The sequence below is a fragment of the Ascidiella aspersa genome, chromosome 4 (assembly GCF_963924565.1).
Source record: "Ascidiella aspersa chromosome 4, kaAscAspe10.2, whole genome shotgun sequence".
NCBI lineage: Eukaryota > Metazoa > Chordata > Ascidiacea > Phlebobranchia > Ascidiidae > Ascidiella > Ascidiella aspersa.
This window is the reverse complement of record NC_139450.1, coordinates 7,491,679-7,563,767: the sequence shown is the minus strand read 5'-3', so window position 1 is coordinate 7,563,767 and position 72,089 is coordinate 7,491,679. Positions and strand designations below refer to the sequence as shown.

The 72,089-nt window shown below is 39.9% G+C and overlaps 2 protein-coding genes across 2 annotated transcripts in view; one reads left to right on the top strand and one right to left on the bottom strand.

Moving 5' to 3' along the window:
• LOC146146936 (uncharacterized) overlaps window positions 1-25,036 on the top strand; it is a 25,053-nt gene extending 17 nt beyond the window's left edge. Inside the window, exons 1-8 of the mRNA XM_083387879.1 lie at window positions 1-41; window positions 8,863-8,988; window positions 12,418-12,522; window positions 15,575-15,719; window positions 20,927-20,979; window positions 21,208-21,330; window positions 24,051-24,200; window positions 24,920-25,036. The exon at window positions 1-41 is cut by the window's left edge and continues 17 nt beyond it. Coding sequence (XP_083244005.1) covers window positions 30-41; window positions 8,863-8,988; window positions 12,418-12,522; window positions 15,575-15,719; window positions 20,927-20,979; window positions 21,208-21,330; window positions 24,051-24,200; window positions 24,920-25,036 — 831 coding nt within the window. The 5' untranslated portion in view covers window positions 1-29. The remainder of the gene's footprint in view (window positions 42-8,862; window positions 8,989-12,417; window positions 12,523-15,574; window positions 15,720-20,926; window positions 20,980-21,207; window positions 21,331-24,050; window positions 24,201-24,919) is intronic.
• Window positions 25,037-28,005: 2,969 nt separating this feature from the next.
• LOC146146935 (uncharacterized) lies at window positions 28,006-71,759 on the bottom strand. The gene is made up of 11 exons (XM_083387878.1): window positions 71,666-71,759; window positions 70,999-71,183; window positions 63,814-63,974; window positions 54,709-54,948; window positions 40,828-40,928; window positions 36,413-36,563; window positions 35,494-35,771; window positions 34,055-34,304; window positions 33,604-33,718; window positions 31,026-31,147; window positions 28,006-30,190 (listed from the first exon to the last, which is right to left on the bottom strand). Exons 1-11 carry the CDS (start codon window positions 71,742-71,744, stop codon window positions 28,006-28,008), a joined length of 3,867 nt encoding a protein of 1,288 aa, XP_083244004.1. The 5' UTR covers window positions 71,745-71,759.
• Between the last annotated feature and the right edge of the window lie 330 nt (window positions 71,760-72,089).

The following is a 72,089-nucleotide window of genomic DNA, read 5'->3' as shown; positions in this document are numbered from 1 at the left end:
TGTTGCTGACAATTCGAGCTGTTTTACAGATGCACGTTAAGGTAAGCCGCAATCGCTTTCCATTAGGGCCAGCAAATTCTTGGTTACGGCGCTGCCTGATTTTGTAAGGAAAACATAATTTCTACACAATGGTTTTCGAATCGGGGCCGTGGGAAGGATTAAAGAGGTTCACACAACATATATTATGTTTTACCTGATAAATTACATTAGTCTGGGCTCGGTAGAATATTTTGCAATCTTTTGACAGCTTGTATTCAGTAAATATAGTTGGTATGAGTACCGAACTGAATTCAATTGTTGCTGTTTTCAACATTAATTTAAGGTAGCATAAGTGGTCTACAACGTGGGAATTTTTGAGAACGACTATTTTACATCCAATCGATATATAGTTTTAACATGACTGAAATTGCAACTAACTTTGTTCTGCTAAAATTCCATGCCAAATTATAAAATGTTATGCGCCAGAAAGGCCATGTTTCATTTAAAAAACACGATGGCACCAATTCGCACCAGATGATTTGGAAAAAGTTTTGAAAAGCTTTGTCAATTTCAACGAGCAGTGACCGAAATGTAAAGTAATCCAATAGGGCTACCAACGCGTCTCGTGAATCTGAACATTTCAAAAGTGTCAATAAAAACCGAATTGGTTTATACTTCGTTTACACAAGAAGAGCGATTTTTTATTTATTGATATGTTGCCTGGACGCTAACCCTATTTCAAAAGTGTGGTCGATCGAAGCGCACCGTCCGACAACGCGGGGCTGGTTAAAGTTAAAAGGGGCCCAAAAGGCCGGAATAGCTCGGGCGGCGTGCCTCGAAAGGCAATGAAGCGACGTCGAACCCATCAGTGACAAAATGCAACGGAAGAGTGCTGAATTACGGAGAAAAGCAGAGGCCGCATCCCGGGCGCTTTCTTTGTGCCCTTGCGCCAGTGCACGCTACAGGGCGGGCCCGACACCCCCACATCCAGTTATAGGCACACCCTGGCCTATTTGCCACGTAAGAGAATCAGAACTTTATATTTTCTGCTTATCGTATTGCGTTCGGTGATATTAAATGACTAGTGTATGGTCACGTTTTTTGATAAAGTTTGGCCTTTAGGAAAATCGTTGACTGTACGTCGGCTTATCGTTGACAAGAATTGCGCGCGTTTTACGAAAAGGGGTGCGTTTGCCTAAAACACTCTTCAACATTGGGCAGGGCTTTAAAACTAGGTGGAAAACTGGTGGATATTTCTCTGAAAACTCACCATAGTAATATTTAAAATAACCTCCCTTTTGTTAACCATAAAAGGTTCTAACAAAATCGAAATCGTTCGTCATTCACTTGCCCTTTATTTTTTTTTAATTTACTGTAACCCATAAATGCTTAAGGTTCAAACTATCATTAGTTTATGTTATACAAGAATCTAGCTTTATTGTTCAAAAAACGCAATCGAAACGACTTATTTTAACGACCATTTTGAGCCGCGCGGTTTAATCAAGTATATTTTGGGCCAAACGCGAATGCCAATGACAGCATCAGCAGTAGGTATGTCCTAATTATCGGATCAAAGTCGATACCAGATAGCAAGGGGTAATAATGTTAAAGGTAACCAAGTTTCCAAGCGCTTAAGCATTTGTCCCCGACATCCCGGAAAACATTATTTTGCTCGTCTCGATGTTTTGATTATTTACCATACGAGGTTAAAATCGTTATTGGATCGGCAATACGTTTTTCCCTAAATATCGTGAATCGGTATTGGCATAAAACACGAATCCTCCCAAATCAGCAACAAATCAGTCAGTCGTTGCTTTTCCTCGCGGCTAACAACAACGAAAGGCGGCAGTCACAACGTTTTTTTTGCTGGCTTATAGGCATGTTGGCTTGCAGCGAAAACCGCTGTCAGCGCTGCTGTCGTTGGCTCGCGAGCAGGGCTAGGGCTAGGGGCGGGGGAAGTCGTTAGTTCGACAGACGCTCTGCGCGACAGGAAGGCTCTTCGTCAACACGCCACCAGCGACCGTAGATAAGCGACGCGCCGCAGCCGCACGCCACTCTATTCTGGCCTGGCCGACGAAGCACTGAAGCTCGAGGCTTGACGCGACAGGTGCGCGGTTGACGCTAAAGCTGCTGCTAGTTTTACCTAGGAGATCCAGGGCTACGGGTGAGGTTCGGCGTATGACAAAGAGCGTTTCGAAAATTCTTTTTTTAAGTTATAAGGCCGCAGTGTGATTTAGCGTTAGGAGGTTGTTACCTTCAGCTGTTAACATTTTTGATAAACTTTACCTATTTAAGGTAGAATTGCAGCGTCATGGCTGAAATCCTCATGAGAATTTGGTATCGAATCGACAGCCATACCACCTTAGTAGCACCGGGCAAATTTTGTGGCAAAGTTTAAAGGTTTAGCGGGAAGGCGAAACTGTGGATTAGTGCAGTGCTCCCCACCCGAACTTGAGATCCCAAGTAGACTGCTGCATTAGCTTCATAAAGCGTGTAGCGTCTGTGCAACTTGTGCTTTGTGAGACTTTCGATTCGCAATTTACTAACTAACAAGATCACAGTCTGCGTACAATAAGAAACAATATGGTATAACTGACAAACCTAAGGGCCGTGAAAAGTTAAAATGGTTTGGAAATCTTTGGCTTTTATCGCATTTTAGTAAGCAAGTACGCTGTTATGTCTTGCCAAATTTTAAACACATAGTTTGCGCATTTGTAGTGCCTTCGGTTTTAGTTTTGCAGCCGCGCGAATTTAAATATTTCTCATGTTGAACGCTAAATATACCATCAGCAATAAAATGTGCTATACTAGGCTCGCGCGTTTGAGATTTTACTAGTGCTGCTCTCTTAGGATTAGGAAACTTCTATCCTAGTTATATCTGCGTTGCCATGACTCGCGCTGGGCAGCGGGGATTTGCGCGTTTTTTAATGTGCCCTAGAAAAACCGGTACCGACATGCCCACGCGTATACCAGAAATTGGTCTCTATTGTCAGTTCGCTCCAGGCCGTTGAACAGCTGCCCGCATATTGGTCGTTGGGCAAACGCCCCGGCTCCGTCAGCATGGCGTCCCGTGGAGCCTGTGTTATTGCGCCCGGGGCCGGCTGCGCCCACTTAAGATTATTTGATTTGGTTCCAAGGGCCGGGTTTCTTTTTGTGCGATAAAAATGCTTTTCGGTTTGGTCGCCTCATTGTACAAGGCTTGTCGGGACAAGCGCCCACCAAAACTAGGTAATTTAGCAGACGAGAAAAACTTGAGTCCTGTTCCACATAGAGATGCTATTTCTCAATCAAAATACACCCGGGCCTTTTGATCTCGAAATTTCAATGAATCCAGTTTAGTAGAGCGATTTTTCTTGATCCGTGAACAGCACTGCTTGAGCAGTCTTAATGTGCTGCGGAGCATTCGTAAAGAGTCCGTTAAGCCGGTCTTTTGTGAACGTTTTGTTGTTAATCGCCAAGGCATTTCAGAATTTTGATTAGTAGCAAGAAGGTTGGGCTTACTTACGCAAGTTGTAGTCTAAGCAAGTGGCTTTCTGTAACTGCGTATACCGGTAATACTGAATGTTAATCAATCTTGCAGTCATATTTTTTTTACAAAAGTCTGATTACTAGCTATGTTATATTGCTTTAAGTAATGTGTAAAGGTTTCTGATCGATATCTTTATATTACAACGGTGAAACTTTCAGCTGGGTGCTTCCCCTTTGGTTAGGTTTGGTAATTGTGCAAGGATAATCTAAACATCCGCAAGAAAGAAATCTCTATTTCGCGTCGTGTATACGTGCTGCCTGTCAAAGCATTAAGTTTGACACAAACCAAGTTCTGACTTTACAGGGAATTGTTTTAAAATACGTAATTAACTTAAAGCTTTGTGTTGTGCGATTTCCTAGGTAAAGGCGGGTCGTCAATGCACGAACTTTAGGTAACAGGTTTCCCGGCTGGAAAACAAGGCCCTTTTCAGCATCGTTTAGCCGGGCAAGCTTTACTTAACTTTGTGAATTGACAACTCAAAAAGCATAAGTAACCCAGCGTTGCAACGCCAATTAATGACTCGAACGTTCAAACTTTCTTTATCAAACAACTGTACAGCAAGTTGTGTATCGCCTTGTTTTTGTATTAAAGTTAGAAGCAAATGGTGCAACCCTGTAGCTAGCGCAAAATACGTCTTTCGCCACCCGCAAAGCTTCGAAATTCGCTCTACAGTGGCGCAACGAAATGATATCACTACGAAGGCGTTGAAATATGCGCGACTTGTAATCTGATACCTTAGTTGGCATTTAAATGTCTACTCTCCTCTGTGTGGTAAGTTTTCTAGTCATGTGCGTGTCATATTGATAGATGTAACACACGGTAACAAGGTTTTAGTTTTTAGAATGTCGTCACCCGTATTGCGAAACCGATTAAATCGAGAACTTAAACCGATAGACCTCCACTCGTTCTAAGAAAAGGGCTGATAAAAAAAAAGGGATGGATGTAACTGGACAGAAATGTTGCTAGTGCAGCAAGTGTAAAGCTGTGGCTATTTGATTATAGACATTACAAAATGTTTGGCGAAATCACGGGAAATGGGCGAGGTTTCCAAACATTTTGGCTTACAGCCTGATTGCATCGACATGTGGCGTGGAATGCTGACATTACACCCCACCAGTGACGTCATTTGGTTTGAAATACGCACTAGCCATTGCATTAACAAAACACAATTGCCATTTTTGAAACATATATTTCAAAATTTCGGTGTAAGACTTCGGCATGAATATTTTTGGCGTCCACAAATTATGGATGCAATCGGATTTACAGGACTAAACGAGTTAAATAAATTGACGCATTTTAGCTGAGAACTACTTACAAGACACAACAAACCAAGTAAAACAATTAACGTCAAGTGTGCGCGTGTTAAGATAAAATGGGTCTTTTAAGATCGCTGTGCCACAGAGAAAGAACGAGTCACGCTTCCATGTTCGTTCTGTCATTTTCGAACGCGTGCCCGTCGTCAGCGTTTCGCAAACGCGAGAAAACGATTACGTCACTATTTTCGCTTCGAAACCGCGCCCCCTCTGATACGAGGAAACAGCGAAATGGAGCCACGCTTATGCAAGGCTCGATCACGTGCTTGCCCAACCTCTCCTGCATTGCACCACACGAAAAGGCGAACTTTTGTTTTTTTCGCCACTTCTTTCTTTTTCGGTAGCACGCGAGACGTGACGCAATGAGCATACAGCGGCACACTTATCTTTCAAGCGCGCCCTTTTTTCACAGCGGCGTGAGTCAATCGTGATTTGACGGGGTCTATTTTGCTGGCGCACTGCCAGAGAACTGTCAGTCGAGTTTAGAGCCACGGTTTGAGCTTTCCTGGTCGTTTTAGACTTTTAGTTTTTGGCCTGATTTGACACGCGACGTTTTGTTGGTTGTGATACAGCGGGAAGCGTTCGTTGCTGATCGGTTTGGGTTAACCCAACTGCTGTCAAACTGTGTCACGTGTGTCGTCTTTTAAAGTGGTTAGTTTTAATCTGTGCACATCTTTGCCACTAGGTGTTAATGACATAAACCCTTTGACTGCTTGTGTACAGTCGGTAGTTTAAACTGACCTTTTAAACGTTTGAGTAATTATCGTACTGTGTTTTTTCTATTTTAGTGTTTTGCAAATTGCAACTGATCGGGTTAATGGCGACGGGTAATTAAGTTTTTAAAATGTAACGCTTAAGGTCTACCAATGGAACGAAAATCAAATTCTAAAAGATTCCAAAGATATTTTCTCTAAATTCGCCATTAATAAAAATGGCACCACTATAGGTGCCGCGACACCCTATCAACTGGCCTAATCAGCCACGCTTAAAAGTAAAAATCGTTAAATTGGAAAATATTGAATCACCGAACTGCGCTGACCAACCGACCGATTTAAAAGGCCGCAATTCTGTTCACACATCAATCCGTTGCCAAACGTAATCTCGCTCGAGGAGAGTCGAAAAAACACGACAACGGCCATACAGAAAATCAAGAAGTACCGACTATATGCGGGCAACCGATTTTTAACCGCGACAATTTACCGCGTCGGTTTAGTCGTTTATTTTCGCAATAGGCAGTTGGTGTTTGCCCCCCATGTGTGTCCCGACGCCTGTCAAGGGCCCTCGTCTTTGAATATTGCTGATAGACGATTGTTTGTGCCGGCATTTAGCCCTGCACCTGCCGTCAACAGAGTACCGCCCAATGGCGCTCGATTGCTTTTCGAGAAGCTTCGAGTGCTTTCGGGAAAATTCGCATTTTGTCCACGCCAAGCGATTTCGTTTGTAAGGCAAAGGGTGGATTTAGATTTTGCTTTTTTGCTCCGTTGTCGAGCTATGATGTGCGTTTGTCGGTTGATTACCGTTAAGGCTTGGTTTAAACGAGATAATCTTGGATGCATTCGTCTTCCAGCCTACAAAATTCTCACATCACAAATCTTAAGTTTAAGAGATTGGAGTTTAAATCATGAAAACAACACCGACACGATCTTGATTTTACCCCAACCCTGAAGTACATAAAACAATTTGCTTGCTATTCGTTGCGTTTTCATGTAATATTGAAGCTTAACTGGGACTTAAGTCGTTTAAAAATTGACTGGTGTACAACACAGCTATGTGCTTAAACATATGAACCACGTGTGTAGCGAAAGTGTTGGTTGTCGGAGTTTATTACTCAACCAAAATCATGAATTGCGAAACCGCGATATTAAACACGCCATGCAGTGAAAGTTGTACTGAAATGACGTTGACGACGACATAAAACCAACGGAACCGTAAACGGCTTTCATTTTGGATAGTTAACTCTATTATGGCAACGTCCGTCGATAAACGCTTAGCTAACAGAAAGTAGCGGCAAGGAATTCTTTCCTTCATTGACTCGTGAAAGCGCGAGGTGCTTAATTGGCGCTGAAGTGAAACACGCTTCAGCTGGTTGTGGACCTATTTTGGCTCGCCCGCCTGCCTGGCCATCAAAGCCTAACTTAGTTTCGGTACGCAAAGGTTATTTACGGCATATGCTGACTTATGGCGGCGGACGCCCTGCTAATTCAAGCATGAGGCTGCCAGTTTTACTTTTGCGATGATATAACTCACTATAAAAGGGCAGTTCGGGTCTGTGCGCTTTTCATTGAGGCAATGTTTAAGCTGGGATCAGTGCACGAAGACATGTGTTCGGTTGGGCTTATACTTTTATGTGCTTGTTTTAAGCTGGAATGGCGACAGTTAGTTTTAGTATTTTGGATGAGGACCATAAGGTGGGGGCCATGTCTCCAGTTTTGCAGTAAAATAGCTTTTTCCTCAATACTGCATGTGTTCAGCTCACCTTTGTAGCCCAAATTTTGCTGTGATTTTAGAACTTTAGAAAGACCACAGGCATATCTTTTCGAAAAAGTTTTAAGTGAGAAAACGAAATTGTCGGTGTAAGATTTAAAAGAATTACAAAGCAGAATTTCAGAAAGATGAGAAAAAATGGGAGATTAGCAGGAAGCCAAATAGGTTGCAAGGAGGTCGTTTTTTTTTTCAAAAAAACAACAACAATAGCCGAAACTTTCAGTCTGCTCCGAGGCTTTTGGCACCATGACGATCCACTTCTGACCGTGTGCGCGACTGACGTCATCAGTGACGTCACGGATGCACCGCAGCGGATTGACATGGTGTCAGAGATTTCGGCGGGCATCATCGACGTTTCAAGATCGCGAAAGTGAAAGTGCAGAACTCTAGTTTGGAAAGGTGGGTCACTCAAGAAGGATGTTATCAGCCGTTTAAGTCTGGGTCCGTTTAAATCTCAGCTTAGAAGGTAAAAACGCCCAACAAGAAAATAAATCGCAAGAATTCGCGCAGGGGGCCGAAGTATTGCCTACAATCCTAGGTATAGTTAAAACTACAGGTATTACCCCAGTCAGCCTCTGCATTGTTGTTGAGTTTCTCTGGAGATGGTGTTGTTTAAAGAAAGTGGTGTAATAGATTTGTTCGCAAACTACATGAAGGCCAAACTTAATTTTCCATTACTCTTTTACAAACGCATTAGTCTTTAAACAGATAAAGTAAAGTTACCGGTGCTTTTTAACATTAATCATTTTAGCTCGAAACGCCTTTTTTTTAAACTGTTAGTTGTGTTTAATTCATGTAAATAAATCCAAAAGAACCTCCAAGGTTAAAAAAGTTATTAAAACATTAAAAAAGTTATTAAAACATAAAGTTGTTTTAGATATTTTTTTACGTTTTTGAGGTACTTTTCGATTTGGAAAACAATTGCCCAACTAAAAAAAGGCTAACATCTCACTTTTCATTGTTGTTCACAGAATTAGCTACCAGTTTATATTAGGCACACGTAAAATTAATTGGAAATTTGGCGTATAATCTGTATTAAGTATACTTCAAATTGTTCAAACAGGTCAACCAGCCCGAATTTTTGGCATGACCTATAGTGAACGCGGGGAGTGGGGTCGCAGGGCTAATTATTTCTAAGTCACTTTGTTTGTGCGTAAGTTCAATGCTCCGAAAATTGACGACGTAAAGTGTTCGAAAAGCGCCAAGAATTTCTTGTCTGTTTTTCTTTCCCGAGATAACGACTCGCTCTCTGGTGCGTATTTTAGCTCACGCCTTTTTTCCCTTCTTGGCGCCCTTCGCAGGTTTGATGGATTGCTCATATTTTAACGTTTTGCAGATTTAAATAGTGCATTTTGTTACTGGGCTAACGCCCTTAAGCGTGACGGTGTTTCTTTTATAGGTGTACAGGCCAAGCAGATGCGTATACGCACATTTAAGCGTTCGACAAAAAACAGTATTAAAAATGCAAATTAATTTTAACCTTTTTCCTGACGCGTTTTTGCGCGAGAACACATGGTGTTGGGTTAATACCTCACCGGGCAAATCTTGTTTTTTTAGGTCTACGATAGCGATTTAAAGCTAAGTGTGTCGTTACCCCCGACGAGAGGTTCTCCATGGGTCGAGGTCAAGTCGTTCAACGAAAGCGGAGATGAAAAACTTACTTTGTGCAACGGCCATGTTACGGTAAGCGATGGTCAGCGTCGGTCAGTCTGTACTTGGTCACTTTAAAAAAGCCCTTGAAGCAAAACGTTAACCCTTAAAACCGCTACTGGAATGCCAATACCACCAGTTTACCTAAACGGACTTGTGTTGTCGAATATTGCACATTCCATACCGTTGGACGTAGTAAGAATATCAAAGCCCATATGGAACATCGATGTTGAAAATAAATAAAACGTTATTCGAAACGATCAAAATGCTACATATTTCTGTATGAGCTTTGATATTCTTATTAGGCCCAACTAAAACCTCCACCATTATGCTCCATAGGGTAAAAAGAAAACACAAAAAGAAACTGGACCGGACCAAATGGGTTAATGCACGACCAGTCAGAAAACGATCGTCCCCCCACTTAACCCGTATATCTACTATTTTGGTTTGATTTTTGCTTTTCAGTACATAAACCACCACGGTTTCCAATCGTTGAACTGCAAAGAAAACGGCGAGCGGCGGGACCGAAAACAATACGTTTTTTGGCGCAGCCTGAGCGTCTAGCAAAGAGATACGATCTCTTTGGATCTGTGATCCAAATGCGCGATATCAAAGCGATTGCCTCGGGCCCCGCTCGTAAATTGACCGCGTCTTGTTTTACTTCGGGAAGTTCGCTAGGTTGTCTGTTTGTCTGCCGGCCTCGTTGTAATTTGCCTTAGCCATTGATATCACAACCCTCAAAGGGAAGATTCGCCCTATTTTGGTGGTCCAGATATGATGGACGAAAGCAATTCCAAACGTTGTGTAAACTTGCTTGTGGGTGAAAACATGATAGTAATAAGTGTAACATTCTTGTTGGATAGTAAGACATCAGAAGATGTGCATATTATATCCCTCGCGGTTGGGCAATAATAGGGGTAAAGAAGAATTCAGTCGTTCTTTGAATTAGTCATCTAAACTGGGCAATAGCTATTGCGCTTAAATGCCTCTCCTCCTAAACTCGAAAGGCCCTAATTTTTTTGTATCATCCTTACTCGCCTTAGAAACCGCAAAATTTCAGCGCAACCTAATTTAATTGTTGACTACAAGACCGACTTTAACGTTGAAAGGTCGCCATAAGAAAAGTGATCTTCAAATGAATTTACTGGCAGTGCGGTCCCGAAAGATTTTTGGTTGTAAATTGAATACTGGTTTTGTTTAACCTATCTATCCAGGATGCCATCGTCAGGGAATGTAACAACACCACAACAAACAACACGCAAATTAAAACGGCACAAAAAAGGAAATAAAAGTGCGTTAAACAACGATCAAAATCAACGTTATTATCGCTTCTTATTTTAAACAATGTTTAGCGAACTTTGAACTTTGTTTAGCGAACTTATTTTCAGTAGTTGACTTTACCAAAACACATATATTTTTAGCCAAAATCGCTTATCCAAGTTGGGTCAGCTATTTGGACCCAATGACCCAAGTAATTAAATTCAGAGGTGACTGCACTTACTTAAATCTCTTCCTGGACGGAAGTTGCCTTTTCAGAAAGCGATTTTCGCTCGGACGATGGTCGCGCTTGTGTTTATGTATGTAGCCTACGACGTACGTGTAGATGTACAATTGTACGTGTCTTCTTGTGTGCGAGAGAATGTGGGCAAATAGCCCGGCGTCGCATCTCGCCCTGTCGGAACAAGTCCGACGGCGCGCCCGCCGACCAAAGCGTTGCCCGTGCAAATATTTACTTACACCGATGCCTTATCTGTCAATCTCTCTTCGTGTAGGATGTACGGAACGACGGGTGAAGTTTACTGGTAAGAATATCAATGCGCATACAGAAGTACATCAAATGTTGAAAATTTAAATAACATCATAGATTATTATGGCTTTGATATTTTTATTGAAATTACTAAAAAAAACGTGTATTGTGCAAAATAAAATCAAATGTTGAAAATGAATAAGGAGATATTTGAAACGTTCAAAATGCTACCTGCTCAAGAATGGGCTTTTATATTCTTATTATGTCTTACTACAACCTCCAACCATTATGCTCCGATGTCCGAAGTTTACCCTGGTTCTGCAGTTCTCTCTTCCCCCTCTCTCTCTCTCTCTCTCTCTCTCTCTCTCTCTCTCTCTCTCTCTCTTTAACCTCTCCCGTTTCACTTTCTGTTGTGCGACAGATTTGTGATCCGAATGCGGAAACTTTCATATTAAACCGAGTTTGAAAGCCACCACGCTCATATTTCAACTTTTGGATGCTTTTGTCGACTTGATTGTTTGGTTGTTAAGCGCTGTCGGACTGAACTAGTTTGCGGCGAGATAAAGCATGCTTCAGTCGCAACGATGTTTCGACGATTTAACAACCCAACTCCCATCCCGCAATGTGCAAACAGCCGAATAATTTTCAGATTTTTTCATTTCTGCGTGACAACTAGCTAAAGAAATCAAGTAGCAATGTATAATGAAAAATTGCATTAAAATCTTGACAAGCTTTCGCGCCAGTGTGCTTCATCTGGTCAAAGTAAAAAAAATGTCGTTTCACATTGCCAGCAGTACCAACTGAAATGTCGATCTTACCTTATATTATCACTTTATTCTTTTTATTGAAATTTCTAGGAAAATCCGTGTGTTCCAAACTACAACGGGATTTTCCGATTTATAATAAAAAAAAAAATCCGACTATCAACAAAAAATATTTTGTGACACAACCTGGAGTAGAAAAAATGACTTCAACTCTCTTTCTTAAGCAAGACGTTTATTGGACATTAGGATAATCAGAATACGACACCCACAGATTACGCCAAGTGCAGCAAGCATTGAGCTACAGCTTGTCTCTAAGCACGAGATTGTTGAAAATAACTTGTGCTGAAAAAGGAGTTAGATCCGCTCGACAAATTAAACTAGAAGTACGAGGCTTGGGCAGCGTAAAGTTTAAGCAACCAAACGTAAACACAGACTGGCATAAACGATTAAATGGCGCAATGTATGCATTATTCCACTCCCTTTAATATTGAGTCGCGCTTCTCAGCAAAGCAGGTGGTCTGATCCCAAAATAGATTTCGAACAGCAAAACATGGATACCAGTATTATCGTTCAGACTCTAGAAGCGCGCCTATAGTCAATGCGTGACAGGCAGCATGCCTATGCCCAAAAAAAGGTTTGCTTTGCCACAACATACTGGCGGCTCTAATAGCGTGTTTTATTTATACCTTATACACGTTTGAACGCATTGATCCTGAAATATAACTGTTATAAATAGAGGAATGACTTAAACGATTGAACTAAATCACCAACGTTTAATACGGAATCCTGGTTAACCACGATCATAGCTGACATAGCTCGCAACAATGTGTTTAAATCGCACAAAACGGTTGTAGTCAGCAAACGTGTTTTAAGCTTGATTCATCACGATTTTACATGTAAGAGCCTACAGTTCATAACAATAAGCTGTAAATTTTATTTGTTGAAATACAGGTGACTGCCTTTTCCACGAATTCCAGCCACGCAAAGTGGGATCAAAACTGTTCGAGCGTCAATGGAGGGACGAGATTTTGCGAGAGCCAGGCGTTTCTTGCCACTGTAAGTGTAAATTAATAGTTGTAACTCAAGACAGCTTCCAGAAATTAAACTGATTAGTGGGACTTTAGTCAGTGTTTCAAACAAGGTTATTTAAAAGTGATCGAAATACGAGTCAAGACATTTGCAAAAATGAAAGTCCAACTTAAGTTATTTTCAATAAATCGCAGTCAAGTGCCAGTCCAAGTCTTTGCCAGTTTACATAAACAGCATTGACATCCAAAAATATTCCTTAAATTGAAAAAATTGGAGAATGCGTTCCTTGAAACTTGAACAAAGTAAACAGCATAGTGTACATTTATTACATTAATTGCGGTAAGAAAATATTTTCAGTACTCAATTAAGCAACTTGATTTAATTTACGCAAATATTCAAGTGAAGTAATTTGACAAACAGTGAATTAGGTACACGTACGTCTTTACCTAACGCCTAAAAAGTAAAATGTTGTCGTCCCTCGTGAATTGAGTCACCCAAGTTAAATGAACCCGAACACAGAAACACTATAAATCATCACATGGTCAGGCTTGTTTGATAGACGAACTAAGGCGCCAAATTCCCCTTTACAATCTCGCAAGAAAACAAGGCTATGACGTAACCACTGGAACAGCTTGACCCTACCACTTCGTGATTTGTCTGTTTGAATTCCCAACCACTTAAGCGCACATCGCACACGGCGCTGCTTTAGATCCTCGCTCAGCGAAATCCACTCAGCTTTAGCGTCGGGGAATTTCCCGAATCCTGACGTCACGCATGACCTTTTGTGACGTCAGTGCGCAGATGCCCGATGACGGCGACTGCCATTTACGTTGTGCTTACATTTGAAGGCACATTTTAGCAACAAGGGCGCCATTGTTTCGCTCTCAAAAACATACCGAGCATTCTGTGGCTTGGAGCGAAGGATTTTGCTTCGTCTAAACCTCATCACTCAAAGTTGCTATTTTAGAGATTTAAATCGTATCGTATAGCAAATAGTGGTCTACAGACTATGGGGATATCCGCTACCTGGTAGCTTTAGTTCCGATACCCAATATTCTTCGGGGAAAAGCACGTACGCTCAAAGTGATTTCGAATAACGTCATTACTGTGGTCAAATCTATTGGTGGTATCGAATCGGACGGCCATACTCGTTGCTTTATACATCGCGTATTTGTATCGTAATAACATCCAACTAATGACGTCATTACTATTGTCAAACAGTACATTTACAATTGCTAGCAAATATTAAATGCAAAATCATGGTCGAATTAAAATTTAAAGATTTGCTTTTAAACAAAAAAATATTTAAACCCCAAAAAAATTTTACTTAAATACATCTGTTAATTTTCAAAGCCATCGCGGACCCCTTTAACCTTTTAACTGACATTTGGGAAAAAGTCCCAAGAATGGGGTAAGGGGAAGAACCGGGCGGCCGTGACGCTCTTGGTACGCCCTGTCCAAACAGTCGAGCCTGGCCTTATCTCTTCGACGGGCGGAAACGGCCACGGCCTTTTGTCCTTAAGACACGCACGGCAAACACGAAACAGGCAAATAAACGGAGTCTCCACATTATTTTTGACGCTAATGGCCGCCCCATCGCCGTTTGTCGTTTATTTGCTCTGCAGGTGTCCCTTCAAACAGCTGTTTGAGGTTTTTTCTTTGTGGTTCGCCGGACCTTTCTAGCTGAATCGGAAATGTTTGTGTTTTTAGGTGTGTTTAGAGATTTTGACCCGTGTCTCACTCAAATTTACCTTTTGGTCATACAGTTCTTCCATTTAGGTCAAACCCGCTATAGTTTTCCCCATCTAGTTGCAAACCTATTTACTCCACTTACTATGCACGACAAAACTGTACTTATTTTACTGATGTCGTGGACCAATATTAGTTCTTTTTGCTATTTTATTTTTTGGTATACCTAAGGTTTTGTTACCTGGAAACTCTTTAACCCACATTTGTTTCAAGCAAACATGTTATAGAAACCGAAAAATGTAAAAAAAAATTCTGCAGGCAACCAAAAGCATAAGGGGAATTACAGTATATAAATTTAAGCATTAGAACACTTTTGAATAAAGTCATATAAACAAAAAGGTGTTATAAAATACCTCATCCTAAAGTTCCATTAGATTACACGACATGGTAAGTCCGGCCGAAACTCCCCAATGTGGTGTTTTGTGTCATTACAGTGAACCCTAACAGCGCGCGGAATGACTGGAATGAATCCCAACGAGAAAAGCCTGTTTAGATCCGGGTTGAACCGCACGACCATTAGGCGGCCCCTTGGTTACGCTTCACTGGGCACTAGCTCGTTTCGCTTCGTCGCCTTCCACTGTAGAGTGAAAAGCTGGAATGCGTCACGCACGAGTTACCCTGTCGGAAACATCAAAGACCCGCCTCCCCCCTTTTTTGCCCCTAGAAAGCGAAAGTATGCCGGTCGCTGCTGCGCCTGTGAATACAAGCCGTTTACCTTAGGCCCGTTTCGTCATTCTGACTGAACTTTTAAGCGTTTAAATACACCTCTGCTCTGTGTAAGTTGTCTTTTTGGCCCGCCTGACTCTGACCGTTGTGCGAATGAAAATAAGCTAGTCTAAAGAGTTGAAACTGCCACCTGCGCTAAGTTTCAGACATACTTTTTAACAATCATGCATTAGTATAGTCAGTGTTTTTTAAACTTTTCGACTTCAGGGCGCACCAGAGGCATTTTAAAACGTGGCGGCGCACCTGGCGAGCGAAAGTACTGTGGAATTAATAAGCTAAAACGAAACGAATAGTAAAAATATCTATGTTTTATATATTATAATATATTTTTAGCTTGTGGCGCACCAGTTAAGAAGCTCTGTTACAATCACTAGTGATTTCAAAAAGTACACAGTAAACACTGGGCTGCAAAAGTGCATTTTTTGTCTTCAACTACCATTGATTAAACAACGCGTAGGTAAAATGTCTACTCTAACGCATAAAATTTGCAACTGAATGTTGTTTGCCATACCGATCTCATATACTAGCCTAGTCGTTTTAACAACTTTGAAACGAACTAGTCGTCGCTGTGCTTTTATCGTATATATTAATTTATATCTTCCAGGTTAAGGCATGCTCGAAAAAAGATTGGAGGAACGTGAACTGTACGGAATGCGTCGCAGCGGTCTCCATACGGATTTCACAAATAAATTCTAGTGTCGAATGCGGACCTGGCCGGTCAACTTACAAAGCTGACATTTGTGCCACAGGTAATCATTGAGTTTTTGGGTCCTCATTAAAATTATGAAGTTTTTTGTCAAGAAGGGGTTTCTAAACATTAGGTATAAACACTTTTCACGTTCAAGGGAACTTTACTGATAATTTAAATTACATGAAATACTTGGTTAACAAAATTTGTATGCAATTTTCCAATGATTAAACAAAAGAAAATGTGTCCAAAAATGATAAAACCAACAATATTTTAAAACCTTAACGAGACCGGCTGCATTTTCACATTATAAAACACTACCTAATAGACATTTTATATCTTCAGTTCATAAGCAAAACCATGTCCCTGAACTGAATATTGTGCTTTATCAGTTGACTGTTATGGGATCAAAATCGGATAGGGTGGGGCAAACTGCATGACGTCATGTTGTTGTCGTCGTTTTTCGCAGGTCTTGCGCAAGCCCCGGACAAAAAAATCAGTTCCCTTGCTGTGTCAAACAATGTTCCGGGCCTCTGTTTACGTAATGTTTGTTTACACAAAGCGTGCGCAATTTGAGCAACTGCTTCCCCATGTTCTATTCGCAGCCTCGAATTGGCCTCCGACGTATATAAACAACAGTAGATGCTGCATCATCAGCGGTCACCCTGTCATGCAACGCCCCCCCTGGTTTCACCCCACCCCTTTACCGCTGCCTTTCTGCATGCGTCTAATTCAGGTCGCTTTTGTTGACAAATGAGGAAGTGTCTTGTTTTTGCGAACGCGCTCTGAGGGGCTTGCGTTGCGAACAGAGTTTCGATGTACGCCTGCATGGGTGTAGCTGCTAGTTTCGGGAAATACCCCCAACGCCCCAAGAGGAATTTCGACAATCAACTGCCCAACCCTTAGGGTAGTGTGGAAATTTAGTGGCCGATAAAGTTGTTCGTTCGACAAAGATTTCTATTGAATGTTAGACTACATCTATATAACTCGAGCAGAGTTGCAAGGTCATTGCCGTGTTGAAGATTACCAGAGTGGGGTGGTCGAAACATTGGCATATATATTATACCTCTTTTCAGGTGAACAATTTTATTTAAAATCCAGAGATGTTCCAAAAGCATTTTAAGAAACGCGCGTTGGAAAGTATAGCAGCGACAGTGGCGTCGCCCCTATAACCTTATCAGCATTACGTCAGCGAAAAGACAAAGTGCATCAGCATCAGGCAGCCCGCAGGATTTGATCGATTCGACGCCCGCCGCCGACACCGAAGCGCGATCGACGTTTTGAAAAGTTGCGCAATCTTGATGGATGGCTAAACGCAGTCGTAATGCGCGCAGAGCAGCTTGAAACCCTTCGTGCGACCTCTGATTGCAACCAAGCGCTTTCTCTTTGTGATCTCTGGGCGACTTTGCCTTTTCGAAGGTCACGCGACTGTAATTGCCTTTCGCGTGCTGACTTAAAGTCCCCCCTCGAAAGGCACCCATGACAGCATTTAAAAGCTCCTTGCATTTTAAAGGTCTTTGTATTAAAGCACTGCTTCAGGGATTTGCTTACATTTCGAGGATTTTACTGGGTATCCGATTGTGTGCTGCTTATCCTATAAGGTGTGGCGGACATGAGTTTCATGACAAAAATTAGAAATCAGGCCCCTGTTTGAGCTTGCATTGGTGGACGAATGGTTTTGCAAGGTGTTGATTTTCACTTGTCTTCGAAAAAAAATATTTTAAACCTTAAAATCAGGTGACACTGTTGTGCGACAAAATTCAGTAATATAATATAATATAATTTGTCGTTTTACAGTGTCATCCGATTCTCCGATTTTGAACAAAAACATATTTCAACAAAGATGGTTCTAAACCTTCCACGCTCTTTTGACATTTTAAAGCCGTGTGTTGCTGTTTAAAGACCACGCGATGAATAATTTACTCTTAACATGACGTAAATGTCTGTTTCTATAAGTAAATGTCTTGTATGCATATGACATTCTGTTAACCTTCGCATAATAAGACGCGATGGCTGTCTAACAAGGAAAATATCTCTCAGCGGTGGAAAAAATCTCATTTAGGCTTTTCTGTATGTGCAACATGATTTACACATGTTCATAATCTTGAAATGAATTAACGCACCGAAGGAACTTAGTATGACAGGCACTCTAAAATCGTGAGAAATATGTACGAATTATATGCGACCTGTTGTCATGTGAATTAAATTTCCTCCGTTTTCTTCATATTTAGCTGCATTACCTTTTGCGATCTTCATGCGTTTACTAAAAACAAAACTTATCAGTTACCCTATAATATACCATGTCTGTACTTGGGTAAATGGAGCAACAATAAAGCTATTTTAGCGGTGCCCAAATTGGTCTAAAGGAAGAGGAATGCACATTTAAAGTTATCTTTTCCACCTGCATTAAAGTCAAATAAACTCACAATTCTAGCGGGTACTCCAAGACGTTATAAATGATATTTCGCTCAGTTTTAACCCAGTGAATTCAAGGACTTCAAGTTTAATATAGGTTACTCTTCAAAGACGCCCTATTTTAAAAGAATAACACAGCGCCTTAAAAATGCCTGTTGTGTTGTCAGAAGTCAAAGGTTGCATACTTAATAGCTCGGTTTTGCAAAAGCTCGTCAATTGTTTTATTATATTTCGTATTTTTAACAGTGCCTGGAAGCAACGACGTTCATGGGTTACAGTAGATGGAGGTAGTAGTTGAAGACGTATAGGTGGCGCCTAATAATGTTAAAAATAGATAAAGAATTATTCGAAACGTTCAAAATATGCTACCTACTTTTGTTTGACCCTAGGCATTTCTTTTACCTTGAAACGAGTCCTAAATTAGCCAAAAAAGGCCTACATACGAAGATTGATGTTCACGTTCGCATCGTTGAATAAAATAACAAATTTTATGGTCGGGACGGCCGTCCTCCGGTCCAATCAGGTTCCACCCGAATCCGGACGCCAATTTTTTTTTTTTGGTTTATTTGCGCAAGCGGCTGCGGGGAGCAATTACGCGACGCGCGAAAATTGCTCCCTGCACACATGGCCCCCGGGGCATCGCAGAAAAGCCGCAATTTCGCGCGCTACCCTCAACAGCTTGACCTGAGACCCGGTAAGTGGTAGTGAGTAAATTGCCCCGGCTCGACGCGTTTTTTTGCTTGGTTGTGTTTTGTTTTGTTTACTTCGCGATTTGCGTACGTGTTTAAAGGCGTTTTTTCCTATTTTTCTTCGGATATGGCCCGGTGACTTTTGAGCAAGCTAACAGCTGCTTGTTTTCCAATGCGTCTGTGATGTAATTGCATGAATTCTGAATGAGTAGAAGTAGTTTTGGAATCTTAAAGCGAAACGCTAGACTTGGTATCAGCTTGGTCTCGGTCAGTGGTTTTTAAACTTTTCCCCCTTGCGGACCCCATATGTTTCCTTAAAATGCTTGAGCACCCCTTTAATGCAGCGAAAATGCAAAAAAATACTATAACAAATAATGTGATATTTCGTACTTAACTACTCATACTAACTATACTTACCGTACATAAGCTTTCTAAAGATTTGTTAACATTAACACTAAATATACCAGGCTACGATAATGGTTATTGAGTGCATTTCCTTAACAGGACAAAAACACACTCTAAATTATTTGCTAAAAAATCCTGTTTACACAATCAGTGGGTTTTGGCGAATCCTCCCTTTTACTCTTTCCGTTTATTGGCGGCGCCGTCACAGAAAACGTCTTAAACCTCTTTTTATTCTGTATAAACTGAAGTGCGTTCTGTACAACTGTGCCTTTCAGAGAAGGGCAAACTGTCTTACATGTGTGTTTGAGTTCACGCGACCTTTACATCATAAAAATTCCAAACTAAGCCTTAACAAATTTTAGACATTCTATGTTTTTCAAATGTGCGTGTTTTTCAAGTCGCTACACTTGAAATTGACTTGTTTTCTGTTTGGCGCGCCAAATTGATTTAAAAAAGGCACTTTTAAAATGCGACAGGCGTCTCAATTTTATTGACACGCAGTCCTTAAAGTATTTTTTTCAATTGCGCCCATTAACTGTTGAACCCGAAACTACACTTTTGCTTAAATCTGAACACAGCTTAAAAATGCGCCATCAACGTACAATGAATGCCTGTTCTGTGCAAAGTGATGTCACTTGATTTAATTGGGCTTGGTGTCGTCCTCCTGTATCTCGAGTTGCGAAGGTAGTTTTCGAAGATCAACGCAAGCTTTCGTTGTTTCTCCAGGGGTTTGGGATTTTACCGTCTACTCTATACAATAGCTTCTGCGCAAGGCTCAAGTGAAACACGTACAGATATGTGGCATTTTATTCGCGATGTTTTTCATTTATTTCTTTAGGGCGGTCTTTTAAGTATTTCTGATTTGGGGTCATAATATTGTTGTAATGGTTTTAAAATCATTCTGCTCTTTACGGCATATCAAACGAAAATCAATTTCCTGATCTTTGTAGTTCTTTCCCATCAAATTTGCTTCCAGTACAACAGGAACGATCGCGTAAAAACACTCTGACAAGAAAATTACACCGTTTAGCTTATTTGCCTTACAGACTCGCATACGCTCAGCAGCCGTGTACCATTAGGTTTGGTTTCCCCTTTATGTTGCCTTAAAGAGCCCCCGCGCGTTTTAGCTGCGTGGCGGCGACGGTAGCCTTATCTAGCCAGCAGACCTCGCCGGAGCGACTCGATATTAACTTGATTATGACGTCACAAGCTTGTGCATCATTCAAAAGCAGTATAATATCGATCGATGCCGGGATAAAGGCTGAACAGCAGGAAAGCGCGGCTCCGACGGGCGGGGAAAAATCGATATCGGCTGTATTCGGTCCCCGGCCCTGTTTGCTTTTCTGGTTAATGGCACTAACATCGTTAAATGGACATTTGGGCGGTTTCAATTTCGCTCTGTTAGCCTTTGTATACGGCCCTAATGGCTTGAAGCTTTGTTATACCCACATCGCGGCGTGCATTTCGAATCGATGATAAGTAGCAAAGTAAGCAAATTGAGAGGCCCACATTTGAAAAATTGCGTGCTCATATACGTGTATCATTTCTAGCATTTTATACTTTCCGACATTATTATCATGGCTTTAATGCCATAATGCCTAGTATGGTTAAGTTTTGTGTTCTCTCCTATTTTGCCTAGAAAACCAACCTCTCAAAGTTGTCGGTTGTAGGTTTGCTTGTCTTACCTATTATCTGAATTTCCAAAAGAACGATATCGATCGTTTCTTTTGCGTTAATTAAAGACATGTTTTTCTATCAGGAAATTGCGATAAAGTCGACGGGTTGATGCGGCGCTGCGTTGAAGAATTCCGGGTAAGAATTGTAGACAGCTTATGCAATATTTATGTTGTTTGCACGTTTCATATCAGATATAAGGAGCACGACCCTTTTTAAACATCTTTCCATTCGTATTACGTTTGACACAGCATTAAAATTTTTACTAAATCACAAACGAATTATAATTAGTAAAGGCTGTACGACAGGTTTTTAAATTTTTTGCAATTACAATGAAATAAAAAAGAAACCCTTTCGGTCTTCCAGGTTTCAAACGAGAGAACCAGCACCTTCACCAAGCTTCTGCCGCTTTGGATTGTTCTGTTGCTGTTGGGCGTGGTGCTGCTGACCGGTTTGATTGTGCTCACGTGCCTCGGCAAAAAAAGAAAGGTGCGAAACATGAATTATACATAAGGGTTGGCGATTACCTCTCGCCTGTTGTCTAGTTTTTTTGAGCATTCTTTCTTCTCCTTCTGAGCATTCTTTCTTCTCCTTTCAATTCCGTTACAAATTAGGGGTCCTTATAAAGTTTCTTGCACCTTAAGGCTTTTAGATCTTTCTTGATGTGAGTAAAAACCTAGGTTGAGCCTAATAGAAAATCGGATAAGCAAAACACCGTTCAGCAAAAGTATAAAAGCCGAAATTTGGGTGTTGCGTAGGCACATGCTGAAAAGAATATGCATTAAACAGTCAGCAAAATCAGGGTAAATTTGACACGGTTTTGTTTAACTTTTAACCCAGGTGGTAAACAGCTACAGTAGAAAAAACGCGTAAAATGTTTTAAAAATTTTCCCACATCCCAAAATCGCCACGTCATTTCGAACTGGGGGTCGCCATATCACGAGGGCAATTGAGCGACTGTATCATAGGAAAGCCGTTCGATCGGGATTAGTTCCCCTTCCGGGGCCTTACCAGTTGCGCGCCGGGCATCGGCAATGCCTTTGCTGGAAATTGAGCATCGCCGAATTTCCGCCGTTTGCGTTTCAACTTTCGAACAAACCCAATCGCTTCTAACGTTTCGGCTTAGCGACGGCTTTCCTGTACAATTTAGCCTTAATTTGACGGACTCTTTTCGGGCCTGTTTTTGTGTGGGCGGGTCTACAGCGACTGCGAATTGAGTTTTCATGCTCAACATACGAATTTCCCGATTGCTTAATGGGGATCCGTGCATTAGAGGCTGATACTCGTTTCCGTTGAGTTACGTCTGGCAAGCTTACATTAAACAGTCGCCGCCCTGTCAATATTCGTTTTGTTTAACTGCCTTTTCGCGTGTCAGAGCCAACCGCCTGTCAACTGGTCTACTAGTTTAGGCCAGGATAAAACAAATACAAAGGTGTGTGTAAAAGAGGAGCTTTGCGTTCGCAAAACTTGCATTGTACACTTGTTTTTGACTTTTAGATTATATGCGAAAATACTATTTTCATCTAAGGTTTCCTTATAGGGGTGCTGACTGCTGCCAAAGAATCGGAAATGAATTGTTTAGATAAAACTATATAACCTTCGCGCAGTTTAAAAAGGTCTTATTTTATTTGAAACCTGTCTTGAATTACTCGATTATACCGGAGGCTATAAGGATATGGAAAATCGACAGTAAATTCGTACGTGAAAAACGTTTTATGTAGCTTTGGTAGCGAAAATTGTAAGCCCTTTTGAAGGTGCTATACGCTTATTTAAAAATTGTAATATGTTGACTAGTCTGTTTTTAATATCAAAACAACTTGGAACATCAAAATATGTTTTTTTTTATTTTATTATTCGAATATTTTACTCTTTGCCCCTAACGTATACACAAATCGATTTTTGTTAAAAAAAATATATTTGCAATACGCATACTAAAAAGACTCAATTCCATTTAAATAAATAGCAATAGAATAACTTTGTTCAAACATGAAAACTAATAACCTCAAATATCCCAATTTCTCCAGCGGTTTCCCAAATTTTGGACTTGCAACTTTTTGGTATTTAAATGAAACTTAGCGGTCACCCAAACCAAACCTTTAAAAAAAGCTGACACTGCCTCCAGCCAAGTTAAAGCAGGTTTGGTTACTGGTTTGCAATTTCAAAAGTCTTTTCCTTATTTCTGGAACTACACAATCAACATTATTCGGTCACCCCCTCTAATGTGACCTTACAATGGTTTTGTTATGAACTCACAAAGGGTTGAGCCGGTTGGCTTGCGGTTGCCCCTACTGCATTAAAACGTTTTTGTCGTTGGCGGCCGCCATAATCAAGTGACCTTTTCCTAATCAACCGGCGGCCCGTTCCATTACGATACCGGCGCCGTAAAAGCTTCTATGAGGTCACCGCTCTTGTATTTTTTTCTAAATTTCACGAACAATTTTAAGTATGCGTAACAAAGGTCCAATGTATATTCCACTAAATTTTGAAACGGTGGCTATACGTAAACGCTAAACCATTCGGTTTTTACAAGCTAAGAAACTTTCTCTTGAATCTCAAAGCCAAAAAGGTCGAGTGAAAATGTGATAAAGGCGTTTCCTAGAAGGAACAAGTGCAGTTTCCAGGTAGCCGCAAACTTATCTTATTTTACTTATTAGCCAGTTAAACTTGTATGATTTGTTTTTATATTATGACTTTATTGACCTCTTTTCTGACTGTTGTAAATCGTGTTTTTAATAGTTAGCGAGGGGGAGGGGGCTTAGAGCCCCACGACATTTGAAAGGTTGGGAACCACTGAAATGTGTTCCGTTATTCGGCCCGCAAGCTTATTAAAGAAACAAATATACAGTATACACTTATTTTGATTTACACACATGAACATTTGGGGGTAAACCACAGGTTACACACTTTTTTCTAATATTATCAACACCATAGGGTTTAAATTACTATTTTCATGTTCGGTTTAGTATTTTAATATTATACTGCAACTACTTTTAACCAGGTTTCCATAACTATGCTCACAAAGAGAAAACAAAAAATGCTACAACATGCCAATTAGCCTTTCAATAGAGTTCGGGATGCTTTATGGTGTGAATTTGTTCTAGAATGTTCAATCTTGAAAACTGGTTTCCTCCAACGTATATATTTATTTTAAGCAAAATTAAAACGTCTATTTGGTTTGTTGCCCAAACCCATGTATATTAATTTCACAGAATTGTTGTTTAACCGGCAATGACCACCTGGAGAAGAAAGCTGGACTGAGTCCTGTGTTGGGACTGGACAACCCCACTCTGCATTACAGCTCCTCAAGCTTACCACTGCCACCGTGCGGCACTGTAATCTATGAAGAGCCTGACCGCAAGGTGGGGCTAAATCGTATGTTTGCTCTCGCAGGCAAACTGGCAATCGCTACGCGGTGGAGAAACTGTATTAAGTACGATAAATAGTATAAGTGCATAAAGTGAAATATATCTTATTTGAAAACTTAAAATGTTGCTGGATTTAGCTCAATTATTGACCGTACAAGGCAATTTAGCCGTATTAGCATACTTTTGTTGTTCAGCGGTAAGGTATAATTTAAAAAAAAATTCTGAAATTTTCTCTTCAAGGTAGAAAGTGCTGGGTTTCAGATTCAAACCGTGGCTGCAATGCACAACTAATTGGGTAACAGATCGGTTCCGATACCGCCCTAGAATCTAACAATTACCGTTTGATACAGAGTTTCGGCTGTGGTCCATATATGCTGAACATTCCCAGCCACCAGGGTCGGATTAAGGGTACTGTAGTCCTAAGGCTGATTACTAGAGGAGGGCCTAATTTGACAGCATGAATGAAACGATTTATTTTTCTACTCACACACCAGGCACACATTGACTCGACTTAGTCATTCGTTTTTAAGCAAAAACTGCACTGTACTGATACCGGATCTATATCACCATCAGCCTTAAAAAAAATTTACCCTTAAAAAAACTAAGGGCCGATTTTGTCAAGGTCTCAAGCCTAAGGCTATAGCCTTAGTAGCCTAATGGTTAATCCGGCACTACCAGCCACCACTACAGACTGAATTGCACCCTTTTTTCAGCAGTCGGCCGAACTTAGCCCTGAAGACGAGGAGCGGATTAACAACGGCATTACACCGTACGAGGACGACCAAACACAGTCGAACCAATATCGATTTGAAGACGAAACCAAGTTTTAACCCAATTGGCTGACTTGAAGCGTGTTTAACTTGCTTTAAAGATGGTTTACCAACATTTTGAATCAAGCGCTTGCTTCGTCAATCGTTCTTTAAATCGTTTTGCCTTATGAACCGCATTTTTCTACTATCTAAAGCTGAAATACTTACTTTTCTTCTAACTAGTTTGAAAGTATGTGCATGTAAATTTTTGTATTTTTTATACAAAAGGTAGCTCAAAAATTTAGCGTTCGCTGATTTAGAACGTTAGGAAACGATTAATTTTGTTTGGTTAAGCACTACCTGTAAAAGTTATTGACTGGTTTACATCCCTAGTCGGTTGCTCGGAGGAAAAGTTTGTTGTTCGTTGTTTTTTTTAGATTTTTGGACTGACAATGGCTCATTTTGACTTGACGTTTAGTCAAATTACCTGACAATGGAACTTAGCAACACCTTATTTATAACAAAAATTAGAAGAGCTACTTCAGTCATTTTTCACAACCAATGTTAAATAATTTAATCGGAAGTTTTACAAGCTTAGTTCCCAGTAAAATGGGTACATTATCTAACATTTGACACAAATCTGTTTTAAAGAAATCTACAAATCAACAAATTTGTCATTATATCTTTATACGAAGCTACCTTTATTAGGTCTACCTTAACTTTTGTTTGAATGTTTTATGTCGATCGGTTAATACAAATTATTTTTATTTTTACTTTTGCAAACCCATATTTAACATTGAGAACTTTTGATATTGTTGCCTGGTATACCAAGTTCTTTTTAACACTATAATATACCTTATACCTGTCATAACCTCACATATGTTTTCTCTGCCCTTAGCATGAATAAAGATGTCCACCTAACGTGCGGACCGAATAATGGTGCAATTTTAAAGATAGTTTTACTTAATCTGCATAATTTTTCTCTAAATTGATATTTTTACATTGTACATAGAATTTCTGCTCCGATGCATTTTCCTAACTTGTATCACCTTAGAGACTCCCAGTTAAGGCGTTTTCCCAAACCTTTGATTTAGGGGGAAGGGAGGGGTTTGGGTCACGGCGCTATAACAAGATTTATAGCGTGAACCATTGTTTTTGAATTTGTTAACTTAAAGTTTTGATAGCCGGTTTCCGACAACTGAGTGCGTGAAAAAACTCATGCAAATGCCTGGCGGAAAAATAATAAAATCGAATGCATATCTCGTACAACGATGACAGCTTGTTGGTAAGTCGACGAATCACAGTAGCGGGGGGCATATGACAAAACAACACTGCGAGCAGTCAAAATGAAGAAAAATGTTTGAAGAAGATAAACACAACTGAAGAACTGAACCATGCCGAGCTGCCTTATAATGTCAAGAACGCTTGGAACGGTTTAGGGCAGTGTTTCTCAACCTATGGACCAAATTGAGACGCCGTTCAATTTGGCTGGGCCTCCCGAGTGGCGGTAGTTTACAGTATGGTTAGATTTTGGTGGGATTGGTTTAAATATCTCTAAAACGTAGAAAAGCGGCGTAAAAATGCAAAGACATGGCGTATAATAATTAAGTTCGAAATCTACTATTTGTCTTATATTGAGTTCGCATACAAAAAAATCAGTTTAGAAAAACCGTCGCCAAAGCTTCGCTCGTTTGCTTACGCCTAACATTTGTGTCGCAGCGAAAAAAAGGTTGAGAAACAGGACAACCCATTTGCGGTGCTGCGAATTGCAATGATGTGCAAAAATCGTTGGAAAAAATATTTTGCAACATACTTAAATACAGTGCAGTTTGACAGGATCACGCATGACAGCATTCACAAAAATCAGTCGAAATTTCAAGCGTGTATAACTACAATTTTTGTGTGCAATCGCAAGGTAAATAAGAACTGCTTTGAAATCTTTTAACTCCCCTGTAATGTTTACTAGAATACTTTTCAGGATTAAATGTCTAACCTATATTTACAAACAATGCCTATCCAAAATTCCAAACTGACAAGAAAAAAAACTTTAATGGGTTATCTATTAAATACCTAAGTCAAAAGGGGACAGTAAGGTAACTTGTTTAACAGTCACTGGACTAGAACGAAAGAAAACCTGGGTTAATCGATTGATCAGGTTTCAAAGGGAACTTATGTTAAGAGTGGAATTTTTAGTAAACTTAAAAAATCACCTCGCTCTAACTTCGAGGCGAACAAGCGATCACGACAGCGACAGGCACATAACAACATCACCAAAGTCGTACATCAAAGAACACGCTACAGTCACGGATGCTCCCAAAAACCGACGCAGAAAAAGGCAGCCGGTGGGATGATAGTTTTGAACTGCGGATGTACTTTAAAACAGCGCAGTCTAACTTTTTGTCAAATCATTCCTTAGTGACCAGTCTTTGTAACGAACTTTAAACCGATTTTCTTTGAATGTTTTGTCATGGTTTATCCTAGAAACAACCACTAATCGCTTTGAAACATTAAGCAGCCATCCCTTAAAAATATTGAAACAGTTCAAAAGGGGTGCGATTTTGGTTCTAATAACAAAGGACCTATACAGCCAACTTTGCACCAGTATAATAGTGCGGTTAAAAAAGAAACAGCTTTTCACCATGAGTATGCTGTAATAACCGCTGGATATAAGGGATGTCCGGTAATATCGAATCGGAACCGATAGCGAATGATATCGATATTCTTCCGATATTCGAATTTTATCAGCGTCAATCCTTCATTGTTATGTAAACTAGCGTACATCGTTTTCTGTTGAAAAATAATTTGAAATTCGAAGATAAAAGGACTTTTTAACAAAAAATCAAAAGTCTTCATAAAAACATAAAAAAAAATTAGACAGTTGGACCTTTAATTTGAACGCTTTTGTTTGTTTTTACCGATAGTTGCAGAGTCATTTTGTATCGGTCGGACGGCGGTACTTTTTTTTTCCAAATAACGGGATTCGGTTTTGGAGTAATACACCAGGTATCGGGCGACCCTATAATTCACTTTACACGGACTTTGGTGCAACGTTAAATGATCGACTCGTTCAGCGGCCCTTCGACGAACGTGTGCTCGGTCACAAGTCGGGACTCCGACCTTGATACCGCATGCAATTCGAAATCGGTGGCCTCGAGCAGGTTCCCGCCCGGGTCCACGCCCCGACCGGCGCCGCCCGACCCGCGCCCCTCCCCCCCGGCCCCGCTGCCGCCACCCCCGGCAAAGAAACAGAGTCCGCTGAGATTTATTTTGCGCGCGAAACCGAGCAGCTCTAGGCCTAGATTGTGCAACGCGTTCGAGTAGAAGAGCGGGTTGAGCGCGCTGTTGATGGGAAGCAGCACCACGGCTGTGATGGCGTACACAATGCTGGACACTTGTACCTCAGCGAACCACAGGAACGCTATGGTGCATATTGGCAGCCAGCAGGCGCAGTCCGACGCCACCAACACTGCGATCTTCTTCTGCATGTTGCGCGTGCTCTGGCTCGAGAAGGCAGTCTTGTTGATTTGGCGCGGGCGGCAGATGACGCAGTAGGCCAGCACGATGTAGAGGCACAGCAGGAAGTTGAGCAGCGTCACGGCGATCGAGAACTGCCAGGCAACGTCGCCGCGTGATACGAACAGCTTGGGCAGGCAAGTGGCGTGCTTGCTGTAGTAGCCGAAGTAGCCGACCACGCCAAATTCCGGATCGAACTGGGCCAACGTCGGCCCGGCGCAGTGCCACGAGGCGCCGCCTTGCGCGCGCTCGCACGCGTGTGACGTAACCTCGAGCGGTGACGTCACGTTGACGTAGTTGCGTAGCGTGACGTGGAAATCGGCAAAGTCGGGCTTGTCGATCACGTCTGTCTTGAAGTAGGGGTTATGCGTGACCCAAGCGTGAGAAATGAAGTAGTCACGCAAAGCGCCTGACAACGGTAAAAATGCGATAACCCCGGCTGCTAGCCAAGTGCAAGCCGCGAACAGCATAGTGGTGGTAACGTTAAGCACGCGGCTCTGTACCGGTCGCATTACGCAGTACGCTCGGTAAGTTGACAAGATGGCTAGCGTCATCAGCGAAACCTCGCTTGAAAGAACGGCCAAGACCCCCAGCGTTGAACAGAGAGCCCCTGAACGCCAGAAATGGTCCTCGTGGCAGTAGTTGCCGCTTGACAGGGCGTCCTTGAGTCCAAGCACGATTAGGAAGGCGCCCATTAGGAAATCGGCGCAGCACAGATTCAGCACCAAGCAGTTGTAGATTACCGCCACCTTGGTTAACTTGCGGCGTTCCGAGTTAAGAAGATTTCGAACGGTGTTGACCATAACCGCTACGTTGCCACCGACCGCCAGTAGGCCCATGACCCAGACCATGCCCTTGAGAAAGTGGTTCTTAATGAGGTATTCTTTTGATGAGAACACCGAGCTGTTAAAGACCCCAGTCGGGCACTCGTCGCTGCCGTCGTCACAGTCCTGCTTGCCGTCGAACATTCGCCGCACGTTGACAAATGGAGGTTCGCCGCCTTCGCAGTAGAAATGGGTGTTAACGCAACCTCGCTCGTCTGTCCCGTTGGCGCAGTCCTCCTTGAAATCGCAGCGTCGCGCCGTCTCGACGCTGTAGCGCTCGCCGCCGCCGCACACGAAGCGATCGCGGCAGTTCAGCTCGTCGCTGTTGTCCGGACAGTTGCTGAAGCCGTCGCAGACCAGGATTCCGGGTAAGGTTCCCGCGCTACAGGTGAAGATGTTGTCCACCGATCGGCTGGCGCAGTGCTCCAAGGGCCGCTCGCACACCTCGCACTCGTCCTCCATTGTAAAGCACTCCGGCTTTCCGTCGCAGGCGCGCGCGTACTTGGGCAGGTAAGGCGTGTCGCGGTTGCGCGAGCACGTCATCATTGACGTGGCAGTGACGTCATCGTGACAGTTGCCGCCGGCGCCGCACGAGGCCGCTTTGCCGCCGCTGCAAAATCTTTCGTCGGCGCCGTTCAAGCAGTCGCTCGTCCCGTCGCAGAAGCGCCCGACCTCTACGCACTGTATTTGCTCAGCGGCGTTTCGGGCACGATTTCCCGCCGATGAATCAGTCGCGTTGGCGGTCTCGAGTATGCACGGGACCTGGCCGACCGCGCACGGACAGCGCTCGGTACGTTGCGAGAAACAGGTGCGCCGGCAGATGGCCGATGGCGCCACGTCGTAGCAGAAGCACTCGTCGGAAAGGTCCGGGCAGTCGAACACGCCGTCGCAGATTTGACTGAAAATAAACGAAAAGGTAACTAAGGCGGGACTGTCAGTCATTTCAAAAGCGCTTTTTAACACCGCAAAATTTTGCTCTTCAAAACCAACTAACGTGACACCAATTTATTCAGTACAAATTTGCGCTAGTTAAATTAATGATAAATATAGTATCTTTGATTAGATTTACTTACCTAAATACCAAACCAAAAGTTATACCAATTTAATCAATTGGCTGTTACACAACTTAACCTTTCAAAGTTTAAACCGACCCAAAAGAGAAACCAAATAAATCATTTTAACGTTGCAAAGTAGCATGTTTACCTTCAAAACCAACCCATATACTATACCACGTGCTTTCAGTTATTCGTGCTGTGTTTTAAATATATCTAAATTCTAAAGGACTTTATACCAAACTGTTTACATCATTTTTGGGTATTAGGTGATTTCATCATTTCAGATAGTCAATGTAACGAGCAACAAGCAACCCTTCTATATGTTTTATCTTGTTTAGGCAACATATGTAAAATAGAATGAAAATAACATGAATTTGATCAAAAACACCTTCCCGCTGTAACCTTGATGGTTTTAAATCAGATCCATAACATGCCAGCCTGCCAGGTTGCCAGCATATCGGTTATAAAATCGAATTGACCGACGTATTTCTTACTACGTTTTATTTACCTTAACTGAAAATGCAAACAAGATGCGTTTTTTTGCTTAAGGCTAATTTTGGGATAAATGTTTTTTTAAATGCACATTTTTTCCAATTTTTTATTCATAAAAAGAGGTTAAATACCATTAAAACGATTAAAACACTTTGAACCGCTGTAAAACCAGCTGATATTAGTTACCTCTTGGTGATGGTCGTGTTGCTGGTTAAGCATTGCTCACAGTTGGACTCTTTCCCGTTTAAAGCCATGCAGGTGTCATTCACATCGTCACAGTCCACCCTAGGGTCGCCCATCAGCAGCTCCTATTGTACAGTTAACAAGTTTAAAAACAATACACTGTGTTTGTCAGGGAAACGATTTGAGCTTTTCATTTTTAACGAATTTTTGTTGGTGATATTTTATTTTGTCCTGTACTGGTTTAACATCCATTTGTAAAGTTTTTTTACAGATTAGCGATTGAAAAGGAAATTATTTTTACCTTTAAAACACCCTGGAGACGTGAGACCAGTTCAACTGCCCAATTACTGAAGTTTAATTAAAAAGGATTTACCAACTTTTGGATGCAATAACATAAGTTAGTCTGCATTGCTGAGCAGATAAACAATAATAAACCAACAAAACTATTGATTAACCTTGATGAGTACAGCTGTATCTGCTGCCGAAACGGCATTTTTTACCTTCATTTACACCAGAAGGGTGATTTCTATCTACTCACATAGCGTACAACAAAGTTACAGATTTATAAATTTGTCTATTTATAGATGCAGTCCTAAGCTTTGTTTGTTATCTGACCCTTATTGAGTTATCCTGAACATCCATAACGATTTAAGTGGTCTTAACGTAGTGCTTACACTTTTAATGCAATGTATATTGCAAACGATCAATATCAAATGAACTTGCAGACCCAACGGTCTGAATTATACTGGTCGGTCTACTTGTAGCAATACATATAGTCGAAGTGGTATAAAAACTTTGTGATAGAACTGCTCAAGAATTTTTCATTAACCTATAATACAGTCAAACCTAATTTCAGTTTAGTTTTACCGCCTTTAGCCGCAAGCAAATGCTTTTTGATAAATCTAATCAGCGTACAAAACTCGAACGCAGTCCACCGACGAATTCGTTTAGCTGCGCTTTACAGTTCAGCAATGCGCCATGTGAAAGTGTAAAACCCAAAGCTGCTCTACTGGAACTAAAGAAATTCTGTTTCTTGGAATTTTCTACTAGGAGCGAACAAAGGTAACTGTTGTTGCATTTTTTTTATGTATTAATGGTAATGGTAGCTAGTGATACCGATAAGCATATAGTTTGGTGTTCTTTACTACTATTACTAAAAGTAACCAGAACATGGGTGGTTAAATCACAAAGACGCCTTGTCTTTATTTTGCAGTGTTGTTAACAAGTCATTTTGGAAAGACTTAATACCCAGTGAAGAGTAAAGTCAGTCGTAAAAATAACTTTTTCTCACGAATTCGAACAATGCTTTAAATAACATCATAGAGAGGTCTCTAAAGACATAACAAAACCAAAAAAAAGTTTACAGGCTAATAGTAAACCAAGACATGTTTATGGCACCTTGAAGACTGCTACGTACCCCCCTGATGGGCCTGAGGGTTTGTAAAACGCCGCACTACTCTATAGTCGCTGGACAACGGTCATATTTTGTACCGTTGCTCAAATAATTCCAATACTGGTAAAACTACCGCTCAATAAGATTATCATTAGCGCCAATCTAAAACAGTGCCTGCTGGTATATTTTCCATTATTGTTTTTCGTCTTTTCAGTAAGGCGCGTTAAACGACAATACAATTTGAGCAAATCAATTTTAAGTCAATCAATAGCTCATTTGCGTCAATCAATAGCTCACTCGTAAAAACACAGCGCAAATAGTTGCCTAGCAGCCCTTGAAACATGGCGGCCAACAGCGTACAGTTTTTTGCAGTAAACACTTTCCCTTCGCGGTTTAAAAATCAGATCAGATGACAAGGGCGGATTAAGAGGGGGCACGTGGCCATGCCTACCAAACTGAATGTTTTGACTATTTTAAATAAGTAAATTAAATTCTCCTTATGTTGCTTAAATGGAATTTCTCATCATGTTGCCGTCTTAGCCGAATTTAATAAATTGTTTTAGCCTGTGTCGTACGTCCTATCGCAACATCAAAATTAAACTTGGGCAACTTAAACGATATAAAGGTGTTTTGCGTTTCGCGCGAATCGATTACATCGTTGTAGCTTTTGTATTGGAAGTAACCTCTCCATTTAAAAACTATAACCAAATAAACGAACTGTGTGATGTTTCTAAGGTTACTTTTTATTACGTCACGTTTAGATGTAACTTTCTAACGTCACATTTGGACGTATAATCTTGTGACGCCACGGTATGACGTAACTATGTGACGTTACTTTGTGACGCCATCTCTGAAAAAATTGTTATGCCGCCCCTGGAATTATAGATATAGGGTAGATGGCCTGTTAACGTCCGCGTCCCTTCTGTCTAATCATGCTCTTTGAGATAGGCTAACTCTAGCTGGAACGTGTAAAAAGGCCCATTCCAGCATAGGGTTACGCAAAATGCTAAAAGCGGACATTTTTATAACAGCTAAACTTGGCCCTATTGAACAAATTCGTTTCAAGTTCAAACACTATCTCTGCTCATTGGCGTGTTTCGAAAATCCTATGAACCTTTTCGATAGGTCAGCATGAACCCAGGTCGTTTCGCTATTCAGTTGGCTTTTCTCTAAACGAATAACACCAACCTGGGGTATCAGGCACTCTTTGGTGTGGTTTGGTATGGCAAGCGACACTGCACACTTGAAACCCTTGGCGTGGTTGAGAGAGGCCACCGCCAGCTGTGGCTCGTCCGTCAGATCCCTGCAATTAGAGTGTCGTTTTTATTGCATTATCTTCTTTGCTAGGTAACAGTTGAGTAAACTATAGTATAGATAGGGTTGTAAACTAGTCATCCAAGCCTAAGTCAAGTATTTTGCAAATATAAGTCAAGTCATAGCAACATTGCACTTCTGATGTCCGATATTTTTATTCCGATATCGATATCTAAAAACACACTAAATTCCATTATTAAAAATTAAAGCGTACAAAGAAAATGTTTTTTAAGTCATCAAATGTTTCAGATTTAGAAACCTTAGTTACCTTAGTTATCTGCCTTAGTTTATTTTTCACAATATTTTATTTTCTACAACGACTTACGCGCACGTGGGCTGTCCGTCGCAGAGGCCTGACCTTGCCACGCATGTTTGACCTTGGTCACAGAAGAAGGAGTGCACGCAGCCGGGCTGGCACTCGTCGGTCCGGTTGTCACAATGCTCGACGCCGTCGCACATCAGGGAAGCCGGGAGCCGACAGGAGCGAGAGTGAGAGGAGGAGGAGGAAGAGTCTCCTCCCTGCATCTTCTTGTTCTTGATCCAGTTGTAGCGGTTCGGACAATAATGGTGGCCGGCTGTGGGAGATAAACACAAATTGCTTGGGCGTTTTCGTTGTATGGGTCGGTAAGTATGTGAGCGGTTGGATTTAAAGCAGTGAATTCCAATGCAGTGTTTCTCAAACTGTCTGTCTCTATAGAGATTCTCGGACCGCGCAACTTTATGTAGTTTTATTTAATAATAACCTGTTCGCATTGCAAATATGCTGGTTGACAATCATGTGAGACTTGAACACACTATAAATGATAATCTTATGGAACTTACCTGACAACTACGACAAGTGATGTGGCGTCACTTCGGTTCATGACGTGTATAATGTTTCGCTATTGTGAGATCTTACAGTAGGCAAAATATGATATCGTATTCGCTTGTTTAAGATCATACTATAAAAAATCACGACGCTATAGCTTATAGTTATGACTAAACATAATCATGACGTTTTGCACATGTAGGATCATACGGCGGGTAAATTTCATGACGTGAGCTTGGTTCATTGTGTAACGCAATGATGACAGCTCATGTTGAATATTACGGTGGGTGTTTATCTATACGTGAATAACTATGATACTTCACCACTTATGTGGGTATAGGATTGTCACATAAGCAAGACAAAGCTAGAAAAATGAATCCAGTCGTGGGTAAAAGTTCATGGAGGAGGCCTTAAGCTCGAATAAAATGTCGACAAACCTTTTTATACAATTTCAACATGATGAACAGAGCGATTAGCACCAATAATATTGAAATTAAACAAAGCATTAATCGAGGCGTTCAAAACATGCCAACTCTTGTATGAATACACCGAAAGCCATTGCAGATTCACCGAATCCGTTGATCTATGATACAAGCAGGGAAGGCTTGAAAAAGCACTAGCATGCAGTGAGGTTCGAACTCACGACCTCCGGTCATATCGGGAACGTCGCGCTAACAACTGAGCTACACAGGCTCAGATAGGAGCGAGTCGAGAAACAACCACACGCCAATGCTTGCTCAATCTGTTGGTACAAGCAACTTCATATTGAAGGGGATCCACAGTACCATATCATGTGTGTTAACAACTGAGATCTAGCCCTTCTGAAGCTGCATTTTGACCAACGATTGCGGCTTACGCATCATAAGTACACCTTTAGCGATTATCTTGCAACGTATTTCGTAAATAATCCGGGACTTTAGTCATTTCAAGACACCTTGCGTAAAACACGCACATACCTTCAAACTCGACAATTTCGTCCTCGCCGTTCGGGCAGTGTTCGACGCCGTCGCAAAAGCGGTCGATCGAGAGACAGGAACCGTCGTTACATCGGAAGACCTGCTGGCAGCCGCCGCCGCCGCCGCATTCATCGCTCATGTCTGCGCAGTCGGCTCGCCCGTCGCACTTCTTAGTGTCGATCAGGCAGCTGCCGTCCGCGCAGAAGAACGAGTACTTGCAGCCAGCTACGCACTCGTCCTGCCGGTTCAGGCACTGCTCCGAACCGTCGCAGTGGTACCTGGAAAAACGAGTGTTATATTTCGTTTTTTTTTCTGAGGCGCACAAGCCGTTTTCGGATTTTCGCAAAGTTGAAAATGCTGAGAAGTGTATTTTTAAGGTATTTTGTTGTCAAGAAGCAGTCTCATCAAATTTAGGGGATGTCCGATGATATTGAATCGGAGTCGTTACTTAATGAGAAGTGGTATAAAAAACAAACAAAACAAACGTTGGGTTAAAGGTAACTAAACTTCTTAACACATAGGAAATTTTCCCGATAACTTGGAAAATAATATCTGTTTTAAAGTTCATCAATTTCATTGCTTGGCATAGTAATAACGTCAAATGACATCCGATAAGATCGCAATACACAATCGGGTCTCATTCAAAATTTAATTTGGAATATAAAATAGGATTTAACACCTTTACCAGAACTTTCGACAGACTAACCAAAGCAATCAATCAATCAGTAATAAAATTATTTGTTCAATTCAAGCAAGGCAGGCTAGAAAAACAACTACAGCCTGCAGTGAGGTTCGAAATACCGGGACCAACTAAGAATCATCTAGTTGTCCCAAAGTCTGGTCGAGCCCTAGTCCGGCTCCTACTCGACAGCCCTAGTTTTAAATTAATCAAAACATCAACTGTACGTTTGTTCCCCACCTTGCCGGCAAGACGCACTGGTTGTCGTGGAAGTTGTGTTTGTTTGAGCAAGAAACCGTGGCGCTGTCGTTGTTGGTCTTCTGCAGTTCGTCGCTACCGTCCGGACAGTCGACCACCCCGTCGCAAAACTTGTTAAAAGGGATGCAGCTGCCTGTAACGAAGACGAAGAAGTGTGTGATACGATATTTAGGGTGTCTATATTACGGATGTCCTATACTTGATATTTTATCCCAAAACCGATGCCCAATATTTTGGACAAAAAGTATCGCGATCTGATTTGACGCCAAATACCGCCATTGCTATATTCTCCAAAACGAAAAATAGGCTAAACTGAATTCGAAAGCTTTTGTTCCGGGTTTTTAGGCCAAAATTTACTTCAGGGTTAAGACTTTTTTTTACTTCCGGTTGTTAACCTATACTGTAACTTACGATGTTGAAAGAGGTACAGCTGCCTGTAACAAAGACGAAGAACGGTGTGATACGATTTAGGGGTGTTTTTTTATGTTTACGTTCATTGCTGAGGATGTCGAATACTTTGTGGCCCGGTACCGATACACGGTATTTTGGGCTGATACCAGGCTTTTATTAATAAAATTAAAACGTAGAAATGTTTTGTTGCGCAGGCCTAGTTTTACTTTTGACAGTTTGTCTATACTGTTTTGAAAACGCAGGTTGGTTTTTGACCACTTTTGTTTAACAAATCTATGTCAGGCCTCGTTGTTCAATTTAAAGAAGAGTATTTCTAATAAATAACTTCAGTCCATGTCATTCCATCTTTTCAAACGACTTTACTTATGTCAAGCTATATGGATCTTATACTCAAGTCATTGAATACAGTCATTACGCATCTGTAGCAATAAGTCGACATTTTGTGCACATGTGATTGTTGAAAAGCCTCCAGTTTCAAGCGTATAGCATTTTTGAGTGGGAAGTATTTGGAATGTCGTAACTGTATAGACGTAAATATTCTTTAGACTTTCCTGCCTTGGTCAAAGTCAATCATTAATGAGTTTCAGTCATTTAAAAGAAGTATATTTCGCTACAAACTAAGCCATCACCACTCTCTTAATTCGTAAGAGACTCAATCATTTTCACTTGTTTCTAGAACAATGCGTTAATCTGATGGGATTGGTTTCGAAACCTTACCCAGTTTGTCAATAATTGATCACCCAAAACCGATGTCCATCTGATTTGCATTACTTTTAAAACAGCGTAATATTAGCCATGACCGCAAGCAAAACGCTGCCAGGAATCGAAATGCCGTTTTACGCTTAAGCGGCGAACGTTGCATAAAATTTTCATCGCACACACACAATGGCAGTTTCGAATTTCTCGATAGCCTGCATATTTCATTGCCTCCCAGCTTGCGACCAATTGCTTTGCGGTGCACAAAGGGTTTATTTAAAAAAAAATCATTAGAAAAAATACGTCCGAAAATGGAACCCGACACTTTTCAAGTGGCCATGTAACATCGGGTTTAAAAATCACAACAGAATAACACGAAAAACCTAGGTGTTATGAAGGGGCTATTTTAGGGGGAGGGGGTAATTTATACGCGTCAGCAGCGGGTGTTTGCTTTCTGCGGTCGGGCGCTCCCGTCACCCCAAAGTGTGATGCATGTGACGCGTGGTCTTGTAGTGGACGACTGCTACCCCCTACCCCCTACACCCTACCATCCGGTACCCAAACATTTCGAGCAAAATTCGTGTTTCGAACGTGACACGGGTAACTATCAGGGTGGATTACTTTTTTGCTTTGCTTGTTTTTTTCAATTAACCAAATATATTGACTCACTTTACATTCGGAGTTAACAAATTAAAGTAAAAATCTATGATTTTTCTGTCTGAGCAGGTTAAACCGATTCTAAACACCGCATTTGAATAACATTCTGAGTCCTTATCGCAGCGAAAGTTGGACTCCATTAATCAGGAGGCTTGCTAAGTAAAACCGCCATATCGATTTAAGGTTCGCTGGGTTGTAGGCTACTGAACTAACATACAATTCTGACTAATGCGTTAAATGTTTCGCCATTCTAGGAAATAGCGCTGGATAGCTAATGCGGAACATAAGTGATATTTTTTGCAGAAAACTCAAAATTTACGGATTAAAATGCTATATCACAGTTTGAAATCCGAAATAGATTTTGTCTATAAGCAAGCCAATGTTTTTTCTTAAATCTTGTATTTTGATTAAGGGGCGTGTAAGTCAACTGTTTAACCGGCATTATTGCTCAAGCATATCAAACAAGGTTTATGGTCATTCACCGGACAACATGTACCAGCAATGAGCTATTTAACGTAAAATTGTCTTACAAATGCTTGGACCAGCGATTTTTAAACTTTCCCCTCAATTTTACTACGACTGTCTTTGAAAGCAAATAATCAAAATATTGTATAGTGCCAAGACACTGCATGGAATCGCTATTTTCATTTAAGTGCATTAAGCTAAATTTTTAGAAGAACTATAGATTATGGGTGGTTGAAAGTTAGAATCGGTTCCGATCCCCAATATCAAGTGGTTGTATTGTTTTTTGTTTGATATAAGCGGGACTAATTTTCTACCTTATAGAACAAAATCAAATGCGTCGTTCTCTAACTTGAAAATTGAATTTTTTGAAACAAAAATATACAATAATAACCGAATGTATAACTGTACGTGTTCAAATGAGAAAACATATTTTGGTTTAAAATCATGCCAATGGCGTTATGTGGTATTTACCCAAATTAAGAAATTAACAGCCATTAGGCCATAAAATAAAGCAAAACAACACAGTGTTTGAAAAAACTACGTCAAATTCATAACGAACAGATAACTTAATACCGCAGCGGCAAAAATAAGGACAAAGCACAAGCCTAATCACCTTAAGTTTATTCGAATTTCGAGACAGAAATACGTCACGCAGCAATGACGTATGGCTAAGCGCAAATAGTTTTCGATTGTTTGCTCAAGATTGTGCGCGATGGAAGGCGCAGCTAATGTGTGGGTGACAAATAAGCGCGGTAATCGATGGCGAATGTTGCAGAGCCTGTGTAAACCGACTTGCGCGGGCGGGCGCCCAAATTGCCTGACATCTAATCATTTATTTTGACAAAGCAATTATTTAGATAAATAGAGATAATTGTTCGTGTTTTTTTCTTTTTTGTGTTTCGCTTTTTTTTAAACAAACAGATAATGTTCGTGAATAACAGTAATTTCGTCCCGTGGTGTGAACACGCGAATAGCCAACTAAAGGTTGAATGAACGGCACCGTACAGAAGGATGACTAACTGTGCAAAACTACATAAAGTAATCTTGAAACAAGTTCAAAATTGTCATTTTTTTCGATTTGAGGTTTGCAACTTAAACCTTTTACATCCAATTTAGTACAAAAAATCCTTTTAAGCGCGGCTTTTTCACTATTTACTTCATTAGTTTCTTTCCAAATTTACGTATTAAAACACAATGGTAACAACATGCCTCGAAAACAGTAAACAGCCTAACTATACGGTTGCCATTAAAAAAAACTATTTCGTTCGCGTCACCTAATTAAAAAGACCATTAGGGTGGAACCATTTGCAAGTCTGTATACTTGTCTCCGACCGAATTTACTCCTAATGTAAATACATTTATCCGCAAGGTTAGGGGTTCTAATATCGACCGATGGTTCTTAAACCTTTCTCTAACCTACCCCTTCAGCTAATTTAGTTTTCAGATTTTTTCTTTTTAGACTTTTTGACAACCTCACAAATATATAATCAGCTTTGTTTACAATAAATTAAAATGGTTTATAGTCATTAAAAAAACTTTAAAGGAAAATCAGCACATTAGGTAAATCTAGCCCATTACTGGCTTATACCAAGCAAAACCACGCATATACCACCCATTTAATTGTCAACATGCTAAAAATGCAGCACATAAAACAAACATTTAAAACAACAACAAAAGTATTTTAATAATTAAAAACAGTTCCTCTGGTAAAAACAATTAAAATTAACAGAGGATCTGTTTTTTAAAATATTATTAAAATTATGTCTGGTGGCAACAGTTTATATTTATGACATTACTAGACTCAAAGAAGTAAAATATGATAAAATTGGAACGTTCAAATATATTTTTCAGGTTATTGGACTAAAATTTGTTTTGATCTTAGAAAGATAGTTGCCTTCAGTTATTAACCTCCCACTTTTTGATAATTTCATTTTTAAAGTAGAAAATCACTGCGTTGGATCGTAAATCATTATCCAAATTCCCATGTCAATTTAATATCGGATTGTCATCCTTATAATCCGATGGATATCATTTTCAGAATAGTCCTTCATAACCGTTTCAAAACACTGAATCGACTTTTGAAACTGGCCAAACGTTTTAGGCGTTCATTTTAGCTTTGAATAACATTGGCTTTTTTAGTCAAGTGGCTGGCATGGTCAAGCACCCACCTTCACCACAGACAAAGGACTTGGTGCATTCGTCAAGACACTCGTCGCTACCGTCTCCGCAGTCATCGTGAAAATCGCACTTGTTCGAAGAGGAGATGCAACTGAAAATAACCACACGTTAAAGGTTTAACTTGGCAGGTTTACGCACTATTTAAAGGGCAAAATCACACTCTGCGTTCTAAGTCTCGCCCACTGGAGAGATTTAGTTGCCCAGCAAAAGCGGCGGATTTATGGGCGCTATGACATTGACACGAAGGCGAAATGAAAAAGGGAGTTGGCTTTATTTTGAAGCCTTTCTGTGTCTGTCAGAGCCGGCTGTGATTGCTAGACAATTTACTGCATATACGGCTCGAAATGTGTGTGGGGCCTTAAGGGGTCCCGGGTAAGTTCTATGGCCGGGGGGAAATATCGCATTTGCGGAGGGCTACAAATGCATCAGGCCTTCGTAAAGACCAATGTTAACCATTTGTTAATTATTTGAGTGTAAGAGGTTTTTCTGGTATTTAAGCTTGCAGATTATTTCTCCATGTCTTATAGTATAAATATATACAGGGATGTAAGCATTGTTATTAATTAATCCCCCTTAAAGGCATTTAACCAAATACTAGAAAAGCAAATATGCATGACGACATAAAACTCATCAAATTTAACGTGAAATGTTGTAAGAAGGCTTAAAGTTTGCTATAAATGTGTTTAAAACTAGTGTTATAAAAACAAATGGCGACGGCCCAAAAACCCAAGAAGGCAATAACATCACGACACAAACCTAATTCGATTAAGTTGTAAATTTCAGCAAAAATCCACCGCAGAAAACAAAACCACATTGTATTGTATCGTGACCGATTTTGAAGCCACAATTAAACGGTGGGAATAGACATATAAAGAAAGACAAAAAATAAAAATTATCGAAACAGACCCTCATTTTATCTGTTCAATTCGGCTAACGCGGCATCTGCAAGGTATACATCTGTATATATAATTATACCTATATATATATCCTTTCAAAAGTTGATAGTATATGTTTAATACGTGCTCCTGTCGCGTATACGGTAGCGGTGGCACGTCGCACCCAGCACGCCGCCCAAAACGCCAATTGGCACGGGAAGGCAAACACAACGATCGATTTTCGTGCGCTATCCAGATCCAGGGGGTGGGGGGAGGTGGGGGGTCGGCAAATATTGACCACCCCGGAGGCAATCCGCTTTATCGTTTTCGCGATAGCGCTAATCTAACTGCTGATAAAGTGTCGCGAGCGATTAAAGATACTTTTGCGCCCAAGTGTGAGTGGTGGTATGTTACTGTAAGGTGAAAAGCCCAGTGTTGTAATCACAGTGCACCTACTGTTTTTTAATTCTTGAGTAAAGTCTTTTGGAGAAAATGACTTGACTTGACTTCAGCTATTCGGACAAATGACTTGACTTAAGTCGTTCGGACAAGTAACTTGTATTGAATTAAAGTGTTTTTATTGAGCATTTTTCAATAAGAAATTGGGTTATTTATCTTAAGTTTTCTAAATAAAATCATTTGCTTTCTATATATTGCGTTTTGTGTTATTTTTTAGCTGTGTAAAGATCATAATCGTAATAGTTTATCAATTTAATTTAATACCTCAACGTTTAATTTTTATGACAATGGTTTGACTTGAAATTGACTTGCTCTAATTATGACTTGAATGGGACGTAAGTCATCAAAATGACTTGTTTACAACACTGAAAAGCCCACCAAAAACGCCAGGGTTGCACGGTTGAAAAAATAGTTAATTGTTAGACGGAAAATTGTCGGGGGCAAAATCTTTTCGTGCGAATGGTATGCTGACCGCAGGAGTGAAACGATAATAATTTACTTACCGGAGCGATGAATTTTTTAACGGAACACAGGGAGGAGTCTTTGGGGACAGCGAGCATATATATTTTTCGTTAATAGAGCTAAACTAAATTTTTTGTTTGCATTATGACGTACGAGGCATCCCTGATGACGTTCCGTGACGCAGTTTTAGGCCACATCATAGTCAAGGTCGAGCCACTGACCGGTAGGCTGTTGACAAATTGTCAATAGGCTACAACAAGTGAATGAAAAAATAATGCACTTGACAGTTAAAGGATAATTTGTTTTGCAGGTCGTCGCACTTTACTACGATATCTAAGTTTAGGGCGAAAATTCAGTTAACATTTATTTGATTTTCCACTCACGTTTTCAAATATTTTTAGTACAGCCTTATGCTAGTAAAAACAGATTTGTAAAATCTGAGCGTGCTTGCAAACAAATTAGTTCTTAACTGGCTTAAGTGCATTGGTCTTGTTTCTAATTTTATTGTATCGACCTCGTCAAAATGGCCCACTATGCTTTAAACGTTTGAACCGTTCTTGATAATCAGGTCGGTCACATTATTTGGCCGCATTCAATGTTTTCTTTTTGTTAATGTCAAAAATAAGTGTATATAGTATAAACACAATAAGGACTGAGGTTATTATGAAACACCTCTCTTTATTCTTATTATCATACTGCAGACTTTTGCTTTACTACTTTCAGTTAAAGCAATTTTTCGGCCGGTTTTCATGTGGACCCTATTTTCAACTGACATAATGAAAAAAACTATTTTAAACCGCCAGCAATTTCTCCGTCGAAATTCGCCGTCCGTCCCATTACGTTTTTTTACTCCGCTCGATCGAGCGAGCAATCAAAATGCGCCAATTGTTTCGCCGGTAGTTTAAATCTCGCCCCTCCCCCTCCTAATTCTCCCCTTCGATTCGACAAAAGGCTTCGTTAAGCGACCCTGGGAGCCGCATAAACTCGCTCTAGGAGACCGAATCGATTGCGGAGCCAAGACGCGCTAACGCTAAACAGCTTTAAAGTGCCGCTAACAACGGCGAGAAGAAACAATAAAAAATCAACAAGTGACCGAGGGCGAGGCCCAGGGGTGTGTCGTGGGCGGGGATGAATTATTTAAGGCTTCTTGTCGCGTCGCCTGGGAGGTCAGAACCAATCGAATCACGCCCCCACCCCCACCCCCTTCACCCAAAGGTCCGACTTGGTCCTAAAAAATAAGCCCCCTCCACCGCGCAATTAACGACTCCAATTTGCGTCACCTCGGTCGAAGAAGCGCTGGAATTCACAGTCGAGGCCAAGTTACGCACGTAATTCAATAGACTTGGCCACGTACAGGCATTTTACTGTACAACACAAGCCCTTTATGTACAACATAAGCTCTGCACTGTACAACCCAGGCCCTTTGCTGTACAACACAATCCTTTACTGTACAACACAGGCCCTTTACGTACAACACAGGCCCTTTACGTACAACATAAGCTCTGCACTGTACAGCCCAGGCCCTTTGCTGTACAACACAATCCTTTACTGTACAACACAGGCCCTTTACGTACAACATAAGCTCTGCACTGTACAGCCCAGGCCCTTTGCTGTACAACACAATCCTTTACTGTACAACACAGGCCATTTACTATACAACACAAGCCCTTTACGTACAACACAAGCTCTGCACTGTACAACCCAGGCCCGTTGCTGTACAACACAATCCTTTACTGTACAATACAGGCCCTTAACGTACAACATAAGCTCTGCACTGTACAGCCCAGGCCCTTTGCTGTACAACACAATCCTTTACTGTACAACACAGGCCCTTTACGTACAACATAAGCTCTGCACTGTACAGCCCAGGCCCTTTGCTGTACAACACAATCCTTTACTGTACAACACAGGCCATTTACTATACAACACAAGCCCTTTACTGACAACACAAGCTCTGCACTGTACAACCCAGGCCCGTTGCTGTACAACACAATCCTTTACTGTACAATACAGGCCCTTAACGTACAACATAAGCTCTGCACTGTACAGCCCAGGCCCTTTGCTGTACAACACAATCCTTTACTGTACAACACAGGCCCTTTACATACAACACAGGCCCTTTACCTACAACGCAAGCTCTGCACTGTACAACCCAGGCCCGTTGCTGTACAACACAAGCCCTTTACTGTACAACACAGGCCATTTACTATACAACACAGGCACCCGATCCGTTAGAAATCAGTGCATTTCTAAGCAAAAAGGTCTACGACAATCAGGGCATCCAATGGCAGAAAAGTCTAGACTTTTAGACCTTGAGGTCCTGGCAATGCACTGATTTGGACCTTTAGGTAAATTTCCGACGAAGATAAATTAAATATATTCATTAAAAGTTCAGAAAAGATAACAAAAAACATGAGATAGGATTAATAACACTTGACCCACCTAAACCCTAACGCTAACCCGAATCCTAACCCAAATAATGTGCGTTATTTTAATAATTCTTTAAATGCTGGGGAAAAAAGCCCAAACTCGGATGGTTTCTCGTCCATTGTATTTAAGATTATTACGTCACAAATTGAGGTATTGGGGCCTGAAGCGTTATAATTATTAAATTATCGCACATTATTTGGGTTAGGGCGCTGGTTAGCGTTTGGGTTTGGTTGGGTCAAGTATTGTTAAACTTAATCTTCTTATGCACATTTGTTAATGCAAATTAGTGCATTGTCCAAGACCTCAAAGTCTAAAAGTCGGACTTTTTGATCCTTTGAATGCACTGATTGTCGTAGACCTTTTTGGTTAGAACTGCACTGATTTCTGACGGATGGGGTGACACAGGCCATTTACTATACAACACAAGGAGGTTTTATTCTAGATGGGAGTAATTGGTAAGCCGTTTACTGGGTCCCATTCGCCTTCTGTAGAAGTTAACACTTGCAAAAGCACACTTTCAGAGCGCACCCATGTGATTTTTTCTTTTAAGAATTTGGGTAAAAATCCGATAACAGTGATTATGAGTGTAACTTTGTTTGCTTGTTTAGCATACAATGAACAGGCAAACAAGTGTCGTCAAGGTAACCAATGTAAAATTCCTAAACGTCATTTAAAACAACTGTGGCCGGAAATTTGAAAACAAATTATCGACTGATAATTTTTACGAAATACTTTACCAGGGTCGTAGTCCATATATCTTAACGTTTGAGTGTTAGAAAAAAAAAACATATCCTTTTGGTGCACTGCTTTGTAGTTAAGTTGCGTTAAATACAGGCAACGCGGTTACTTTGCTAAACGAATTGCACAATTCAACTCTCGGTGTTTTCAGCAGGCCCGCATTTCGTTATAGGCCATAAGTGTGGGCATTTCGCCGCGTTTAGCCGCATTTCGCCACGTTTCGCCGCATTTCGCCGCATTTCGCCGCATTTCGCCACATTTCGCCGCATTTCGCCGCATTTCGCCGCATTTCGCCACATTTCGCCGCATTTCGCCGCATTTCGCGTTTATTGCTTTGCGATGTCGCACACCGAAGGTCCAAACGTATTTCAGGAAACTGCGGAATCGTTTCGACGCAACAAGCGTCGTTTGCGGTTTAGCTACGAATGAGAACCGCCGCTTCGTAAAGGCCTCGCGTGCAAATTCGCGTGCAGACTTGCAAGAGAGATACGACCGGTCTTCTACTTTCGCACGCCAATTTGGCAAGGGTATTGCCGCCTTTTCAGGCCACAATCATGTCCTTAAGGTGGCTGCTGCCTTTCTCCGCCGTGGCCTGCAATATTCGTGCTCGCGGTGAAACGATTTCTTCTTGGGCTTGCGTTATCGTTTTTACGCGCGAAGACCGAAAAAAATGTTGTGTTTTTAGGACTGGGGAACGGAGCAATGCTGAAGAAATTCTGTTTATAACCCTCATACTTAACATAAATTTTCAGAAACAACGCTTATGTGAAGGATTAAGTATAACAACAAAATGTTTAAAACTAAAAGTATTCGTATTTTTGATTTGTATTCTTTCGCAATCCAAGTGTAAAAATAACAAGGTCCATTCAGATATCGGTTATGCTGTGCTTCACAATTTTAAAATTTAAACAAATTCGTTTGACTAAGCAATAAAACGAAGAACAACTCCTATTTAAGCGGTTATTGCAAGGCATAACACTAACAAGATGCTCTTATACGAGTTTTTAATTGTTTTATCCGTTGTTTCGTTTCGTATTGTTGGAAGTTTGCGTGCGGTACAACGTTTCATTCCCTAATGAAAAGACTTCCTGTATAGGAAGTCGAAACGTCGAAAAAAAGAAATTGCCTGAAGACCACCTCGTTAGAATAACTCATAGTGTTTAATACACAGAACATTTTTTGTCTAAATCGTTATGCTATATATCTTGAAGCAAACATTGCAGGTCCTTTAGTGCGACTCTTCTATAGGCACCACGGCAATTTTTTGAAGGGCAGTGTATACAACTCACATTAGAAAAAATCGCCGGCAAATTAAAGACCCCGCAGTGCCAGGGACGCGGGCGTCTAAGAATTTCGCGTATCGTCACTTTTACGCTAAAAATAACCCGTATCTTTCGTCCACAAAGAAATAACGCCATACGGAGCGGTGGCGCCCGCAGGAGCCCGTCATCGTAAAAGAAAACAGCACAATAGCTCGTTAAACATGAAACCGTTTCCTGTTGATCGCTCGGTGTCCTTTGTCATGCTGAAAACACATTTTTCGAAAATACCCGTAACAGTGTCATGTCAGGTACACCTTAAGCTTAAACGATCCAATACGAGTTAGGCAATTTGAACCCTCTAAGTCTAAAGCAGTGGTTCTCAATATTTGGCCTCGCGGCACACTGAGAAAATCACAACAGTATTCGCGGCGTAACTTGTTAATCGCCAATAATACGCGGCCAGGCAACAGGTATACCTTGATATCACCAGTAATACTGTGAAACCACTCACGCATGATTGCATGTATGCCCCACTGTTACACCAAAAATATAGTGTCCAAAATTACCATAAGTTTCGCAGAACTCTTAAGATTCCTTTTGAGTGTCATAACCCGTGAGAAGCACTCACTGCATATTAATTACCCGTTTTCCGAAAATGACAACTTGATTACCTGCAAATAATTAATCAATCAGCAACACTCGAATGACAATCAAAATTTCCAATCAAAATAAAACTAAACAGTTAACAAATGAGGCGGTCACCACTCTTTATTTTTCATCGATTAAAAAGGTTATCTTGGACTTTTGCTAAACTTTTCTTATCCAGATTGTCAAATCACACCTTGGGGAATGATAAATGAGTTAAAAAACAATGCCTCAACGACTTTTAAAGCACAAAACAGCACAAGCTCTTATGTCATTTTAAGGCGTATTTTTTGTTGAGTGCGTTAGGTCAGTGTTTCTTAACCAGGTTAATGGTTCACCCCAGGGTGAATAAAACTTTTGCAGGGGTGAACCAACTACAATGGGTGAATAAGGGTGAACGAAAGTTCAGCAGCATCATAAACAATTTTCTACAGTAAATCGACTACTGAACTGCTCTTTTTTAGTGTTCTTTGCTTATTGTAATGGTGAAGTTGGTTTGCACTGAGTGTATACGTACAAAAATTTGGTGACTGTGTTTTGTGATTTTGTAGCTTTATGTTTCTGGACTCGAGAAATTGTACATTTGCAATGGTAAAACTTAGCTTGAGTTGATCTAACAAAAATCGAAACAACCTAAGTCATTTTGTGCTATTATATATAGACGAAATAGTTTTATCATATTATGAAACAAGGGTGAATGAAATCTGAGATAGATGCTAGGGGTGAACAAAACTAAAAAAATTTAAGAAGCACTGCTTTAGGTAGCCAGTCGTCACGCATTCAAAACGCGGTTTCTTATAGATTTTTAAGCTGGGACATATTGCCGTACGTATAGCGGTTGTTTTGTGAGCGTCGTTGATTTGGCCGTCTTAATTTGCCTTGCTTTAAGCCCCCGCCCTTTATTACTTATTCATTCGTTCGATTGAAATCTGCGGATACCAACTCGATTGAGCGAAGCGCTGAACCCGTCGGCCGACCTTTTATTTGCACTGCATCGTCGTTTCTCGTTTTAAAGCGGCTGTTTCTAACCTGTTCGAAATTTGAGTTATTTAGTACTAGGAGTTCAAACGAAAATTTCCGTTTTGAACTAGGCATATTCGACACAACGATTTGTTTAAAAGTCACCTATAGTTTTTGCAGTTATTTAAAACCTTTATTAGCCTAATGCTTTCTAGACTCCCAAAGAAACTATTAAGGTATTTAAAACTTAAACACCCTGAGCTGGTAAAAACAAGCGCACCCATTTTTACAAAATTTCCAATATCGTTTTTTATCATTCTACAAATGTCTATTTGAAAAATAACCTAATAACTTTTCATATCATTCTTGCAAAAGGGTCAATAAAATATTGCAAAGGCGACCTCCATGCAAATAACTCGAAAAGTTTTTGAAAAACGTACCACTGGTTTAATCCACTTGGTGTATTATTTTATTCCTGTGAATATATTTGTTTCCATATATTTTAGGTGAATTTTTATATGCAACACTATAGCTTGTTACAGACGAATAACAACACAGCATTTGGGCGTTCGAACAATATCTGATATTTTGCTAATTTAACCGTCGTAAATATAAATTGAGAGTTCCAAAATATCAGGTGCTGATGTATACTGAGTTACAACATGTCAGTATAAGACGAATTCGCATTCACTGTTTTTAAATGACTTGACTTGACTTAAATCTTTTGGACAAGTGACTTGACTTGACTCAAGTCTTTTGGACAAATGACTTGACTTGGACTTAAGTCATTTTGTTAAACATCTCGGGATTAAATTAAGTGTTTTTTAATAAAATATATCCCAGGTTTTGCACATTAAACAATAAAATTGCTGTATATAGCCTGTGTGATATTTTTTAGTTAAAATATTGCTCCTTATCGGATGAGTTTATCGATTATAATAGTTTAACAGTTTACTTTTATGACAATAACATAACTTGAAATTGACTTGCTCTCATAATGACTTGACTGGGACTTGACTTGGGCAACCGATGACTTGGACTGGGACTTGACTTGGGCAACCGATGACTTGGACTGGGACTTGACTTGTTATTTTTGCAGAATACTTGACTTAGACTTAAGTTATTTTTCAAATGACTTGACTGGGACTTAAGTCATTTCAAATGACTTGTTTACAACACTGGTAATGAAAAATCGTATACTTCAAGATTAACGGAATTGCCGAGATTTAAATTCCATTGATCGGCCGTTACGATGAATCAATTCAAAATACTGCCAACACAAAAAAACAAACAAAAATTGTGTTTCTCATTCCAAAAAATCGGTTGTTTTTGAAACGACTTATTGAAGCAGTAGAGTAGTTAAATATTTGTTTTATTAAGAGTATATTTATTCTAAACAAGGAAAAGTTGTTACAGTAACATACCAGTTAAGTTCGTATCCAAATGAATTTTTCTCCATTACAACCAACCAGGTAGCGAAACAGGAAAAAACAGAAATGCCGTACATTTTAAATTGCTATCGATTTTTTCGTAAAAACATATTCTCGAAAACACTCCATATTGGATGTGCAATGTCGGCCAGTCGATATTCAATAACGGCATTCAAAATTTTATAATTCTAGCGAACAAAAAATACACAAATTTTAGGCTCATGGGTCTTCAACCAAGGTTTTACCCTGCTCAAATATATTTTTTTGTAGGCAAATTGGTTGTATATTATATAAATTTATAAATCTTGATTATTTAACAAATTTAATTATTATTAATTAGGTGACAATATACATGCAGCCTGAAAAGCTTGTCGAAAAATAAAGTAAGGCACAGTGCGCTTTAAACATAAAATTTCTCAGCGATGTATTTAGTGATGAATAGCACTTAAAAGCAGTATTTCTCAACGAGGGCTTGTCACTCATATTGTGACGCCGTTTGAATTAGATGGATCGCCGACCTCAGTATTTCAGATGGTTAGTATTGCAATTGGTTCTGCGGCACATTCGAGAAAATTGCGAAAATCCAAGGTTGAGAAACTGAGTTAAAAAGTTCTCCGCGTTTCACAACCTTTTTTCGTGACAACTTTTAACCCGCCGAGATAGCTTTTTAAGCATCCCGACAAGCAGCCTTTTAAAACACAGTCGGGAAAATTTTTAATGACCCCCTCCCCCTTGAGATTCGAAACAAACACGCAAAAGGCACTTATCGGCACGCTCGGGAATTTTCTGATCTCTTGCGGAGCCCACGAATTAGTAGCGGGCGACGCGGTTCGGCGAATCGGCCGTATCCGGACAGCATTTCTACTACGGTTATTTCAGACTTTTAAAACTACAACGGACAGACTTTGCTGGCTGGAGTAACGATTTTACTTTGCTGGCTGGAGTAAAAAGGTTCTACTGCGATGTCTAAGTCAGTTTACTTTAAATTAGGCAAAGGAGGTTCTAACCAATAATGCACCTTCACAAAAAAATTAAACTCCCAGAATAGTGATATCCAATATTTTACTCTGAAACCTATAACTGTTATTTTGGACAAAAAGCACCACCACCCGATCCGATATCAATGACGTTGTAGCATGCTCAAACTGGCTTTTAGGTGAAATTGAAACAGTCAAATGCAATTGTTTTTGCAGTTTATCAGGCCCAAGTTTACTTTAGAGTTTAGTTGCTTTTAGTTGTTAACATACTATTTTTGGATAAAATTATCTTGAATGCGAATTTTTTTATATATTAATGTCGCTTTGGATCGACACCGATATCACCCTGGTATCGGACGAGTACCGATACTACCACCTCGCATCGGGTATCCAATATTTTCGGACATCCAAACTCTAATGTATGGTTTATAGGGAGAGCCCCTTTGTGTTAGCTGCAGTACATTCATTTTATTTAATGTAATGTAGCGAAACAACTAAAGCCAGTTCAAAATAAAGGTAACATGTGAAAGTTTCAAACAAAACCTAAGAGTTTTGTTGAAGAACGAGTCATATGGCTACCACATTCATTTTATCGTCAGGTTAATAATCGTGATGCACAACTACCAAACATCTTGCAATCGAAAAGGCCAAACTAAAGCGTTCTCCAAGTGACTATAGTTTTGTAAAAAAATAGCTGAATATGTCCATTGACCATTGGGACATGTGAGGTTAAGAGAGAACCCCAATAACATAAAGACTCCAAATTGCTTATAGTCTTTCTTAGGGTGGTTTTGAACAATCCAACCTTGCATTGCACTGCGCACCGAACTCTGGGGCGATACATCTAATGTCACGTTCACAAGAATGCCAGAACCAACAACCGGAGAACAACAACCGATGGCTACCTATCGTTTTAAGATGAGAGCTGGACGTTTTTTGGTCTCTGACGTGTTTAATCCCGATCGATTTTTCCCGAAGCCTCTCCGGCCGCGAATTAAAGGGCCCAGAATTTTAATGTGACGCGAAAAATCGTCCGACCCGCCACTACCGAGGTTGTGCGTTTGATTTGAGGTGCTGCATGCTGTGCCTCTCCACCGAAAGCTACTGGAATGCGTAGAGTTTTCAAGTCCTTAATGGCATTGTCCGAAATTTATAGACACGTGGCGATGGACAACCGTGTTGGAACATTTTTTTTCATAAAAATGTATTTTGCAATAGTCAGGCCCATAAGCCAAAGTATAAACCCGGTTCAAACGTTTTGATTTAATAGTAAAAATATTTGAAACACTACAGGATAAAGCCAGACATTTTGTCCAAGCGAGTTTAGTCAAATCCACGCCATTCGTTATTATGACCTCGACGTCGAGCTGTTTTGCTTTGACTATATTAGGCTAAGGTTGTTTTCTACAATTCTTACCAAGCGCACTAATGGATTATTTTAAACGTAGGGCGGAACTTACATTCAGGTTTAAACTGTAGAATCGTTTTTCGAACTTCGGCGACCGTTTCGTATTAGTCAGTAAATAAATTAAATTTACTGCATGTTTGCCCTGTGCGAAGAGATTTCTCCTTTCCATTCGACGTTAATTTCATTTTAAAAGCCACTTTAGCAAAATTACATCGGCGGGCATTTTCTAATAGTTCTCGAAATTGAATAAAAAATACTGAAATATCAGTTTTTCTTTGATGTTGACAAATTTATTTTGCCTGATTAGAAACTAATTTTAACAGTTAAATAAAAAATAGGTAGATCACTCTCGAAATACATTTTTGTGTTCTTATATCGCTACGATCGCTTGGAGTAAAACTACTGAAAACACATTTTTGAAACGGCATAAATATATAAATATATATATTTTTTTAGCGTATATTGTAATTGTCTGACACATTTTTTTAAGAGGTATATGTATTGTGTATATATTAAGACCCCTTTGTTCTCCATACACTCCGTGATAAGCAGAAAACCAAAACAAAGCCTTTTTGTTGATGGTTGCGCACTAAATTTGGTACTTTTACCAGAAATAATGGGGCCATTAGAAACCATTTTACTCAAATTTGTTTAAAAAATCAAATCAAAAATAAAGTAAAACACCTCGTTCTAGCGCTAGCCATATATTTTAGATTGTAGAATGAAATATTGTGGCAAAGAGATAATAAAACTTACTGAAAACTAATGGATCCGATAAAGTACTTACATAAACATGCGGTTTAGCAAGCTCACTGTTAATCTTAACACTTACGACAGTTACAATGGTATTCCCCTTAATTACATACAACAAAAAGTATTAAATAATACATACAACAAAAACTATTAAATAATATTTCGAAAATATGATGCTGTCTTTCTTCCCGGTTTTTACACATGCGATTTAACTTGCTATAAAGATGGAGTTGTGTTGAGACAGTGTTACAGTAAATCAATCAAGGCCAGGACGCCCATTTCTCGCAATAAGACGAAGAAAAGCCGTGGCGTGAATATATAAATACTCGCGCTTCTACATTTATTATTTAACCGGCAGAGCATGGGCTTGGTGGGCCCTCGACCCAAACCGCCCGCTACCGCACACGGGCTGACGACGAGGCCATTATTGTGACGGTTCGTCGATACGATCCGTCCAATATCGACAGATCAAGAAACACTGGCGCCCTTCCTCATTTTTTCTTCTATTCTTCCCGCCTAGGCAGCCAGCTTTAAGATTTAGCTTTTTCGCTTTTTTTCTTATGTGCCCTTTGCGCTACCATCAAAGTTTCAGGTATTAGAAGAAGGAAAAATAGTGCATTTCACTATTTACAAATTATGCCTGAAAAAGCGCTGTTTTGCCTTGAATGTAGTAATTGTAGGGCTAAGTGCTATAGGTATTTGACTTGACCTCAATTTAAGCGTTTTATATATAGTCAGCACATTTTGGTTAAAAATGAGATTTTTCGCCTCATATTTTGTGAATTGAAAAATGCGGTTGCTAATGGTTTCTCGTTGTTGATGGGTTTACAAGAAATACTACGAATAAAATAAATCTTATCAGTTTTGAAGCATTTATATTAATGCCTTTACATGACTTGCTATTGTTATACGTTGGACTAGGACAGTAGCTCATAACCTTTCAATAGTCTAATTGGCGTTCCACAATTTGTGGCCCAAGGTCTGTTAGCGTAAAATCCACTGAAACCGTGCCAAAAAATAGCTCATTCATTGCGTTTGAACAAAACGTATAGACAACTTACTTCAGGGATCTCATACTCAAATTGATCCCAGGGCTAAATGAAAACATTTATCCCGAGGGCCGCGACTATATTGTGTAACTCTTCGATGAATAAGGCATTCAATCTCTAACATTTTTTTACATTTTTAGTCTTAAGGTTTAGTGCTCTTTTGCATGGGTGCTGTTCTGCCTTCATATTATATTACAGCAATGAACCTAGCCTAGCGTAGGCTATACGACCAACATCTCGAACGCAACCTGGTTGGCCGCCTTAATAATCCGGTTTTAATAATACAGAAATAATTAAAACAACGCTAAATATTTGCCATTGTCTTAAGATCGAAGTTGATAAAACACATAGGAACAGAAATTTGATTTTTACTAAATTCAAGCGGCGTGTCTCAGACCATTAATCTATAAAGCGGTAACCTACTTTCCGTTGGCGCAGATGAACTTCTTGGCGTCACCGCAGTTCGCATTGCACTCGTCCGAATGGTCGCCGCAGTGATTGAAGCCGTCGCAAACGTAGGCGTCGGGCAGGCCGCAGCGCCCGGGAAAGTCCCGGCTCTGGAACTGGTGCCTGGCCTGGGCGCTGTAGGGCACGCGTCGTTCCTTCCAGTGGCTCTGATTGGTCGAGCCCAACACGTATCGCCACGCATTGGCGCACACAAATCTGCAAGGTGAATACAGTTACTTATATTGCTGTTTGAGGTTTTTTGCCAATGCGTTTCAGGCAGGGCAGACTAAGGGCACTGTCGACGTAGAGGAGTGCCTGATTTTGCAAACGAAGTTGGGCGTTTCAGTATAGGGGTGTGGAGTGTCAAAACTATTCGCGATCTTGGTGAAAAATGCTGACAGTAGGCTTGAAACGCGTAAAACGACACTGTTTCCAAATTCGGCAGAAGCTTTGTAGAGTAACCCTGGTAAACGTCACTATTTATTGTTCTGTCAAAGATGACTTACTACTTTTGAGTGGACAAAGTATATTGACTCATGTTTTTGAAGTAATTTTAAACAAAACAAAATAGAGCCAACATATTGCTGTTAGAAAACGTTCCCCTGAAACTGTATCGCAATATTTTATAATTGTCATCATATTAAAAAATATTGGGAAGAAGTTACACCTTGGATTTCCTCAAAACTTTTATTCCCTTACAAAACGACTCTGTAACTCTCCTGTTTGGAACTGGTGTCACCAATGATTTGATTGCTTACTGGTATGTGTGCGCTTCGTTATATAGTCTACCGTTGTAAGTATGCAAAGACATTATCGGCGCTTTCTATTCTTGGTTTTTTGATAAAGTATAAAACAAACACTCTAAGTATATCTGTGCTTTAAATTCTGAAAATCTTGCAATTCATAAAAAGTATTTTTGTTGTTTGCATTTTCATCTTTTGGGAGGTTTCAGGCTTATAATAAATAGATTAGTGAGACTAAGTGCTGTAATGATTTAGGTCAATGACTTGACTTAAGTCACTTTTTTATCTGACTTGACTAGTACTTAGGACAATTAAAAATGGATTGTTTGCAACACTGATGACTCGCTCGTTCACCGAATAGAATTCCCAGCTTGTCAAAAAAAATCAATATTACTAATTAGCATTTATTGCATTTTAAACATCTAAGACCAACCGCGCGCTTTAAGCTGGGTGTTTTTAATTGGTATTTTCAAACAAATATTTCAAAATTGCAATATCTATGTCGAGTGCCAAGTGCAATGAAAAAACATCCCAAAAATGAACACGTCGTAAATAAGACGTTGCATACTCTCACCTAGCAGAATCCCATTCGTTCGTTAGGTTTGCGAGTAATAACGGTTTTGACATACTTGATTTATTACAGGGATTCTTCAACTTTTTTTACCGCGGAACCCTCAAAAATGTCAAAAATGACATCATAAAATGACGTCACAGTCAAATAGATTTCATAAAACTGCTGATTTCGGTCCAAAAACGTGAAATTGAAATGGAGTCAAAATACATTCAGTGCAAAACCGTTTTATTTTTAATCAAACAGTTTTCTTTAAAAAATAATTACTTCCTAAATATACTCGAATATTTCAAGTAGGTCTTTATGTACCCCCTTAAACTAGTTCAAAGGCCCCCAAAGGGTCCATGGACCCAAGTTTAAGAACCCCTGATGTATTAGTTTTATTAAGGGACTGGTGTGTGCTAAATAACCAACTAGCAATAAGCAGCCCAAACGGTTAGGTAAGCATAATCTTGCTGGTCGTCATCTCTTAAACCATTTATTTTAAACCTAAGGACAACTTTTTCTTTTTCTTTTGACTGCTTAAGTGGAACAACCCATATACATCATTGTTTATTTTGTTTAGGGCACAGGCAAATGCAGCTTATAACGAAAGATCAATTCGCCAACATTTTTGAGAGTAAAACTATAACAAGAGCTTTTTAAGAACATTCACACTTAAAGGCTTTTGCTGTTGCCAAAGCCCAATCAAACTGAAATCGCACCCAGGCCAAAAGCCATTTTGACAGTTCCGAAATAGTCCAGCTTAACTGAGCAACCCTGTTACCCACTTTTCCGACCAACGACCAAATAGCGAAGATTTAGCTCGGTTTTCGGCACGTCGCCGCAGATTTGTATGGTTCTGAGCAACAACAAAAAGGGCCATTTATTTTCATTTACGTTTATTTCACGCAAATTCCACGGAAGCGCACGCATAAATCATTTTACGTTTGCCAAACGAACGGTGGTTTTTCGTACCGCTTTAACCCTTCGGTCGTGTATAAGCTGCCAGGAGACCGTTGTTCCGATATAGGAGCGCCTAATCGTTATTGAACCGACATTTTTGAAGCGCTTACAATTCAGCCTATACGTCAAATGCAATCGAGCTGTGAAAAACAGCAGGTGCAGCACCTGGCTGTTATTTCAGAGTCAGGTCGTCACCGCTGCCGAAAAACAGATTCACTCACGCTAGCAAGGCTCGGTTAAAAGTGACAGCATTTTGTCAGCGGCGTAGGATTACACAACGGCTGGTAAGCGCTCGGCGCAGCGGAACCCTTTGATCGACGACTTTACGGGCAAAAGGACATCGATTCGATTTTTAGGCGCCAGAAGGCATGTTTTACGGACCCCCGGTGCGAACCCTGTATATCTGGCCGGTTTTTACGACTGCTTTACCGAAAGAAAACGGTGTTATACACTAATAATTTGAAACAAAAATCCAAGCAAAAATGAGCACACGAAGGTAAAGTGTTTTGCAATACATAGCCAGTCATTTTATCAGTTTCTCAAGTCAACACGTCATCATCGAAACATAAGGGTTAAACTACTAAAATTTTACTTCATCCACTTAGCAAAGTGTACATCGAAAACCATTGTTGTAAACAAGTCATTTTTAAATGACTTAAGTTATTTAAGTCGAAGTCAAGCATTTAAAAATAATAAGTCAAGTCTCAGTCATGTCGTTATAAGAGCAAGTCAACATCAAGTCATTGACATAAAAAATTAAACGTTTAACCATTAAATTTGGTAAACTTGTCTAAAACACTTAATTTCAACCCAAACCATTTGACTCAATGATTTAAGTCAAGGCAAGTAATTTGTTCAAAAGACTTAAGTCTAGTCAAGTATAGTTTTACCGAAACGAATTAGGCCGCGTCAAGTCGTTTGAAAACAGTGACATAAGTGCACCCAAGTCATGTCATTGTCTTAAGTCATTACAACACTGTCGAAAACTTTATACACCGGGGCCACCTATTGCATTTATAAAATACCGTAAAGGTAAACTTTTGGCTCAAAAAAGTATTTTAAGGAAACCACATAGCACGAAACACAGGTTATCTATTTTTGTAGGTGCGTAAACAGGACTTTAATAATATCCAATGATGGATCATACTAATCTCTTGCGAACAAAATACATCTGCCCCACTTGGAGGAAAAACATCTGTTCTTTGGTTCTTTTCATTTTGGGGCTGGCGCAATTATCATCATCACTCGAACTCGCTATTACTTTTTAATTTTTTTTTTAAATTACTTTTTCGAACAGTAAAACTAGAATATAATTTGCAATGTCAGTTCCCCTTTCCTATTACGTACGGCGCAATTACCTTTCTAAGCTCTTGCAGTAATAGGTTTGCCACGATCCGTCACAAATCCTGCCTATACAGTCTAACGCAGATGTTCCGCTTCACAATGACATTTTAGGTGAATTACCATAGATCCCACAGCAGGCCAAAAAACTGGACGTTTTAAAGCTCAATCTTATTAAAATTTGGGCAGTTCTAGACTGGGTTGTTACTCAAACCTAGATTTAAAGAATACATATTTCCTCTAAAGTGTTATAAAAAAGCCTTACATATTTCTCGGTTTTAATTTGCATACGATATTATTAAGAGCTACACAAAACCTAACAAGTATCACGGTTATTTGAAATGGTATAACGCATAAAGAAGTGGCTTGTCATTTATTTGCCTTTAATTTTGACAAATAATGGTTTACGCCGAATATTTTTTTAATTGCGTTCAATGTAACCTAACTTTGACGTGTGTCATACTATGAGAATCACTTTGACAAGTCGGCTTTTAAAGAAAGGTCCCTCAACTTGTAAAACTAGGACATGGGCGAGAAAATTAGGGAAGCAAGACAAAAGTACTTAAGGTGGGGTGGGCGCGGCCTATACAGAAGTAGCTAGCATTTTTAATGTTGAAAACGAATAAAGAGTCGTTCGAATCGTTTACAAAATGAAACGTACTTCTTTATGGGTTTTGTTATTCTTACTACGTCTAACTAAAACCTCTAACATCTAAGCTCCAAAATTCTATTGTATAGTGACATCATCCAAAAGTTGTGCGCTAACAAACATAGCTTAAAGTCAATATTAATTGTATGTTTAACCTTTTAGTTCATATTTGTGAGAAACTAGCCAAGACAGATTTTAGTAGAAAAGTGATAACGTTCTAATATAAACAATATTAACATCATATCTTTCGGCGACGAATGTACTTCAACACAATGTGGCGAGCTATTTAGAACGAGCATCGCACTTGAGTTGTGCATTAGTATTTGACCTTCACGGGTTTCAGCCCTGCGTTTGATCGTGTGAGCTAAAATATAAAACGTTTGATGCGCGCAGGTGCTGATCCAACTTTCACTATACAAATACAAAATATTTGCTTCCATCTGTTTTACTGTATTTTCCCGTTTTAAGGAAATATACCTGAAGGCGCTATGCATACGAAGCTGGTTTGTTGCACCGTGTGACATCAAAACTCTACAAAGTGCAATTTCGGTTAAATTCGATTATAAATGCCGTTATTGTGAGCAATATACGAAAATGTGCTTGATATACCAAATATTCTTTATATTAAAAGTTTTGCCAATCCAAATAACACTCTTTTAACGTTATGCGCAATTATACTTGTCTTCAGCTGCACATTAGTGCACGAGTTAACTCAAAACAGGTGCTTTGGAAATAAATGTTTTATGACGTAAGCGACGTCATCCCTGAAAGTTTTCCTTTAAAGAACTTTGGTTTGTTTTTAGGTGACAGAATAATATTAATGTACGTAACAGTATTTACATATCAGTCTAATCCAGTGGTTCTCAAACTTTTTGTAAAATATGACGCAACGGTCCCCCAGAATTTTTTTTATTGCTTACGGTCCCTTAAAAATATACACAAATACTGTAAACACAAAATAACACGTTGATCCTAATGGTATCAATGAGATGGGTGCACTTGCTTCTTTGCTATCAGCTCGGCAATGTTAACCTCTAATGAGTCATTTTATTTGAGTGAAGCAATCACGAACAGTTTTAAACCGTGACCGTATACACCAGTGTTTCCCAACCTTTTTGACACTAGTGCCCCCTTGGGCTCAATAATATTTCATATCGCCCCCCTCATCTTGCTTTACAGTAAAGTATTATATTAATCGTTGCTTAACACTTATTGTCTGCACTTTCGTTTCGATAAGCTGTCAGTCATATTTTAGGTAGTCTAACATACATTCACTATAGGAATTTATGGATACATTAATTCACCAGGTTATGTCATTACCAGGAAAAATTCAACTTTCTGCACCAATACTTTAAATTAGGGGTCGGCAACCACTTCTTGTCAGGGGCACCAATCAGACTCAGAAAGGTCTCTGTGGGCCGCTAAGAATTGTGTTATTGGAATGTTAGAACAACTGTGAATCAGGCGGACCTCGGATTTTTTTCATCCATACTACTAATTAAAAGTGTAATAAAGCTAGTTTGAGGAAACGCGATAACCTTAGTGTTTATAGATAGTGTCAATCAGTGTTTGTTAAGGTCTTCTGGCGCACCTTGCGAGCGGGTGTTTGTTAAATCCTGTCGCACCTTGCGAGCAAAGCGAGCGCAATTTTTGGGGGGTATACCAACATTTCTTTTAAATTTCGTGCTAGTATTCATTCCATTGCCGAAAAAAATCAAAAAATGTTAAACAATATATGTCTAATATTTTTGAATACGTTTTCCGTTTGTCCGCAACTGTAAAAAAGCGCTAATCTATTCCAAAGACAGCATCAAAACGTAAACAAACTGGACGTAGAAAGATCATTGGCGCGAAGCGCGAAAAATTTTTGCCCGTACTAAGTTAAAATAGTCAAAAAGTATTTAAAATGGACTCGTGTCTATATAGTTGTCAAAGAAGTGGCGGCCGTAAGTTGGCGACCCCTGCTTTAAATATACAAAGATTTTGCCGCGTATAAAACTGTGAAACGCAACAACAACTAACAACTTTTCATTTATTACGTAACAATGGTCGGAAAACTGCATTTAAGGTTAAAAGTTACCTACAGTCCAGTTTGTTACTAGTTATTTTTATATGAACTTTTTGTAAAATTTAGCCTATAAGTGGTTTTATGTAACGACCCCTTAAGTGCATTCAGCGCTCCCCCCCAAATTAGAAACGGACCCAAAACGCCCCCTTGTAACTCGCCAACGCCCACAAGGGGGCGGTACTGCCCACGTTGGGAACCTCTGGTATACTGTACCGCCTAGGCGCCTACAGTGTCAGCGCAGCAAGCTGTAAAAACGTAATTCTTACTAGCACAACGCATGACTATGACGCCATAATAGACAATTCAACTCAAAGCGTGCAATAAAGTGAATGAACAGCTAACGAGCTTGGCTTGGAAAAGTAAGTTGCCTGAAAATTTTTTATTGCACAAAAAATTATCTTCTTCAGGAGCGCCGCGTTGATTTTTTGTTAGGTGCTTCGAGGTCCCAGAAAGTTATCTCGCGGACCCCAAAAGGACCGCGGACCCCAGTTTGAGAACCACTGGTCTAATCGGTAAAAAAAAATTGCGGTAACTTGTATGCAGGGCAAGGTACGGTACTAAAAAAAAAGCGTTTGAGTAACTCTGGAACTGCATAAATGTAATAAGCTTAAGTTTTAAAACGGCCATTTTTTTGCCTGCTAAGTGATTTATGGTAAATTCGGTTTGGAAACCTGAATGTTATTGTGAAGCGTAACATAGTTGTGTCGGGGTTATGGGACCCTCTCTTCAAAAAGTCCGCCCCAGTTTTAACACACAAACACGCACTAATTCGCCTTGAGTGTTCGCGCGGTTTCGCGTTTGTTCGCGGCAGTTCGGATGGGTTCGCGTGGGTCCGGCCTTGTTGTACAAACGGATAGTAGAGGACGAGCTTGTTACGAGGCGAGTTATGCCATTACTTATTCATGGCTACACGCCGAACATTTTTAATCGCGCCCCGTGGTACACAGGCGTGTCAGTCCGTTAAGCGATGGTCCGTGGGGATCGGAAAGACCGGAGAAACGAGTTTGGGCTTTTAATTAATTATTAAATGGTCGTTTACGCGCTGGAAGCGGATTTAGGGGGGGGGGGGGTAGACTTCCGCCAACATTTTTGTGCGGTAAAAGAACTTTTTTTTTATACGTCCAAGAGTGGCCTGGCTTGAGTTACGAGTGGTGTTGGTTGTACCGTCTGTAATAGAAAAACTGCCAAGTTGGATTTTATTAAAACTCTGTACTGTACTCCTTGCCCTTCAAAAAGTGCAAGTAAATTATGAGGAATTACTATAGGGATGTCAGATACGTCATATTTCGTTTTGATAATCCCACACCCGTTTTCGAGCAAACCGTATATACGTAACCGTCCAGTTTCATACCAAATGTATATTTTCCATATGGTCAACTAAACATAATTAAAAACTTGGGGGGTCTTCCTAATGTTTTCCAAGAAAAACATTTACTTTAATGGTTAAGTTTAATTACCATTAATTGTTTATTATGTCATTTTCTCAGAAAGTTACTTTTAATGCTTGAAACGCCCAGTTTGATCGCCAACCATGGCGAAAATGCCTAATATGGTTTTGAATTGGAACCTACAAAACCATAGTATCGGACGAGTTCCGATACTATAACCTGCTATCGGGTGTCGGCTCCGATCCGATATTATCGGACTTCTAAAGGTGTTACTGTGGTCGACAAAAGCGTTTGACAACCAAGCCTGTGTAATATTGAATGACGTAAACTAAATCAAATGTAATAACGACGCCTAAATGTTTTTTTAAGATAAATTTTGTTTTTAAGGGATACTTTAGTTCCTAGTACAAACCACATCAAAAACGGTCATCTTGAATTTGGCGGTGAAGTTAAACGCCTGAAAAAATGATTGCGTACACCTGCATCTGACTATAGTTACACAAGCGCCTTTTTTAAATGTTGATTTCTTGCCGTTCCTTTACCGCAAGATCGACAACTACATAATTGCTAGACCCCCTCAATCGCGCGGCATACGGTTTATTGTCAGGTTTCATGAATGCACCTTGCATTGAACATTAAGGTGAGGCGGTAAGTCATTGGGATTTACGGAAAAAAATATTACAACTATATACAAATGCTGACAGCATCGGACAAGGCTGTTCAGAGCAAAACAACGTGTAATAAAATAAATTCGTGCAAGCGAAACGTGTAAGTAGGTCGATAATATATTTACCAGACCGTTTTACACTTCGTTCGAAACAGTAATTACTTTCGCTAAACGAGTGGGTCTATATGATAAAAGTGTAATTTTTCTTCCCAACAGTATAATAAAAGTACTAATATGCCACTGAGAATAACTGCCATGATAACAAAGCTAATTTTATGACCAAAAAAATAACTTTTGTGCCGAAATGAAATGTTTATACCAAAACAGATGGTAATATTCTAATTTTGTACCGAAAAACACGTGGTCTTATCGAAAAGTATAACTTCGTCTCAGAGCGTAATGCAAAACGAAAAGAGCGAATGGTAAATGCAAAACAAACCGCAAATTTGTCAAAAAATAGTTAGGTTGTCAATTAAAGGTAACTAAACCTCTTACCTCTAAAGAAAAATGTTTGTCTAATAAGCCACATTTCAGTGTTTCAATTTTAAATACTTTAAATGTTTAAGCTCAGTAGGTATCAGATCGTTTAGCGATATTTTTGTTAAAAATATCGGGTATCGTTATTGAAGTAAAACGTCAAGAACCCGACTTCCCTATCTATGATGCACATCAAGGTCTGCAAAAAAAAAAGAGAAATTCTAAAACTCACTTTCCTTCCGCCTTTTCGTCGCTGCCGTCTTCGCAGTCCTTGATTCCGTCGCAGAACTTGTCGGAGGCCAGCAAATGGCTGGTGTTGGGGCATACGAAGCTCTGCGGGCACATGACCTCGTCTGATGAGTCGCCGCAGTCGTCGTGCCCGTCGCACATTTGCTGGACACAAATTATTACTGGTAAATCACCACGAGGTCGAACGGTGCTTTAAAAATGTGTAGTTCACAGTGTATAGTCTCGGTCTAGTTCACAGTGTAGTCTCGGTTGATTGAAAAATAACTTCAGTCAAAGTCAAGTCTTTTGTTTAAAAGACTCGCGTCAAGTCATTTTTCTTCAAAGAATTAAGTTAAGTCAAGTCACGTGAAAACTTAAGTGCACTTAAGTCAAGGCATTGACTTAAGTCACTACAACACTGGTAATTCGACTGATAAACATTTGATTCGAAACAGAGAGCCAGACGAGTGTTTCAACTTGAAGCAGTGATTCTTAAGCAAATTCAGCATGCCCTTGTGCGTTTTAACTTTTTAATTCTTGCCTAATTTCCAACTATACCAAAAATGCTACTTTGTCTAACGAAGTTTTTCGCATTGTTATTTGGAAAAAGTTTTTGATGTGATGGTAAATAAAACAGCCTGTAGGGGTCCAATCTTGTCGTATACAGATCGTCGGCTCTTATGCTTTTAACGTACAACTGCTAATTTATCTTAATCGGTTGTTAATTGGTAATTCCAGTTCAGACTTTTATTTGTGATTTTCACGAATTCAAAAAGTAAAATTATTTCCACGCCCGAGTTCCTAAAATTGAAATATTTGTCGAACTTTATAAACAATAGTCGTTTTAGGAAAAGATGAAATTATATGCAACAGAAGAAAAACTGATAAGGCTGTAATTCAAACGCTAATCTAATTTTGAAAGCTAAAATAAATCTACATTTGGGCTATATTCTGCTCCAATAGTTGGTAGATTTTAGACAGCAGCAACGTAAAATGGGTTTTAGTAACCTCAAGTATTCTGTACGTAATATCAGTGTAGGTATACATAGCCCTGGTTAAGTAGCATTGACCAAAGCTTATTTTCAACGACATTTAAGTAAATCAAGAGTTGGGAAACGTGGAATAAGCAGAGGGAACAAGAAAATAAAATATAAAAAAACGTTTTCTTTTGGCAATCAAATCGAGCAAATACATAAAGCCCTTGTTTTAATTATATCCCCGTTTAAAAAAAAAACTGAAATGCATATATATTTATATTGTTGCCTTAGTCTTGTTACATCCACCTTGTGTAGAAATAAACATACATTTTGAAACTACATTCAGAAAGGTTTACGCCAGAGTAGCGTCGTATTTGTGATTTCCACTAATATTTGTTTCTCCTCGTTACGAAGCGCCTCTCCCACTGGCCAATAACTAACTCAGCCGGGGGAAATTCGTTCCAATTTGACGAGTAAAATCTATCGAATATCGATAAACCACCGCCAACGTTCAATTGGCTCTCTTTGTAGGTGAAAATGACGTTACCCAGTGACTCTGTGAAGACCTTATTGCCTGCGTATACTGTGCCATAGGTCAATATTTTCTCTGGACAAACAAGCTGCCCATTGCAGCTCTACAACACGAAGAAATCAGCGTTATGCAATGAGATTGAAAATGCGATTCAAGCGAGCTTTGGGAATTAGGGTTTGGCGGGATTGCTTAGGACAGAATAGGGAAACTATATTTGTATACAATCCAATACAGTATACAACGGTCAAACGTAAAGATTGGGTTTATTTAATTTTTGACCACGTTTAGGCGAATTGTCTTGCCTTAAATATGGCCAATGATTATTAATGAAACAACAAACTGATGGTAGATTTGATCGGTGTTTACCATATATACGAGTTGTTAGTTCTCATTATTTGGATTACGCATGTGTTTAGGCTTGCAATGAGTCTTTAAAAGGCTCTGCTTTTTGCTATTAAAATTTTTTGGCTATTTTACTATAATCGCAAAAGTCAACACTAAAACCATGCTCTCGTTAACTGTGCCTGCAGAATGCAAAACAAACACTTTCTACGCCCTTGCTTCATATACTAAATATCCGGAATGATTTCCACGTCTTACATAAAAACGAAACATGACAGAAAACTGATTGTTAAAAAACCGATCCACGAATATTAAACAATTTAAAATAATTTTGTAATATCCTGGCAGTTAGAAGATAACAAGCAACCAAATCGCGCGGTCTTGGCCAACTACAATCGTTTATTTCATTTTGCGTAAAACCCACTATAGTCTGGTGAAATTTATAGCTTTTGTTAAGTCAACATCGTCAAACAAAAATTACAAACAGCCGTTTAAAACAACAAGAAAACGAATCCGCACCAGCAAAATAAGAGTGAGATTTATTTAAAGGGGCCACACAGCCAAGTCAATAATGGGCTAGGAAAAGGCGGAAAACACGATTTAGGGCAGGGTCGCCAAACTACATCCCGCGGTCAGAAAGGTTTACGCCAGAGTAGCGTCGTATTTGTGATTTCCACTAATATTTGTTTCTCCTCGTTACGAAGCGCCTCTCCCGCTGGCCAATAACTAACTCAGCCGGGGGAAATTCGTTCCAATTTGACGAGTAAAATCTATCGAATATCAATATACCACCGCCAACGTTCAATTGGCTCTCTAATTAGGTGAAAATGACGTTCCCCAGTGACTCTGTGAAGACCTTATTGTCTGCGTATACTGTGCCATAGGTCAATATTTTCTCTGGAAAAACAAGCTGTCCGGTCTATTGCAGCTTTACAACACGAAAAGGTCAGCGTTATGCAATGAGATTGAAAATACGATTCAAGCGAGCTGTGGGAATTATGGGGTGGGCTGAATTGCTTAGCACTGTATAAAGTAACTATTTGCTTAGAATCCAATATACAACGGTCAAAAGTGAAGATTGCGTTTATTTAATTTTTGACCATGTTTAGGCGAATTGTCCTGCCTTAAATGTCCAATGATTATACAACAAACGGATGGTACGTTTGATCGGTGTTTATCATATATTCGAGTTGTTAGTTCTCATAATTTGGGTTGCACATGTGTTTAGCCTCGCAATGAGCCCTCAAGGATTTAATTTTTACTATTTTAAAATGTACGATATTTTATTATAATTGCAAAAGTCAACACTAAAACCACGCTCTTGTTAACTGTGCCTGCAAAATGCAAAACAAACACTTTCTACGCCTTTGTTTTATATACTTAATGTCAGGATTGTTTTCCGGGTGTTACACAAAACTAAACATGACAGAAAACTGGTCCTTAAGCAACCGACCAAAGAAAATTATCCAATTAAAAAAAATCGTGATATATTGGCAGTTAGAAGATATATAATAATCGTTTAATCTATTTTGCGTAAAACCCACTGCTGGTCTGTTGAAATTTCTAGTTTGTCTTAACATCGCCAAACATCGTCAAACAAAACAGTTACATATAGCTGTTAAAAACAAAAAGAAAACACATCTGCACCAGAAAAATAAGAGTGAGATTTATTTAAAAGGGGCCACATAGCAAAGTCAATAAGGGGCTAGCTAGGAAACGGCGGAAAAGCATTTAGGGCAGGAGTCACCAGCAGACTATGTTGCGCAGCATATTTCCTTGTAAGATGAAGTACAGTTAAAATGCTGTCGAAATGAATGAAATTTAAAACTGAATTTTGATAAGATTGCAAACTGTGCGACAATTTAGTAAGGCTCACTACAGTTTATATGCATATATATAGTTATTAATATTTCCTTTGTACACCGAAAGCCATTGCAGACTCACCGAATGTTCAGAAGGGCTAGATCACAGCTGTTAACACACATATTTGTGTGCTTGTTTTATTATTTCCTTTGTATAACGATAATTATGTCAATAAGTTCGACAAAAAATTTATATCCGGCCCGCGATGGTCGGGCTTTACAGTTATCCGGCACTTTATAAAAAAGTTTGGTGATCCATAATTTAGAGCAAGGCGGACCCAAGGCATATGTGCGCATGTGCCCACAAGATTGTCGACGCGCGGAACATTGTTATCTTAGAAAATACCCTTTTTTTAAACCTTTTAGGAAAGGTATTAAGATGTCACAAACATGCCAAAACGAATAAGAAGGGTAAACAAACATCAAAATAGTGTCAGCACTGGGTTGAAAGGCCTTCTTATTATTTATTTATAGCGTATATCTGTGGTAGGAACAGGAATTGTGGTCCAAATTGACCGTCCTAATTTAGATAGCGTGTAGTGGCGTTAATATTAGGTTTCGAAAGGCGGTGCGGACAAATATATACGATTCACGCGTCAGATTTAAAGCAAGCGATCCGCCTTTACCCAAAGCCTTGCGATTTAAAAAAGCGCGCTATCGTGCCTTCAGTTAGCACCAAGTGCGCTCAAGGGCGCCATCCTATTCAACGCAAGTTAAACGAGAGAAAACAAGACTGGAGTTGAAAAATTAACACACATCGCTCGACATCAGCGGCAGCAGCAGTAGGCGGAAAAACGACGAAAATCGATGCCCGAACACGCCGTTAAGCCGCGACTTACAGGGGGAGCGACGACCTCGTAAAATCCATACAGTTCCAGCGCACATTCGCCGGGCTCTTTTATTGACATCCCCGGCCAATTAAAATTCCATTTTGCGCCGCTGCTCGAACAAATAACGTCGTTTTTGGCAATCTGTCGCGCAAACCCCCCTTGTCCGGCAATTACACGGGAGATTTTTGGGCATGCACCATCACCCATCACCCATAATGCATTCCAGCACTGCCTTCCTGGCACGTTTGTGAAGATATAAGGCCGCCGCTGAATCTGTGAAATCGCGTGTATTCCTATACGAAAAAAAAACAGAAACCCCCCAATTTTTTTCATCGTAGGCCGCCAATTTTTCATTTGAAAAAACAACATAAAATAAAAGATTTTTTATAAAGTAACATTGCCCAACGTGGGCAGAATAGGTTTGAAATTTCATCGCACAAATCACGTTCACCGAAATCCAGCGGTCCCTGTAAAGACTACTGTCAGTTTGTTTCCTAAACGTTTTACATAGGTTATACACTTAGACATTGCAGTTGTTTTGTATAGGTGTTGGAAATATTGTTATACATATTTATACATATCTCCTAAAAAGGGCGTCCAAACTGGCAATTAAAATGCCTTAAAATTACTTTTGTGAAAATATAGTAAATGGTCACGATTTTTCGGTCTTATTGTAAGTTCATTTAAATTCACAGTGTTTTGCCATTGCCACTTCCATGTCGCGTCTTAGATAGATGTGACTAGAAAAAACGCGGTTTAAAGACCGTATCGCAAATGCTGCCTTACAGCCGTTATATGAAGCTACTGCGTTGACAATAGTCCCGTGCCGCTCGTAAATTACCGGGAAACGGGCAAACACGCGTAATAACGCCCGATGCTTAATGTCCGCGCTGTTCTACTGCAAACACACATAAGGAAAGGCTGTTTTTATCGCCACATCGGCGGGCCCAATGTATAGCTTTCGTTATCCACCCCGATTTTGCCTTTAGATCCCATCCCCGCATCAGCCGTATGTCCTTGTTTGAACTGCACCCGATCGCATTTTTCCTAACGCCACGTTGATTAACTCTTCCGTATATAGGGTTAAAATTACACGTCTTAAGTAAACATGCCAATGTTCTCTATATACACGTTGTTGTATAAACAGAATTAAAATAAAGTTTTCTGGTGTTTGGAATAAGAACATAGAGCTAATCATTTATTGATCAGTGTTGTAAACAAGTCATTTTGAAATTACTAAGTCCAAGTTTAGTATTTAAAAATAAGTGGACAAGTTCGAGTCAAGTCATTTGTAGGGCAAGTCAATTTCAAGTCATTAACATAAAAAAACGTTAAAGTAACAGAATTTTTAAACTTGTTCTATTATGAGAAATAATTCAACTAAAATTAACAAAAACGCAATACACAGCAAGCAAATTGTTTAATTTTAACGTAAGTTTTTTTTAAGTTCAGTCAAGTAACTTTGCGTTAAAGACTCAAGTTAATTCAAGTCATTTCAAAACAGTGACTTAAATGCATTTGAGTTAAGTCATGAGTTCATCATTGCAAACGTTAGCAGACGACCGCTATATGCTTTGGTTAAAGGTATTAACATTTTCCAGGTGGTTAGAAATGAAATAAGAAGCTCTTTTTCTCCGTTAGAATGTGTGTTGACAGCATTGTGAAATTATTACAGGGGTGAGGCCCCAGCTGAGTTAAGCCTTGTACGTCGTTGTTGCAAGTCTTATTAATGCGACCCTATAGCGCAAAATTTCTCAGAGCAACCAAACGCAAGCAAACACTGTAAACTTCATTTGTTTAGTCCGGCCGTGCCCATCGACAATCAATGGTCCTGTCAGCAAACATAGACGTTTATCAATGAAGCTCCTTCAATCCTTTTAGCCCTGAACACGGTTTATATGGCCGACGTTAAATAAATGCCACGAAATCCTGGACTTTTAGATGCTGGGATCATCCTTGCTTTACCCGATGAATTGTTAAACAGTTGATACTGTGTACGTTCAATAACTCTTTCGGTAAGCATACACGTTTCTATTCGCGAAACCCGATTTTTTTTTCTACGCCGGTTACGGTATAATTGATAAACGCAAAATAAATGCAACAAAAAAACTGTACATCAAGGCTATATGTCGTTGCTTTACATGTAAATTAAACGACTGATGACCATTAAAATAAATATTCCCGCGAGCAAACATGGGCCTTTCTCAATCAAGCTGCTCAAATCTTTTTAATGCTGGACACGGTTTATTTGGTCACCGACTAATATATGCCACGAAAACCTGATCATTAAAATCTATAAAGAATGAATACCTGGACTGTAAAACAGTTGATGCCGTGTGCGTTCAATGATATTTTCGGCAAACATACACGTTTCTAATCATAAAATCTTATTTTTTTCTACGCCGGTAACGGTTTAATTATTCAATGCAGAATAAATGCAACAAAAATCTGTACATCGAGGCTATATATCGTTGCTTTACCTGTAAATTGAAACGACTGATGACCATTAAAATAAGTATTCCCGCGAGCAAATATGAATCTTTCTCAGTGAAGCTGCTCGATTCTTTCTAATACTGGGTATGGTTTATTTGGTCACCGACCAGCAAATGCCACGATAACCTGATCATTAAGAGAATGCTATTATACCTGGACTGTAAAACAGTTGATGCCGTTTACGCAGTAGAAGAACGGCCAGTTTTCGTTGTCGCACGACTGGTAGGGTCCGTCGGGAACGACGCTCCAAACTGATGACGTCACGTTTCCTTCCGTGCCTTGTTCACGCGCTGGTGACGTCATGTATTTGGCGTTGCTAGGCTGGCTGCATTGGACCCCTGCGGCAATGCAAAATCGTTAGAATTTGATATGTTTCTAGGCTGGGCCTATATCGCGATAATGCGTCGGATTAAAAGGCAATTGAATTTAAAGCCGTGGTGATGAAATACAGTTGAGTATTGATAGCACGGCTGATTGGTTTTCCTACACCGTTTTAGAGGACATTTAATGTTGTATAGGGTTATTGAGAAGTTCGTTGGTACGACCTTATATGCCTATATTTTTAACCACAAAACCACAAACAATACGTTTAAATAGCAAGTTCCCGTCTAAATGAACAAATTAACGAGTTATTATAGCATAAGGATAAAGTTATCGGTTTTAAAATGTAAATTCAAAAACTTTCACCAAAAACCAGCTAAAGAAAAAGCTAAAACAGCAAACCTATAAAGTTATTTATCAAATTATACTTTAGTTGATCTAAGGCATACAAATGAACCGCCAAATGTCGAAAGTCAGCAATAAAATTTGAGCAAATTACCTTGTATTGACCACAGCAGCAGTAAAGTCGAAAAAAGACGAACGCAGAAAAAATCCACCGCCTTTGCCTTGCCTAGCATTGCAACTGAAAATCTACGTCGGGCGTCAGTGAATTGAAAACAAAACGAGCTTCTCAAACCACAGTGGTGCTACTGGCTGGAAAGTGAGCAGGCTTAGGTTGTCTACAAAACTATACATCAAAAAACGATTAACCGGCGGTGTAAAAATTGTCAGCTGTAAGGGTTAATTATAGGGCCGCATTTTGGGGGTTGGTTTTCGACCTTAAAGGCAAACTTGCAGTAAATTCCATTCAAGATAGGCTTATTTATGCTTTGTCGCTAGTCCTAGGTTTGGTAAGGATGACACATATACCGTGATTGCCAACCCAAAATGCAGTCGAATATGAATAATTAAAATTGCCAGGC

Bases quoted from the DNA above. Each gene is read 5' to 3' on its own strand.
- LOC146146935 (XM_083387878.1), bottom strand. From the start codon at position 71,744: ATGCTAGGCAAGGCAAAGGCGGTGGATTTTTTCTGCGTTCGTCTTTTT. The intron at 63,975-70,998 runs GTATAATAGCAT...ATTTGTGTCCAG, and splicing joins TCAACTGTTTTACAGTCCAG to CAAATGTGCGACGGGCACGA. The intron at 40,929-54,708 runs GTAGGTTACCGC...GGTTATTTTCAG, and splicing joins TTCATCTGCGCCAACGGAAA to TTGCATCTCCTCTTCGAACA.